This window comes from Heptranchias perlo, chromosome 40 (genome assembly GCF_035084215.1).
Source record: "Heptranchias perlo isolate sHepPer1 chromosome 40, sHepPer1.hap1, whole genome shotgun sequence".
NCBI classification, from domain to species: domain Eukaryota; kingdom Metazoa; phylum Chordata; class Chondrichthyes; order Hexanchiformes; family Hexanchidae; genus Heptranchias; species Heptranchias perlo.
In genome coordinates this window covers 13,082,263-13,143,210 of record NC_090364.1, presented here as the reverse complement: position 1 = coordinate 13,143,210, position 60,948 = coordinate 13,082,263, and the positions used below count along the sequence as shown (strand labels likewise).

At 47.1% G+C, this 60,948-nt stretch overlaps 1 protein-coding gene across 2 annotated transcripts; it reads right to left on the bottom strand.

The window, feature by feature from the left end:
- Window positions 1–467: 467 nt before the first annotated feature.
- xrcc6 (X-ray repair complementing defective repair in Chinese hamster cells 6) lies at window positions 468–30,620 on the bottom strand. 2 transcript variants are annotated; one of them, XM_067974616.1, is made up of 13 exons: window positions 30,541–30,620; window positions 23,210–23,307; window positions 21,042–21,151; window positions 18,405–18,543; window positions 16,997–17,251; window positions 16,136–16,319; window positions 15,270–15,456; window positions 13,123–13,291; window positions 11,105–11,266; window positions 9,334–9,463; window positions 4,661–4,761; window positions 3,438–3,554; window positions 468–2,232 (listed from the first exon to the last, which is right to left on the bottom strand). In XM_067974616.1, the coding sequence occupies exons 2-13, from the start codon at window positions 23,277–23,279 to the stop codon at window positions 2,030–2,032; spliced, it is 1,827 nt and encodes a 608-aa protein (XP_067830717.1). In that variant the 5' UTR covers window positions 23,280–23,307; window positions 30,541–30,620; the 3' UTR covers window positions 468–2,029. The 2 variants fall into 2 exon arrangements, with proteins under 2 accessions (XP_067830717.1, XP_067830718.1); XM_067974617.1 differs by lacking the exons at window positions 468–2,232; window positions 3,438–3,554 and adding an exon at window positions 3,566–3,687.
- Window positions 30,621–60,948: the final 30,328 nt, after the last annotated feature.

Below are 60,948 nucleotides of genomic sequence, written 5' to 3'. Positions count from 1 at the left end.
TGTCCTCAGTACGGGAAGTAAGCTCCCCTTCATTTTAATATTGGAAAAATGCAAGAGGCGGCACCGCGGAGCTCCGAGGGAGGCGCCGCGGAGCTCCGAGGGAGGTGCCGTGGAGCGATCGCAGCTGAGCCTGAGCTTGCCAGTGCAGTGGGAATTTGTAATAGTGTAACTGAGATACATATAATCTATGCAATTGTACCATTACTGGGAGATACTGAGAAGAGGTAGGTGTGACCAGCACCTACCCCAAAGGGAAACTGGAGGGTGAGCTGCCCTGGACTGCTCCCACCTCTGATGTCCAGTTTTAGGCTGGTGTTGACCTTGGAACTGGTTGCCTGTCCTCCCGGCTGAGGACGGCGTATGGAGCAGATTGAAGAGCGGAAGAGAGAAAATAGGGAGTTTGCAAAAGAAAAACACACAGGAGAAGCACCAACTCAGGAAAGAAAATACTTAAAACCATCCACCGGTAAACTTCACACTTTGGTTTTGTTAATTATGAAAAAATACAGACGCCCAAAATAAAGAACAGATGGGGTAGAGGTTGGTTAGTGTGCTAACACAGGGTGGGAGAGTAATACAAGGTGGTTTGTGTTGCGATTTCCCAGTGAGTTCTTAACCTCAAAGCAACCCAGGCTGCTCTCGCCCAGATCCTATGAGTAAACATCTCCCCCAACCACACACCTAACTAGTTAGAGGATGGAATATGCCACAGGCTGAAGGGCCATAAAAATTAGTTGGGCCAGTTGACAATTAGGGCTGTAGTACCACAAAGGGTCTGCTGGTGATTAAAGGATTTGATAGGATAGATAGAAACTATTTCCTCTGGTGGGGAAGTCTAGAACAAGGGGGCATAACCTTAAAATTAAGAGCTAGGCCATTCAGGAGGTGATGTCAGGAAGCACTTCTTCACACAAACAGTCGTGGAAATCTGGAACTCTCTCCCTCAAAAAGCTGCTGAGGCGGGGGATCAATTGAAAATGTCAAAAACTGAGATTGATAAAGATTTTTGTTAGGTGACGGTATTAAGGGATACAGAACCAAGACGGGTAAATGGATACAGATCAGCCATGAACTAAGTGAATGGCGGAACAGGCTCGAGGGGCTGAATGGCCTGCTCCTGTTCCGATGGCGATGCTGCTGAGAATTGGGAGGAGTGTCCATGAGCGCCACCAGCAGAAAAGTGATGTTACTGCAGCTGCTTCAACAGGACAGTCGGAGCCAATTAAAGTGAGGTCACTAGGTCTCATTGTTAACTTTATATTTTTGTTAAAACCAAGTTGCATCTAACCCACCCACCTTGGTGTCATACCTGCCTGTGTCTCCTTCGATGCTTTGGAGGGAGTTACCAGCTGATGCACTTTAAACACATCCCCCACTCACTATCATCACAAGTGCACTTTAACCTCTAAGTGTCTCTAAGTATCTGTGAGCAGCTAAGGTTCGTTATATTGGGCTTGAAGTGCCTAGGCCAGTACCAATCGGTCTTTAACAGGTAATATTTTGTCATAACCAATTTCAAGGGTTTCTCCCACCCTTGTAAACAACAGGGAAAAGAAAAAGTTCAGGCATGGCAATAATTGCCCCAATACGGGTGGTTTGTACAATACACAGTATAAAATAAACTTGTGAGAAGCTCAGAGGTACAAAAATATCCTGTGCAGATTTTCCTTTAGATGAGCTTCTTGGCAGCGACTAGCAGTGAATCCTGGGGACCTTAGAAGGGAAGACTAGGCTTCTCTCATTAAGTAGAGAAGCGCAGGATGGCTGGAGTTAAAGAGAGGGTTTCGCCTGGTCAGAGCTGGTCTCAGTTCTGCTGTGTTTAGAGAAGTGCTGACTTGGAGACTGCGTGCTGCTAGGTTGTAGGTTGAATTGCTCTGTGACTGCGATGGTTCAGTTACACCTAGAGAAGGCTGAGTGTATGTTAGCCCAAGAGTGTTGTTAAACCTCCAGGCCGTAGCCCGAGGGAGGTTTCCACTTGTCCGTCTCCGCTGCGGTTACAGGCCCCGGCTGTCGCGTATCTCGTTTGCTCTCAGTTCTCAGCGAAGTGGCCGGTGATGGCGTCGATCAGCTCTTGCTTCTTGCTGCCCTTCAGCCCGTACTGTTTACAGACCTCCTTCAACATTGGCACCGTCAGCTTGCCCAACGTCCCGCCCTGCAGGTACTGCTTGACCTCAACCTCGCTCAACGGTACCTCCACTTTCGGCTTCTTCTCCGCTCCCCCAGCTGTGTCACCTGTTGACAGAAAACAGCGGCTCATCTTTATTCTGCAGACGTCCGGTGTGGAAATCCTCTACAATGGTCTTAACCTTCGATATTCAGCTAACAAGAATACAACCATGTGGCTACATTTAAGACAATGATACATGCTAATTGTTTTTTTAAAAACACTTAAAGAAAAATATTCATTCTCGGGATGTGGGCGTTACTGGCAAGGCTGGCATTTATTGCCCATCCCTAGTTGCCCCGAGTAGTGGTTTTAATACAACTGAGTAGCTCGCTGGGCCAATGCATGGAGGCACTCAAGAGTCAACCATGTCGCTGTGAGATTGGAGTCATTTATACACTCAGACTGGGCAAGGACGGCAGGTTTCCTTCCCTAGAGGACATTAGTGAACCAGTTGAGTTTTTTTTTACGACAATCCGACAGCTTCATGGTCACTTTTACTTATACAAGTTTTTTTATTTCCAGTTTTAATAAACTGAATTCAAATTCTCAAACTGCCATGGTGGGATCTGAACTCACGTTCCCTGGATTTGTAGTCCAGTAACATAACCAATGCACTACATTCCAACCACTGCCCCAGCTGAGATAAGAACACAAGGAGTATCGGAAACAGGGAAAGGCCGTTAGGACAAATAAGCTTGTTTCCTACTGTTATTTTCCTTATTGCTGTCAGCCTTGGCTCAGTGGTAACGCTCTCGCCTCTGAGTCAGAAGGTCGTGGGTTCAAGCTCCGCTCCAGACACTTGAGCACGTAATCTAGGCTGACACTCCCAGTGCAGTACTGAGGGAGTGCTGCACAGTCAGAGGTGCCGTCTTTCGGATGAGTCGTTAAACCGAGGCCTCGCCTGCCCTCTCAGAAGGATCCCACAACACTATTTTGATAAAGAGCAGGGGAGTTCTTCCTGGCCAATATTTATCCCTCAACCAACATCACTAAAAACAGATTATCTGGTCATTTATCTCATTGCTGTTTGTGGGATCTTGCTGTGCATAAATTGGCTGCCGCGTTTCCTACATTAAAACGGCTGTAAAGTGCTTTGGGATGTCCTGAGGTCGTGAAAGGCGCTATATAAATGCAAATTCTTTCTCTTTTTTATTGATCACGGACAGAGGATTGGCTGGGACTTCCTTGTCTGTGTGGCTCAGTTCCATCCTGAGGTGTGCAATTTACCGACACAATGTTTAATTTGCTCCTTATTTCCCCGAGCACTCACCCTGCTTCCTCTTCTGCTGGCTCTTTGTCTCTGGGTTATAGTCGGGAGGATAGACCAGTTCCACAAACTCCTCTGCTAGCTGCCCGATTCTCCTGTCCATCATGTCATTCTTCGGCACTGCGTGGGGGAAAAGATGACGTGCGTTCCAGTTATACACAGTGCATACATCCCTCTCCAGAAAATATTCCACAACTACAGTGCTCAAGGGTAGACGTAGAGAAGATGCTTCCACTTGTGGGGGACTCCAAAACTAGGGGTCATAAATATAAGATAGTCACTAATCCAGTAAGGAATTCAGGAGAAACTTCTTTGCCCAGAGAGTGGTGAGAATGTGGAACTCGTTACCACAAGGAGTAGTTGAGGCGAATAGCATAGATGCATTTAAGGGGAAGCTAGATAAGTACATGAGGGAGAAAGGATTAGAAGGATATGCCGTTAGGGTTAGATGAAGTAGGGAGTGAGGAGGCTCGTGGGGAGCATAAACACTGGCATGGACCAGTTGGGCCGAATGGCCTGGGCGTTAATTCTATGTGGAATAGTTTCCCCATCCGACCCTGTCCCTATAGTTCACATTGTGTGTGTTATTTTCCCAGTTCTACTTCACCACCTCCCTCGGCCCCTCCACTGTCTCTGTATTGGACACGGTATGATTGTTTTTAACATGGTATAAAGAGGAATATAAAACTTCACTGCAGTTAGGAACCTTCAAGGTGAGGTACCGTGAACAGCTCTGGATAGGCAATCGCTCACAATTCCCGGGAAGTTCTTTACACATAAATTCCTAGACCTGGGACTGCGTGTACTGCTCTGTATTTGCTCTTAAGGTGAATGTTTTGAAACAATAATAAATGTATTTAATTGTCAGACATGTTACTGTCTCTAGTTTTTTGAATCTGTTATTAAAAAGGGTTAAGGATTATCCCAACAATTGTGCTGTCAGGCTGCCTGTCACAGCTGGACCCAAACTTGTCCTCACCCGATGTTCACGCATGCAGACTTTCCAGCAGGGGGACCCATTAGGAGCAGGAATGAGCAGTGGCTGATCTTCCCCTCGCTGGCCCAGGGACCCTTAATCCAATTGCAGCACCCTGTTGAGATCAGCTAACCCAGCACAGACTGTAGATGGAACCTGGGACTTTCTGGTCTGTGTGTTTTGTATCACATATTCCTTTCCCACTGTGCAGTCGATAGGAGCAACACAACAGGGTACTATTGGTACTCACATGTCAAGTCCTCCATTGGTTCTGGTTCCTTTAAGTCGAGTGCCAACGCCTCCAGGTTGCGAAAGTGCCGCTGAATTACCGGATTCTCAAAGCTCTCGGGCCTATTGCCAGAAGAATAGAGACCATTACCTTTTTTCGTTCATGCGATGTCGCAGGAAAGACTTACATCTCCCATTCATCTGTACAACGAAGCATGATTTTTAATGCTACATATTCTGTGGGTAATATTTTCCAATGTTTAGCACCCAGCGTTCTCAGGTTGGATACTGCTAGGCCTGATGCAGAGTAAAGATCCCTGTGCTCAGTTTTGGGTACCTCAGGGAGGATATATTGCCCTTGGAGGGGGTGTAGAATGTTACTGGGGCTAAAAGAGTTAAATTATGATAGACTAGGCTTGTATTCCCTCGAGTATAGAAGATTAAGGGATGATCTAATTGAGGTGTTTAAGATGATCGGGTAGATAGAGAGAAACTATTTCCTCTGGTGGGAGGCGGGGGGGGGAAGTCCAGAACAAGGGGGCATAACCTTAAAATTAGAGCTAGGCCGTTCAGGGGTGATGTCATGAGAAGTTGTCGGACAACAGTAAAGCCCCCCCCCACTCCCGACTTGGTGTCACATATAAGTTCCTCAGGGCAGTGTCCTTGGCCCAGCCATCTTCAGCTGCTTCATCAATGACCTTCTCTCCATCATAAGGTCAGAAATGGGGATGTTCGCTGATGATCGCACAGTGTTCAGTTCCATTCGCAACCCCTCAGATAATGAAGCAGTGCGAGCCCGCATGCAGCAAGACCTGAACAACATCCAGGCTTGGGCTCATAAGTGGCAAGTAACATTCGCGCCAGATAAGTGCCAGGCAACAAGAGAGAGTCTAACCACCGCCCCTTGACATTCAACGGCATTACCATCGCCGAATCCCCCACCATCAACATCCTGGGGGTCACCATTGACCAGAAACTTAACTGGACCAGCCATATAAATACTGTGGCTACGAGAGCAGGTCAGAGGCTGGGTATTCTGCGGCGAGTGACTCCCCTCCTGACTCCCCAAAGCCTTTCCACCATTTACAAGGCACAAGTCAGGAGTGTGATGGAATACTCTCCACTTGCTTAGATGAGTGCAGCTCCAACAACACTCAAGAAGCTCGATACCATCCAAGATAAAGCAGCCCGCTTGATTGGCACCCCATCCACCACCCTAAACATTCACTCCCTTCACCACCGGCGCACTGTGTACCATCCACAGGATGCACTGCAGCAACTCGCCAAGGCTTCTTCGACAGCACCTCCCAAACCCGCGACCTCTACCACCTAGAAGGACAAGAGCAGCAGGCACATGGGAACAACACCACCTGCACGTTCCCCTCCAAGTCACGCACCATCCCGACATGGAAATATATCGCCGTTCCTTCATTGTCGCTGGGTCAAAATCCTGGAACTCCCTTCCTAACAGCACTGTGGGAGAACCTTCACCACACGGACTGCAGCGGTTCAAGAAGGCGGCTCACCACCATCTTCTCGAGGGCAATTAGGGATGGGCAATAAATGCCGGCCTCGCCAGCGACGCCCACATCCCATGAACGAATAAATAAAAAAAAATAAGGCTGGTGGTAATACTGAGTCATCCTAATGATGCTGGAGTAGTGTGGAGGGAACATAGTAACCCAGGAACAGGAGGAGGCCGTTCAGCCCCTTGAGCCTGTCCCACCGTTCATTTAGATCATGGCTGATCTGTATCTTAACTCCATCTACCTGCCTTGGTTCCGTAACCTTTAATAACCTTGCCTAACAAAAAATTATCATTTTAAAAAAATTTTCAATTGACCCCTCAACGTCAACAGCTTTTTGGGGGAGAGTTTTCCAGATTTCCACTACCCTTTGTGTGAAGATGGAGTTAAGATACAGATCAGCCATGATCTAAATGAACGGTGGGACAGGCTCGAGGGGCTGAACGGCCTCCTCCTGTTCCTGGGTTACTATGTTCCCTCCACACTACTCCAGCATCATTAGGATGACTCAGTATTACCACCAGCCTTATATGTGACACCAAGGCGGGGGCGGGGGGGGCTTTACTGTTGTCCGACAACTTCTCATGTCACGCTCTTAATCAAAACACCCCAAACTGCTCCCACTCCGCGACAGACCTGTAAGAAACATGGCAGTCATTTTGTACACAGAGAGATCCCACAGGGACAACGGGATCTGTTTTGGTGGTGGTTGAGGGCCACATGTTGGAAAGCTCCTGGCTTTTCTTTGAATGGTACCATGGCGTCAGCCTTGGCTCAGTGGGTAGCACTCTCGCCTCTGAGTCAGAAGGTCGTGGGTTCCAGTCCTCCTCCAGAAGACAAAATCCAGGCTGACAATTCAGTGAAGTACTGAGGGAGTGCTGCACTGTCAGATGTTAAACCAAGGCCCTCGCAGGTGGATGTAAAAGATCCCACGGCAGTATTTGAAGAAGAGCAGTGGAGTTTTACCCGGTATCCTGGACAATTATTTGTCCCTCAACCAACACCTAATAACAGATTATCTGGTTGTTTATCTCATTGCTATTTATGGGACCTCGTTGTGCACAAATTGGCTGCCACGTTCCCTACGTTACATCAATGCCTTCAGCTGCCTAGGCCCTAAGCTCTGGAATTCCCACCCTAAACCTACCTCTTTGACCAAGCTTTTGGTCACCTGTCCTATTACGTGGCTCGGTGTCAAATTTTGTCTGATAATCGCTCTTGTGAAGCGCCTTGGGTCATTTTACGTTAAAGTCGCGATATAAGAATCATAGAAAGGTTACAGCACTGGAGGAGGCCATTCGGCCCATCGAGTCCGCACCGGCTCAATGCAAGAGCAATCCAGCTAGTCCCACTCCCCCGCCCTATTCCCGTAGTTCTGCAAATTTCTCCTTTCAAGTACTTATCCAGTTCCCTTTTGAAGGCCATGATTGAATCTGCCTCCACCACCCCCTTGGGCAGTGCATTCCAGATCCTAACCACTCGCTGTGTAAAAAAGTTTTCCCTCATGTTACCTTTGGTTCCTTTGCCAATCACCTTAAATCTATGTCCTCAGGTTCTTGACTCTTCCGCCAATGGGAACAGTTTCTCTCTATCTACTCCGTCTAGACCCTTCATGATTTTGAATAACTCTATCAAATCTCCTCACAACCGTCTCTGTTCCAAGGAGAACAAACCCAGCTTCTCCAGTCTATTTATGTAACTAAGGTCCCTCATCCCTGGAATCATTCTAGTAAATCTGTTCTGCACCCTCTCTAAGGCCTTCACATCTTTCCTGAAGTGCGGTGCCCGGAACTGGACACAATGCTCCAGTTGTGGCCGAACCAGTGTTTTATAAAGGTTCATCAAGACTTCCATACTTTTGTACTCTATGCCTCTATTTATAAAGCCCAGGATCTCTTATGCTTTCTTAACCGCTTTCTCAACCTGCCCTGCTACCTTCAACGACTTGTGTACATATACCCCAGATCTCTCTGTTCCTGTACCCCTTTTAGAGATGTGCCCTCTAGTTTATATTGCCTCTCATCGTTCTTCCTACCGAAATGTATCACTTCACATTTTTCTGCGTTAAATTTCATCTGCCATGTGTCCGCCCATGCCACCAGCCTGTCTATATCCTCTTGAAGTCTATCACTATCCTCCTCACTGTTCACTACGCTTCCAAGTTTTGTGTCATCTGCAAATTTGGAAATTGTGACCTGTACATCCACGTCCAAGTCATTAATATATATTAAGAAAATCAGTGGTCCCAGCACCGACCCCTGGGGAACACCACTGTACACCCCCTCTCCAGTCCAAAAAAACCATTCACCACTACTCTCTGTTTCCTGTCCCTTAGCGAATTCTCTATCCATGTTGCTACTGCCCCCTTTATTCCATGGGCCACAATCTTGATGATAAACCTACCGTGCGACATTTCACCAAACGCCTTTTGAAAGTCCACATACACCACATCAACTGCGTTGCCCTCATCTACCCACTCTGTTACCTCATCAAAAAACTCTATCAGGTTAGTTAAACATGATTTGCCTTTAACAAATCTGTGCTGGCTTTCCCTAAGCAAATCTCCCTCGGCCAAGTGACTGTTAATTCTGTCCCGGATTATCGTTTCTAAAAGTTTCCCCAACTAATGCAAGTTATTGTTGCTACATTTATTTCCTGTAACTCATTCCCTGCCACATTTTGTTGGTGGCGCCCCTGTTATAAAACAGACCCCTGTTGTGAACAATCCCACAAGCGATCTGCTGGTAATTACTCAAAAATGTTCAACCCTTGGGCATCACTAGGTGACCAGGTACTTGTGTGTCAGCTCACACCGCAACTAATAGAGAATGAGGCCTGTTTTATGGGTGTGGCCCTGGTGCTGAGCATAAGAGAGACGGCCCTCAGGGTGTTCAAATTTGTGACCTACAGCAAAATTCTAAACAACTGCGCTAGGAGCAAATTTAGTTTGATAACGCTCCTGTGAGGTGCCTTTGGACGTTTTACTACGTTAAAGGTAGTTTATAAATGCAAGTTGTTTTTGTTCTGCGCGGGCTTTGCAGTTTCAAGCCCTCCGGTTCCTGGTGGAAGACGCCCATATTGCAAAACCGTCCTGAATACAACAACAGCCTTTAAGGGAGTAGAAAATATTTTCTAAACCTCCCCCACTGCCATGAAGCCTCGGACTTACCTGTATATGAACCTGAGTTTCTGCACCACTGACTTCATCTTCTCGATCTGATCCTGGTTGGCCACGGCCCTCCCTGTACAATTGACCTTCCTGATATCATCAGCGTACGGCAAGTAAATCAAGTGGAATCCTGCCGGGGAGGACAGCGTAAAAGGTTTTATTACGTAACAAGAATTGGCGACCATTTTACACCTACATGCTGCTCGAGCTATGAGTTGCGTTTGATGAAGTTTCTCACGCCCCAGAATGAACATCGGCAGTTCCACAGAAATAAGGGTCAAAGCTGCCATCTGACTGCACACCAGTAACAGTAACATCTCCCATCCTCTCCCAAACCACAGACTTGTATGGGGAGCGGTTTACAGGTCTATGGGGTGTCGGGAGCCCTCTCCTACCTGAACGTCCTTCGGATGAGACATTAAACCGAGGCCCCATCTGCCCTCTCAGGTGGATGTAAAAGATCCCACGGCCACTATTCGAAGAAAAGCAGGAGGAGATCTCCCCGGTGTCTGCGATTCAGTCGGTAGCACTCTCATCTCTGAGTCAGAAGGTTGTAGGTTCAAGTCCCACTCCAGAGCCTTGAGCACATAATCTAGGCTGACACTTCAGGGCAGTACTGAGGGAGTGCTGCACTGTCAGAGTGCTGACTTTCAGGGGAGATGTTAAACCGAGGCTCCGTTGTCCCTCTCCAGTGGACGTAAAAGATCCCCCGACACTATTCAAAGAAGAGCAGGGGAGTTCTCCCCATGTCCTGGCCAATATTTATCCCCCAACCAACATCACTAAAAACAGTTTATCTGGTCATTTATCACATTTCTGTTTGTGGGAGCTTGCTGTGAGCAAATTGGCTGCCGCGTTTCCTACATAACAACAGTGACTACACTTCAAAAGAAGAAGTACTTAATTGGCTGTAATGGACTTTGGGTCGTCCCTGAGGTCGTGAAAGGCGCTGTGTGAATGCAATTCTTTCTTTTTATTCTGCTACCTGAAGTCAGTGAGTGTCAACAGACCGTGTGAAGGTGCAGGGCATCACAGCTGAGGCCCAATCCTGCCCTCATTTGAAGTGCACGCTCCGCGGTTTAGCACCCAAACAATGGAGGAGAAACACGAGAGAAGATCCACAGCAAAAATCATCGGGACTGCCAACATAATGCAGGGCCACGGCGATGGTAGATCGTTTAGAATCATGGAATGATATCCAAGTAGTCCCACTCTCCCTGTTCTTTCCCATGACCATGCAAATTTTTCCCCTTCAAGTATTTAACCAATTGTCTTTTGAAAGTTATTATTGAATCTCCTTCCACCACCCTTTCAGGCATCCAAGGTACCACCCATTGTAATTCAGAGCCATAGAAACCAGAGGGGCCCAGGTCTGTTTGGTGGTAACCCTCATCTCAGCCCATACAGAGGTTGTGGTGCTACAATTGGTTTTATTGCCTCTGGAATACAGAGGAGAACAGAATCAGCCAGGTTCCAGCTCCTGACCGTTATCCAGTGATTCCTGTGTGGGGTCAGGATTGGGAACCGCTGCGATGCTCCTCGTAGTCGAATAGCCAACCAACAGTCACCATCCAGGCTCACGTATGAAGAACTTGGAGGAGGTGAAAGAGGTTCTGCCGTCACCGGTGAAACCATAACTCAGCAAAAGTAGGAGAGGAGAGGGGAGGGGAATTGGTGGGTGGGGGAGGGGGGGGGGGGGGAAGAAAAATTAAAATCAAATGTACTCAGCCAGTTCAGTGAGCAGTTTGCAGACGGAGGCAGTGTCACTGACCTGGAGGGATGGTCTGCACATTCTGGTCGTCCAGCTGCTCCTCTTGTGGGAGCAACGCCACGAATCGCGGTGGGGTGTTCCTCCGGGGAGTGTAACGGCAAACTGCGTAAACCTTCCTCTCCAGACACTTGGTGAGCAGCGCGCTGAATAAAGTGGTGCTTCCTGTTGGGAATGTGAGCACAAACAAAGCCACGATTAACAAACAGCTGGGAGCATCGAAACGGGGGTGGGCGGTCGAAAGGCCAGCTGTAGTCCAGGAGGATAAGCAGAGGGGCAGAGCTCTGTGGGCTATTTCAATAATGAAGGGTGAAGATAAGGTAAACCCAGAATATTACTTCATATTTAAACAGGGGAATTGGGCCCAAGGACCTAACATCTTTACTCAAAGGGTGAGAAAGGTTTGGGATTATTTGGCAGCCAGGGCAGTGGAGGGTAAAACATTAGGGCCATTCAAAATGTAGCTGCACGCTGTCATGGGAGCGACTGGACGAGAGGGAGGGGCTACACTGAGCCCAATGCCACCTTCTCCTCTTTATTCTAATTGTGACCCTCAGGTAGTGCTAAATAATCAGTGACACTGGCTCCCTGGGGTAGGGGCGTTCTGGAACTTCCTTCCTAACAGCACTGTGGGAGAACCGTCACCACACGGACTGCAGCAGTTCAAGAAGGCGGCTCACCACCACCTTCTCAAGGGCAATTAGGGATGGGCAATAAATGCCGGCCTCGCCAGCGACGCCCACATCCCATGAACGAATTTAAAAAAACTGGCTCACTGGGGTAGGGGCATTCTGTACAATGTACAGTGACACTGGCTCCCCAGGGTAGGGGCATTCTGTACAATGTACAGTGACACTGGCTCCCCAGGGTAGGGGCATTCTGTACAATGTACAGTGACACTGGCTCCCCGGGGTAGGGGCATTCTGTACAATGTACAGTGACACTGGCTCCCCGGGGTAGGGGCATTCTGTACAATGTACAGTGACGCTGGCTCCCCGGGGTAGGGGCATTCTGTACAATGTACAGTGACACTGGCTCCCCAGGGTAGGGGCATTCTATACAATGTACAGTGACACTGGCTCCCCAGGGTAGGGGCATTCTATACAATGTACAGTGACACTGGCTCCCTGGGGTAGGGGCATTCTATACAATGTACAGTGACACTGGCTCCCCGGGGTAGGGGCATTCTGTACAATGTACAGTGACACTGGCTCCCTGGGGTAGGGGCATTCTATACAATGTACAGTGACACTGGCTCCCTGGGATAGGGGCATTCTGTACAATGTACAGTGACACTGGCTCCCTGGGATAGGGGCATTCTGTACAATGTACAGTGACACTGGCTCCCTGGGATAGGGGCATTCTGTACAATGTACAGTGACACTGGCTCCCTGGGGTAGGGGCATTCTGTACAATGTACAGTGACACTGGCTCCCTGGGGTAGGGGCATTCTGTACAATGTACAGTGACACTGGCTCCCTGGGATAGGGGCATTCTGTACAATGTACAGTGACACTGGCTCCCTGGGGTAGGGGCATTCTGTACAATGTACAGTGACACTGGCTCCCTGGGGTAGGGGCATTCTGTACAATGTACAGTGACACTGGCTCCCTGGGGTAGGGGCATTCTATACAATATACAGTGACACTGGCTCCCTGGGGTAGGGGCATTCTATACAATATACAGTGACACTGGCTCCCTGGGGTAGGGGCATTCTGTACAATGTACAGTGTGACACTGGCTCCCTGGTGTTGCTCCATTCTAAATATATACAATGCCACTAACTCCCCAGGGTAGGAATCTTGCACACAACATGCTGAGCCAATAGCTGCTAAGAAAATAATATCTTTAGCTCTTTATGTTGCCAGTGCAGGCATTCCCTTCATTTCCCTGGGTGTATTTGTAATTTGGACGATCAGCTAACTCAGGACAGACGGAATCAAACCTTAAACCCTCTGGTCTGTAAAGGACACTTTTGGGCAGTTAGGCCAATGGGAGCTGTACCTGCAGTTGAGGGTTACCTGATATGACGGACTCCTCTGGGTAGATGAACTGTGAGGACCTGATGTAGTGGTGTTTCTTTAACAGAAACAACGGCTTGAAACCAATGAGGACCAGGCCCGGGTGATCAAACCTCTTCAATTCTTCTGTTTCATCTTTCTCCAGAACAATCTGCCTGTGTCCGTACACCTGATTATCAAAGCACAAGGACATGCTTCAGTCCCCATGAATTTACACTAAAGGTGGCTCGCTCCCACCTTGAAGTCAACTGAAAACCAGAGCTGGCTCCTTTATGAATTAAATCACGCTGTGTGATGTTAGTGATGAACGCGTTGATGCGTTGATATGAAATTCCTTCATTTTATATGAGTTAGCGCCTTTGTTAAATAGCACGGAGAGTCACAAACACACTCAGTACTGATAACGGAGAGCAACTCATTAGACTGGACATATTTCCCAACGCCAAATCAGGGTAGATAAAGGGGAACCAGTGGAAATCGTATATTTGGATTTTCAAAAGGCATTCGATAAGGGGCCACATAAAAGTTGTTACACAAGATAGGGGCTCATGGGGTTGGGGGGGGTAATATATTAGCATGGATAGAAGATTGGTTAACGGACAGAAAACAGAGAGTAGGGATAAACGGGTCATTTTCAGGTTGGCAGGCTGCAACTAGTGGGATACCGCAAGGATCGGTGCTTGGGCCTCAGCTATTTACAATCTGTATTAATGACTTAGATGAAGGGACTGAGTATAATGTGTCCAAGTTTGCTGACGATACAAAGCTAGGTAGGAAAGTAAGCTGTGAGGAGGACACAAAACGTCTGCAAAGGGATATAAACAGGTTAAGTGAGTGGGCAAGAAGGTGGCAGATGGAGTATAATGTGGGGAAATGTGAGGTTATTCACTTTGGTAGGAAGAATAGAAAAACAGAATATTTTTTAAATGGTGAGAAACTATTAAATGTTGGGGTTCAGAGAGACTTGGGTGTCCTTGTACAAGAAACACAAAAAGTTAGAATGCAGGTACAGCAGGCAATTAGGAAAGTAAATGGCACGTTGGCCTTTATTGCAAGGGGGTTGGAGTACAATAGTAAGTAAGTCTTGCTACAATTGTACAGGGCTTTAGTGAGACCACACCTGGAGCACTATGTACAGTTTTGGTCCCCTTATCTAAGGATATACTTGCCTTAGAGGGGGGTACAACGAAGGTTCACTAGATTGATTCCTGGGATGAGAGGGTTGTCCTATGAGGCAAGGTTGAGTAGAATGGGCCTATATTCCCTGGTGTTTAGAAGAATGAGAGGTGATCTCATTGAAATATATAAGATTCTGAGGGGGCTCGACAGCGTAGATGCTGAGAGGTTGTTTCCCATGGCTGGAGAGTCTAGAACTAGGGGGCATAGTCTCAGGATAAGAGGTCGGCCATTTAAGACTGAGATGACGAGGGATTTCTTCACTCAGAGGGTTGTGAATCTTTGGAATTCTCTACCCCAGAGGGCTGTGGATGCTGAGTCATTGAATATATTCAAGGCTGAGATAGACAGATTTCTGGACTCTAGGGGAATCAACAGGGTATGGGGATTGAGCAGGAAAGTGGAGTTGAGGTCGAAGATCAGCCATGATCTTATCGAATGGCGGAGCAGGCTCGAGGGGTCATGTGGCCTACTCTTGCTATTTCTTATGTTCTTAGTTCAGGTAATCCACTAACACAGGTGCTTTTGTAACCACAACAGATAGGTAGATGAATCGAATTTTGCCTGTTAACACTCCTGTGAAGCGCCTTGGGACATTTTACCACATTAAAGGCGCTGTATAAATGCAAGTTGTTCGATCAAATAAAGATCTGAGTGAAAGATGGAAACAAGAAACAGCGACAAGAGAAAGAACTTCCCCACTGGCTGTGCAGATAAGGTCACCTACAAAATGTGCGAGACACTGTACAGAGGTTAGAGCATGTGGACCCATATCCCAGCAACATACATCAGTTTAAGGAGAGAGGAGAATAAAAAGGTTCCCTCATAAAGGTCTTCAATTTAAAAAAAAGAGAACCAAGAAAGTTAAAGGGAGGGAATCAGTTTGTAAAAGGAAGAGGTAAAGGGAATCAAATGTAAGAGGGAGTTGATGTTTTAACTCAGCACTCACGGTAAGGTTCAGTATCCGTTACCTGGGCCTTTTTGGTGTCACTGGGCAGGAGCAGGCTGCCTGTCTCCCCGTTAAACCAGCGGGTTTTGCTTTTCACTGGCTCGTTGGTTTCTCGGTACAGGCGGACTGCGCTGGGTCTTGTGGCGCTCCGGATGAGATTGTAAACTCCGACGGAAACCTCCAGGCCTTCTCCCAGCTTCAGGTTCAGCCTGGGCCAAACAGGACATCAAAAGCAATCATCACCACAGCAGAGAAAGGTTAGCGGGGACAAAACAGGACACATCAGAAGTACACACGCGCTGCCACACGTTAATTGGTTGAAGAAGATGCCATCTTAGGGACGAGAGGTTAAACTGAGACCCCGACCGCTTGTTCAGTTGGATGTAAAAGTACCCGTGGCACCATATGGAGAGCAGGGAAGCTCTCCTGGCATCCTGGCCAACACCACCAAGAACAAAACAACTGGTCAGTCATCTCACTGTGGGATCTCGTGTGGAAAATAGCTGCCGCATTTGCCAACATAAGAGTCACAGCCCTTCAAAGCAATTCAATGCATATGAAGCACTTTGTGGTATTTCTGAGACGTGATGAGGATCTAAATAAATACAAGCCTTTCTTTTCTACTTTAAATGGGACCCGTTCCCTTGCTGGACAGAAGCTGTGATAACACTGCCTCCCAATAGCCGCCTTTTTCCCCAGACAGCCAGGAAACAGCACTGAACCTCAGCTCCAACTACTCCGCACCGTTGAGCAGATTGTGAATATGAGCCCAGAAGCAAATCTGCCAAGGCCTACGGGTAACGGGAAGTGGGTCACAAGTGACAGTAATGGAAACGCCACAGCCCTTTAGGACCCAGGAGACACCGTGTTATCCTTGTGGTTGCTGACCTGGCGAGGGCCCTTTTCTTGTGGTCCTTGGCCCGGACTTTCCGAAGCAAATCATCCAGCCTGGCCGACTCCTCGACCTGTACGGCCGTGTCTTCATCCTCTGCCACGCTGACAATGTCACGGTAGAAGAGGGAGATATCAAACCCACCAGGTTTCCTCAGGTGCATTAGGTCCAGGATGATACCTACACACAGACACAGGCAATGACACCCCATTCACAACAGAGCAGCAAAAAGAAACACTTATTATTACTACATAGATATATCTTTAATCAAAAACAATTGATAATTTTCTCTCCTTCTCTTCAGCTCTTGACTGGGCAGAGATCGCATCATATAGAAGGTAAGTGTCTTTATGGATAACACTTGGTCCCTGTGATCTCCTGGACTGGTTTCAATCGCCTGAGGGGGTCGGAGTGGAATTGCCCAGAGTATTTTATCCCTTATTGGCCCTGGGTTTTTTCTCTGGTTACATGGCTGTGTAGGGGGTGGTGGGAGGAAGTGTTTATTAGTGATGCTCCAACCATCATGGTGTGGGGCAGGCTTGCTGGACCAGCTGATCTTTTCCTGCCCGTCAGTTCGTAGGTCACCAACCCATGCTGGGGAGTCATTTCATGGATACCCCTGAAGGACCATTCTTCACGTGTGAGTCAAGACAGTCGAAGAAGTGAAGGGAATCTTAGATGAAGCTCCAACACACGGTACTACTACACTGTCGAGATTTATAGACTACAGAACGTGAAGCACAATTATCGATCTGGTGACAGAGAAACAGTACTGCACAGACATCAATACCACATTCCTTTCACCCAGTCGCTGACAAACGTGCAACGACGTTTTCCACCAACAGTAGCCCACTTACCGGTCTCTCGGAGGTCACTGGCCTTTGTCCTGGCCGTTCGCGCTTTGGAGCTGTCTTTGGCGTGGGGGTCGTCGTCGTTGCTGAACAGCATGATGCGCTTGTGGCTCATTTTGAGCCTGACGTCACTGAAGAGATTGGAGCAGGTCCAGAGTGCCTCACCCAGTGAGCCGTCGGTGCTGTGGCCTAGGTTCTCCTTGAAGGTCTTGTACCCTTTCTCCCCCTGAAACTGGTCCAGTTCCAGCACTCGCTTAGCCCCTGCGTCCAGAGAGATGGGTTCAGTTTAGAATATCAATATATAATATAATATGCACACTAGTAAAGGCCCACGATCACTGAATACAAGTTCTTTCTTACAAATCCAAAATGGTGACAGAGTTGGGAGAGAGACTTCAGAAACTTGCTCCACAGCACCACCTCCTGGCCAATGCTTGCAACTAAATTGTTACAGGCAACTGTTTACATATAGGATTTCCATTCTAAATGTTTACATAGGCTGTTAAATGTTGACATGAAAGCATGACCAAAAATTGTGCTAACAGCAAGTTGGAAAGTAAATGTATTTATACTCAAGATTTTTAATATACACAGATATACGGACAATGTTATTATATTGTATAATTTGATCATTGTTATTGTATAACACAGATCAAGTGTTGTCTCCCAAACATTAACTGCACTGAGACTCAATAAATTTGCATAATATTACAAATCATTACTTTTTTTTTTACTGCAGATGCCATTATGTATCAATTACATAACACAATCCCATTTGAGGAAATACAAACATGAAGAAAGACTTGAAAATTTCTGTCCTTTTTCATTATAACAACCAGATTGTGATAGAAGTGTTTAAAACGATGAAAGGATGGGTCAGGGTAGACAGACGCAGACTGTTCCCGGTAGCTGACGGGTCTAGAACGAGGGGCTCATAGAAACAAGATTAAATGTAAGAGATTTAGGCCAGAGGGCAGGAGAAACTTCTTCACACGGAGAGGCTGTGAGGCTGTGGAATTCACTTCCAGGATTAGTGGCTGAGGCAGGAACTATGTCAACATTCAAGACTGGATTGGATAGGTGGAGCAAGTAAATGGGGTTGGAGAGGTATGGGAACAGGGTGGGTAAATGTGAGCAGTACAAAAAAAAAGAATGGAACACTTGCGTTTATATAGCGCCTTTCATGATCTCAGGACGTCCCAAAATGCTTTACAGCCAATGAAGTACTTTTGATGTGTCTCCCCGATGTCCTGGCCAATATTTATCCCTCAACCAACATCACTAAAACAAATTATCTGGCTGCGTTTCCTGCATTACAATTTGCGCACAGCAAGCTCCCAAGTGTGAGTGCTGGAGGGAGATGTTTCACACTGGGTTTAAACTGAAGTGCACTGGGTCTGGTAGATGAACTTGCCTGGGGTGTCCAAGTCATGGAGGACGTAAACATGTTTGAAGTCAACGGAGTTCTTGTGCTTTTCAGTTCCAAAGAACACGACGGCCAAAAGGTCACGGTGACTGCTGATGATCTTACTGGTGTAAACACTGCGAACACACTGTGAGCAAATAGGGTCAAGTCAGTTATCAGCGGCAGAACTGGTCACGACACTGCCAACCAACCAACTCAGCACTCCTAGTGGACTGAGGGACGCCTGGGATGTGCAGTCTAAAACGAATCACGCCCGGTGTCCGTGGCATCTCTCAGGCCAAACTGTCCCAACATGGCACAAGATTAACTAAATTCTTTTGAGTGCAGTTTGTACTTTTGGATCACAGGAGCAGGAGGAGGCCATTCAGCCCCTCGAGCCTGTTCTGCCATTCAATTAGATCGTGGCTGATCTGTACCTTAACTCCATCCACCCGCCTTGGTTCCGTAACCCTTAATACCCTTGCCTAATAAAAATCTATCAACCTGTTTTGAAATTTTCAATTGACCCCCAGCCTCAACAGCTTTTAGGAGGAAGAGAGTTCCAGATTTCCACTCCCCTTTGTGTGAAGAAGTGCTTCCTGACATCACCCCACAAGACCTAGCTCCAATTTTAAGGTTATGCCCCCTTGTTCGAGACTCCCCCACCAGGGTGAAATAATACATCCCGACACTGTTATATAATACACTAGCAGATCTCCCGTGACATTGCTCATCCTAAGACAGAGGACATGCTATATTGTAAGGACAGGGAGCACTGTACCGTGTAACACACAAGGTATTATTCTGCTACTAAGGTGGAGCCGTTTCTTTTTAAGGCCACAAGCCCTAATTGCTGTCAAGTGGTCCTCAGGCCAACTAGAGGGTAACTAATTGTCTCTCTTGAGATTAGCAGCTGGTTTATAAATCCCAGCTCTTCTCCAAGGTCATCACAAAATGATTTGCTTTCTTACTCTTCATTTTAAGAGTGTTTCGCATCTGTAAATCTGTGTGACGGATGTGAGCTAGGCACAAGGCACACGTCTCAAAATATCCATCTAACTATCTGTCTATCTATAATCCCTCTTCCCCCTCCATCTCTCCCTTTCTTCCCCCCTCCCTCTTATATATATGAAAAAATGAACTGACTGTTATAACACATCTGTGTACTGAGTGTTATATGTACTTCCAGTGTCAGTGCATAATATATCTATGCACTGATGGTGTGAGCTGTCAGTGTTAATGTGTAATATATTTATGCACTGAGGGTATTATATTCTGGCGATCAACTGCTGAGTGGCTCTGGATAAACTTGCAGTGACTGTATTCGTTAATGCTTCAGTGGGAATGTCATCATACATCCACTGGATTACAGAAAGTGAAAGGAATCTCAGTCCGACCGGCTCCTGTTTCAGGAACTGATCTGACCAGTTTAGTTGACACAAAGCTATTTAAGATAAATAGCTTCAACAAAAAGTACTCGTGGAAACTGAGAGACCCATAAATGCCACAGCTCTGCCCATCCATTACATCCATGTGACTCGAAGAGCAATCTGTGGAAGTACTCGTGGAAACTGAGAGACCCATAAATGCCACAGCTCTGCCCATCCATTACATCCATGTGACTCGAAGAGCAATCTGTGGAAGTGCAGTAATGGATTTAAGAAGCTATCAGTCCTGTAGACAATCCCGGCCAGTCATCTCGGCGCTGCTGTTATTGTTAATGTTCTGTGCGCATCACTGTGAGGGAGTGAAACACTTTCCGTTTCAGAGATGTGGTGTCAATCTTGAACATTTCCCTGGTCACATACTGCACAGACCAATGCAGTAGCAGCTCCCTCCATCCTACCCCAATAATATGCCCCCTCGGAAAAGCGCCAGTGTGACATTTTAGCACCCCTGCACACCTGCCTCTCGAGTGATTCCATGCTGTGGACCAAGAGTCAATAGGAAATGGATTGAGACGGTCTAAACTCATTCAACACAAGATCCTTATTGCTATGAGAGAGACTTTCATCTCATCACTTGGACTCAAGCTCTCTTGGGTTACATCCCACACTTGACATTTAATGAGAACACGTTAAACCTTTACCTTTCTCCATAGCTCAGTGATCTGAAGAGAAAGCGAGCAAGAGCCTTTTTCACTTGTTCTCAGGATGTAGGCAATGCAGCCAAGAGTGCATTATTTGCCCACCCATTGGCTTGCTGGGTCACTTCAGAGGGCATTAAAAATCCACCATGACTAGAGTCCCACAAAGGCCAGGTTTCCTTCCCTGAACACCAGTGTGTTTTTACAACAGACTGGCAGCTTTCCTGGTTATTTTTCTGGTGCTCGCCCACAAAGTACATCCTCACCGCTGATTGAGGGCGCATTGGTGCTAACGCGATTTTCTCGTGATATGCGTCGGGACGGTTTAACAGGGAAACGTCACGGCCACCAAGTAGCGAGTGATGCCCGAGCCTAGAGAGTGAGTGTTTTGAGTGTGGAGTGCACCAGATTTATTGAATTTAGTTTCATAAGCTTACCATGATGGGGTCTAAACTCATAACCTCTGGGTTACTGGTCAAGTAACATAACCACTACACTGCCGTAGCTGTACAGTGGCTACTATAGTGGGCACACCACACTATCACTGATATTCCTCTTACCTGAATAGTCATGTCAAATGCTGAAAGGTCTTCACTATTCACTTCAAACATGGCTTCCGAGGCATCAATGAGGAAGATTAAGCTGTCCCTTCCTGCGTTCTTACTATCCGCTGAAACGAGAATGCACATGACACAATCTTAGATGATGGACCAGAAGGGGGAAGGTGGTAAACTTCACTGAGTCCAACCTGCAACACACTCCTAGCCATTATATAGCTTCTTCATGTTACAGGGGATTGTATGCAGTTTGCAATAACAAGATGCCCCTGTGAGATTAAGATGGATCGAATACACGTCCCCTTTGTTAACAGTCTATAACTGTGGTCTAACGGCCTTCTAACTGTTAGTACACTTATCCACAGCAACCTCACTCAGAGAGGCCACAGAATGGCAGGTGTGGGGAATGGAGGTGTCACACTGGTGCAGTTGGGTGTGTTCTTCTGAAGTTGTTGCTAAGATACACAAGAGGAATATTTCTGCTGTGCCATTTGTGGTGAAACTGTAAATGTGTGAATAAAACCTGAATTTGCTATTTCACTAGAAACAGCAAAGAAAGAAAGACTTACGTTTTATAATGTCTCAGGACGTCCAAAAGCGCTAATGAAGTACTTTTGAAGTGTAGTCACTGTTGTAACGTAGGAAACACGAGCCAATTTGTGCACAGTAAGGTCCCACAAACAGCAATGTAATAACGGCCAGATAATCTGTTTTAGTGATGTTAGTTGAGGGATAAATATTGGCCAGGACACCAGGAGAACTACCCTGCACTTGTTCAAAAAGTGCCATGGGATCTTTTACGTCCACCTGAGAGGGCAGATTGGTTTCACATCTCAACCAAAAGATGGCGCCTCCGACAGTGCAGCACTCCCTCAGCACTGGAGTGTCAGGTTGGATTATGTGCATAAGTTTCCGGAGAGGAACTCGAACCCACAATCTCCTGTCTCAGAGGCGAGAATGCGACCCACTGAGCCTTGACTGACAGGTAAAGGAAATCCTTCCGCATTGTTAGCAAGAGCGGGGAAACTTTGCTCTGCATTTAACAGTGCCGTAGTTCATGTGGGGGTCCTCACTACACACCCTAAAGGGTAGGAATCAAAAGTCCTTGCCCGCACTGATTGAGGACTCAGAAAATCTACCGTTAAAATGTAAAGGAGGATTTCTTCAGGTGTGATCTCCCTTCTTAAAGACTATTAAGAATAAATTTTATGGAGTAGTCAATAAATCTGAACAGCCTCAAATCGATCGGATCCCTGGAGCACAGGGGTGAGGTAAGGCCCCTCTGTAGTTCAGTGGCATGTCAGGTTCCAGTCTTTGTATTTAGCCAGGGGGAGTACCCCAGTACTGATATACTGCCACCCCCAGGATACCCTCTACTCCTCTTAATTCAAAGTTAGTTCATTTTGAATCACCTGTTTATTTAAGTTGAAGCCGTGCAACACAAAAAAGCTAATCGCTGTTTTATTAAAATTGCCCCACTGGACGATTTGAGATTTTTTCGAACATAAAATGACTGAGTTCACTCTCGCCTCTGAGTTGGAAGGTTGTGGGTTCAAGTCCCACTCCAGAGGCTTGGGCACAAAATCCAGGCCGACACTCCCAGTGCAGTACTGAGGGAGTGCTGCACTGTCGGAGGTGCCGTCTTTCGGATGAGACGTTAAACCGAGGGCCCGTCTGCCCTGTCGGTGGGAACAAAGGGAGAAAGCAAAATACAGGTCAATGTGCTCTCTTCAGACACAACCCAGGTTCTGAAGGGGAAAAAGGCCATGGACATAATATATAAACGGCACACACTGCTTAAGGAGGAATCTCAGTGAGAACATGGAGCTGTTACAAGAGAGCCACACTCCCCTGTTCTGGCTGACTATGTCCTGAGTCCCAAATGGCAGATCCGTTAACGATAGGGAGAGAAAGCAGGTTAAAAAAAAATAACTGCTACTAATCTAGATTACCACATTTGGAGCTGTGTAACACTAGGGTGGGTGAATCATTGGTGGGTACAGGTCTGGCACTCACGGAAGCAGCAATTTCAGGTGATGATTAAGATTATCGAAAAGTGTAGAGCGCATTGGACATAAAGATTTTTTTTTCACGTTTGGGTGATTTTATTTCCACTGAGGAGCTCCTTTAAGAGCACAGTGTGAAGACATGAGACTGGCGGGTGGCTGTACCTTCATTCTCCTCGGCCTCCTCCTGATCTTCCTCGTCTTCATTCTGATAGTGTGAATGCCAATCCGCCATATCTGATGTGGACGGAGTGCTGGTCGCCCTGTCAGGGAGGTAGAAATATGATAGAATATTAACCGAAGGAGCCAGTCCTGGGCCATGGGATTAGCCCAGTGATGAGACGGAGACCAGGGGTGTTGGTGAGGAGCGGGTGGTAGAATGATCTCCCAGCAAAATAACTGAGTCACCTTGGGTCCAACTGATTTTTGAAAACTTATTCCTATTTGTTCCCCTTCATTTAAGCTGCATGGCCATTCAACTCCCTCCCTATAACAAGGGAGGTGGGCTGCCCCCAGAGACCAACTCCGGTGCTGCTCTGTGTCCACCTCCAGTGCTGCTCTGTGTCCACCTCCAGTGCTGCTCTGTGTCCACCTCCAGTGCTGCTCTGTGTCCACCTCCAGTGCTGCTCTGTGTCCACCTCCAGTGCTGCTCCCAGGGGTTCTGAGGGGGTCGAGGGAGGCGGTGGTGAGGTAGAGCTGGGTGTTGTCAGCGTACATGTGGAATCTGACATTGTGTTTTCGGATAATGTAGATGAGTCACATCAAACAATGAACAAAAACATGAATAATTATTAAGAATGTAAAGATTCATGCGCCTTTAATCTTATTATTGATCTCCCCGTGGCCTCTACATGGTCACCCCACACTTATGTACCATCAGCGGGTAGAGGCCCTTCCAGGCCTCGCTCAATGACGTTCAGAAACTGAATGCTGGGGCGCGAAGGGAGATTCTCCCTATCCCTCCCAGCTTTCCTTCCCTCCTCTGGGGAAGGCCTCCCCCACCTCCCGGTTTTCCTGGCCCTGCCTCCCCACAACCTCGGTGCTGAGATTGGGAACTCAGCTTGTGGGAAATCGCAGGCTGCCTGTTTCTGAGTTTCGAAAAAGGAGGAACGGATGGGATTAAAAAAAGTGAACGTCCCAAAGATTCCTACGTCAATTGGAAAGTGAGCAGCGACGCCAGATTAACTGTTTACGGCTGTGAGGAGCTGAGCCGTGCAGACCAGCAAGGTGCTGGAATTGATGAGTAAGTGGAATGAGAGGAGGCGGTGGTGATAAGGCCATTGCAATTGGACTCTAAACCCCTGAGCAACCCGGTCTCAGCGGCCCTGGGTTCCTGCTGGGTGAGTGGGCAAGGGTGGCAGGTGAGGGCAGGATGAGGCTGGGCTGCGACAGGTCCTTCCATCCTTTCAAATGGTGATGGATCTGCTGTGTCTTTCCCGCCCGTTCTCTTTTTATTTCGAGCTTCCGTTTTAATCGCTCCACCATCGGCAGCTGTGCCTTCAGCTGCCTAGGCCCTAAGCTCTGGAAGTCCCTCCCTAAACTTCTCCGCCTCTCTCTCCTCCTTTAAGACGCTCATGAAAACCTACCTCTTTGACCAAGCTTTTGGTCACCTGTCCTAATATCTCCTTATGTGACTCGGTGTCAAATTTTGTTTGATAATCGCTCCTGTGAAGCGCTTTGGGAGGTTTAACTACATTAAAGGCGCTATATAAATGCAATTTAGCACAATACCCATCTTTTAAGGTGTTGCTAACACAGGGAGGTCTTGCAGTGCACTGGACCAGCCACAAGGGATTTAATAATGGACGCCATGCCACAAAAATAAAGAAACCAGTACATGTACTGGAGAGAGTACACTGAACAGCTAGCAACAAGACTGATGTAAAGCGTAAAGGGGAGGAACTGGGAGGAAAGATTAGAAAAGCTTAATCTGTACAACGCAGAAAGCAAGCAGATAAGGAGGGGACCTCATTAATCATAGAATCTTACAGCACAGATGGAGGCTACTCAGTCCATCGTGCCTGTGCCGGCTCTCTGAAAGAGCTATCCAATTTATCCCACTCCCCTGCTCTTTCCCCATAGCCCTGCAAACTTTTCCTTTTCAAGTATTTATCCGATTCCTTTTTGAAAGTTACTATTGAATCTGCTTCTACCACCCTTTCAGGCAGCGCATTCCAGATCATGACAACTCACTATGTAAAAAAATTCTCCTCATCTCCCCCATGATTCTTTTTCCAATTATCTTAAATCTGTGCCCTCTCGTTATCGACCCTCCTGCCAGTGGAAACTGTTCCTCCTTATTTACTCTATCAAAACCTCTCATCATTTTGAACACAAGGTACACAAAACAGGAAATGGTCCAGTAGGAAGACAGAATATAAAAGACTAGCTGATCTCCTGTGATTTTGCACAAAGGGGAGTGGAAATCTGGAACTCTCTTCCCCCAAAAAGCTGTTGAGGCTGGGGGTGAATTGAATGGCGGAACAGGCTCGAGGGACTGAATAGCCTACTCATGTTCCTACGTTCCTAGGTCCAAGTGCAGTCCTCAGGTGAAGCAGAGTCAGAAGGCAAGGGAGAATTATTCCACAGTGCACAAACATTGTCCAGTCCTCATTTTAAAGCTTGATTGGCACCCCATCCACCACCCTAAACATTCACTCCCTTCACCACCGGCGCACCATGGCTGCAGTGTGTACCATCCACAGGATGCACTGCAGCAACTCGCCAAGGCTTCTTCGACAGCACCTCCCAAACCCGCGACCTCTACCACCTAGAAGGACAAGAGCAGCAGGCACTTGGGAACAACACCACCTGCACGTTCCCCTCCAAGTCACACACCATCCCGACTTGGAAATATATCGCCGTTCCTTCATTGTCGCTGGGTCAAAATCCTGGAACTCCCTTCCTAACAGCACTGTGGGAGAACCTTCACTACACGGACTGCAGCGGTTCAAGAAGGCGGCTCACCACCACCTTCTCAAGGGCAATTAGGGATGGGCAATAAATGCCGGCTTGCCAGCGACGCCCACATCCCATGAACGAATAAAAAAAACCTCATTCTGTCCTTGTTTTATATACAATTTAATATTGGCCTGGAATTTCCTGAAATGGCGTAACCTGCAAGTTACACCAAAATTTACCCTGATCTTCCCAGCAGTGAGTTACTCCGAAATTTCCTGTGGATCTCATTAGTCTATGCCTAAAAACCAATGTAAAAAACAACAGAAATCATCATAAACAATTAGGCCCAAGGAAAGCGCATATTCTTTCTTTAAGTCCCTCTTTATGCCAGGAAATTAAAGTCTGGAGCCATCATTGATGCACATCAGGCACAACATGTTTAAGAAAATGCTACTGTGGAAGTTTTTCAACTTTTAATGCAAATCATTCTGATGCCATAAAGATACATTCAAAGATATAGAAAATACATTGTCGGTCTCAGAAAGGAGAAACGTTTTTACATCGCCATAAAACACAAGGGTGTGACTTTGGTTCTTGTTGTGCCTAAAATTTTAGGAGTAAATTTACAGCCCGTTCAGAACGGGCGTAAATTCAGGAAATTTGCACGGGGGCAGAGCTATGTTAGTAAGTGGCAGAGTTCACAAAATCGGCGTAAAAGATCAGGGAAATCCGGGTTTAGTGTAAAAACGGGCAGAAGTCACTTTCCTCAATTTCTGCGCGGAAAACTGGTATAATGTCATACTTGCACTGTTGTTTACGCACAAGTTTTCCTGAAATTCTAGGCCAGCGTGATTCATAGTTAAATAGCAAAACTGGCAAGAGGGTATAATTGTATGTTTACATTGGCATTAGAGATGCAAAGATGGAATTTATAATGGGAAAAGTTGACACAAAAGTGTTACAAGAAAGATGACAACAGAAAGTAACGTTTTGTGACAGGAAGTGTGTGCAACATAAGATTTTTTCTTATCCGGTTGCTTGCCATTTTAATTCCCTGTCCCACTCCCACTCTGACCTCTCTGTTCTCGGCCTCTTACACTGTTCCAAGGAAGCTCAACAGAAGCTCGAGGAACAGCTTCATCTTTTGTTTAGGCACTTTACAACCTACCATACTCAACACTGATTTCAATAACTTCAGATCATAACTACTGCTGCCATTGTTTTGTAATCAATTTTACAACACCAAGTTATAGTCCAACAATTTTATTTGAAAATCACAAGCTTTCGGAGGCTTCCTCCTTCCTCAGGTGAATGTCAAGAAATCCTCGAACCCTTCGCATTTATAAATCACAGAACAATACCTGGTGATTACAGATAATCTTTCCAACTGCCCGCTGCCAAGGCAATCAAAGTGTTCAGACAGAGAGGTGTTACCTACAGGACCACCGAATATACAAACGACCAAAAAAAATTTTAAAAATAAAAAAAAAACCAGAGAGAGGCAGAAACATAGAAACATCCGGAAGGAAGAGAAAGACAGCAAATGAGCTTCTACAAATACATAAAGGGCAAAAGAGTAACTAGGGAGAGAGTAGGGCCTCTTAAGGATCAACAAGGTCATCTATGTGCGGAACCACAAGAGATGGGTGAGATCCTGAATGAATATTTCACATCGGTATTTACGGTTGAGAAAGGCATGGATGTTAGGGAACTTGGGGAAATAAATAGTGATGTCTTGAGGAGTGTACATATTACAGAGAGGGAGGTGCTGGAAGTCTTAACGCGCATCAAGGTAGATAAATCTCCGGGACCTGATGAAATGTATCCCGGGACGTTATGGGAGGTTAGGGAGGAAATTGCGGGTCCCCTAGCAGAGATATTTGAATCATCCACCGCTACAGGTGAGGTGCCTGAAGATTGGAGGGTAGCAAATGTTGTGCCTTTGTTTAAGAAGGGCGGCAGGGAAAAGCCTAGGAACTACAGACCAGTGAGCCTGACATCTGTAGTGGGTAAGTTGTTAGAGGGTATTCTGAGGGACAGGATCTACAGGCATTTGGAGAGGCAGGGACTAATTAGGAACAGTCAGCATGGTTTTGTGAGAGGAAAATGATTGATTGAGTTTTTTGAAGGGGTAACCAAGAAGATAGACAAGGGCTGTGCAGTAGACGTGGTCTACATGGACTTCAGCAAAGCCTTTGACAAGGTACCGCATGGTAGGTTGTTACATAAGGTTAAATCTCATGGGATCCAAGGTGAGGTAGCCAATTGGATACAAAATTGGCTTGACGACAGAAGACAGAGGGTGGTTGTAGAGGGTTGTTTTTCAAACTGGATGCCTGTGTCCAGCGGTGTGCCTCAGGGATCGGTGCTGGGTCCGCTGTTATTTGTTATTTATATTAATGATTTGGATGAGAATTTAGGAGGAAGGTTAGCAAGTTTGCAGATGACACCAAGATTGGTGGCATTGTGGACAGTGAAGAAGGTTATCTAGGATTGCAACGGGATCTTGATAAATTGGGCCAGTGGGCCGATGAATGGCAGATGGAGTTTAATTTAGATAAATGTGAGGTGATGCATTTTGGTAGATCGAATCGGGCCAGGACCTACTCCGTTAATGGTAGGGCGTTGGGGAGAGTTATAGAACAAAGAGATCTAGGAGTACAGGTTCATAGCTCCTTGAAAGTGGAGTCACAGGTGGATAGGGTGGTGAAGAAGGCATTCGGCATGCTTGGTTTCATTGGTCAGAACATTGAATGCAGGAGTTGGGATGTCTTGTTGAAGTTGTACAGGGCATTGGTGAGGCCACACTTGGAGTACTGTGTACAGTTCTGGTCACCCTATTATAGAAAGGATATTATTAAACTAGAAAGAGTGCAGAAAAGATTTACTAGGATGCTACCGGGACTTGATGGTTTGACTTATAGGGAGAGGTTAGACAGACTGGGACTTTTTTCCCTGGAGAGTAGGAGGTTAAGGGGTGATCTTATAGAAGTCTATAAAATAATGAGGGGCATAGATAAGGTAGATAGTCAAAATCTTTTCCCAAAGGTAGGGGTGTCTATAACGAGGGGGCATAGATTTAAGGTGAGAGGGGAGAGATACAAAAGGGTCCAGAGGGGCAATTTTTTCACTCAAAGGGTGGTGAGTGTCTGGAACGAGCTGCCAGAGGCAGTAGTAGAGGCGGGTACAATTTTGTCTTTTAAAAGCATTTGGACAGTTACATGGGTAAGATGGGTATAGAGGGATATGGGCCAAGTGCAGGAAATTGGGACTAGCTTAGTGGTATAAACTGGGCGACATGGACATGTTGGGCCGAAGGGCCTGTTTCCATGTTGTAACTTCTATGATTCTATATTAAAAACAGATAACTTTTTTTTGCTGGTGGGGTTACGTGTAGCGTGACATGAACCCAAGATCCCGGTTGAGGCCGTTCTCATGGGTGCGGAACTTGGCTATCAATTTTTGCTCGACGATTTTGTGTTGTCGACACTTTGATTGCCTTGGCAACGGGCAGTTGGAAAGATTATCTGTAATCTGATTATCTGTGATTTATAAATGCGAAGGGTTCGAGGATTTCTTGACATTCACCTGAGGAAGGAGGAAGCCTCCGAAAGCTTGTGATTTTCAAATAAAATTGTTGGACTATAACCTGGTGTTGTAAAATTGTTTACAATTGTCAACCCCAGTCCATCACCGGCATCTCCACATCATGGCCATTGTTTTGGACAGCGGGTGCTGGTAATGGTTCTGTTGTTGCCGTTTACAGCTCCTCCAGACCCATCTTTTGTTTCTTAACTGATCCCATTACCACCCTCCTTGCTTTGTACCATCATCCCTTTTGTCATTTAATCACTTTTGCCCTCGACCCTATCACAGACCTTCCCTTTTGTTCTACCCCCCCCCACCCCTCCTTTCCCTGGCTCTGTACTTGCTTAAAAACTTTAACATCGTCCAGTTCTGACGAAAGGTCTTCGACCTGAAACGTTAACTCTGTTTCTTTCTCCGCAGATGCTGCCTCACTTGCTGAGCTTCTCCAGCATTTTCTGTTTTTATTTCAGATTTCCAGCATTTTGCTTTTGATAAGATTTTTTGATTGTATTGCACAAATTAGGAACAGCCTCTTTGCTGAAGGAAAGTTAGAAATGTTTGTAAACTGGGTAGTAGAGTCCAAAATATTGGAAGGTTTCCTAATGCAGCCAGATATTATAATGGCAGAGACTTCCCAGGGCCTTTTTAGTGCTGTCACTTTAAGGATCTTCACTGAGGATGACTTACCAGTCAATCAAAGTTTGATTGACAGCTCCCCTACCAATCAGAAACTCAATAAAGGACCGGCAAGGAGCGAAGCAGCCTATCAGAAGCGAGGAAGGCGGGATACAGAGTGATTGACACCTGAGCTGACCAATCACAGGCAAGGGGGAAAACCCGCCAGGCTCGATCTGGCCAATCAAATGAGCGGGAGGCGTGACAAACTCCAGCAACTCGCCAGTTGACGAATAAAGTAATTCTCCCGCTTTTACGCTAAAGTTTCCCACCGTAAATCAATCACCATTCCCTGCGATAAGAAAAACAACAATGTTTAGCCTCACACGTACTTATTCCGAGTCTGTAGCGGGAACTCCAACCGCCGCCCGCGCCTCCACCTTCACCTCCGGTCTCGGAGAGCGAGAGACTAATATCGCGAGAGCGGAGGTTGCGCAGGCGCACTCCGAGATCTGGGCTCGAGCACAGAGCTTCCCCCGGGGGTGGGGGAGATGATGGAGCGCGCGGGGCGGGGCCTATTCCCCGGGGAGGGGGGTCTTATTACCCGGGGAGGGGGTCTTATTACCCGGGGAGGGGGTCTTATTACCCGGGGAGGGGGTCTTATTACCCGGGGAGAGGCCCTATTACCCGGGGAGGGGGACATTATTACCCGGGGAGGGGGTCTTATTACCCGGGGAGGGGGACATTATTACCCGGGGAGGGGGTCTTATTACCCGGGGAGGGGGACATTATTACCCGGGGAGGGGGTCTTATTACCCGGGGAGGGGGACATTATTACCCGGGGAGGGGGTCTTATTACCCGGGGAGGGGGACATTATTCCCCGGGGAGGGGGTCTTATTATCCGGGGAGAGGCCCTATTACCCGGGGAGGGGGACATTATTACCCGGGGAGGGGGTCTTATTACCCGGGGAGGGGGACATTATTACCCGGGGAGGGGGTCTTATTACCCGGGGAGGGGGACATTATTCCCCGGGGAGGGGGTCTTATTATCCGGGGAGAGGCCCTATTACCCGGGGAGGGGGACATTATTACCCGGGGAGGGGGTCTTATTACCCGGGGAGGGGGACATTATTACCCGGGGAGGGGGTCTTATTACCCGGGGAGGGGGACATTATTCCCCGGGGAGGGGGTCTTATTATCCGGGGAGAGGCCCTATTACCCGGGGAGGGGGACATTATTACCCGGGGAGGGGGTCTTATTACCCGGGGAGAGGCCCTATTACCCGGGGAGGGGGTCTTATTACCCGGGGAGAGGCCCTATTCCCCGGGGAGGGGGTCCTATTACCCGGGGAGGGGGTCTTATTACCCGGGGAGGGGGTCTTATTACCCGGGGAGGGGAACCTTATTACCCGGGGAGGGGGGACCTTATTACCCGGGGAGAGGCCCTATCACCCGGGGAGGGGGGACCTTATTACCCGGGGAGGGGGGACCTTATTACCCGGGGAGAGGCCCTATTACCCGGGGAGAGGCCCTATTACCCGGGGAGAGGCCCTATTACCCGGGGAGGGGGACCTTATTACCCGGGGAGGGGGACCTTATTACCCGGGGAGGGGGCATTATTACCCGGGGAGGGGGGCCCTATTACCCGGGCGTGGGGCAGCTTTAGACTACCCCTATTGCAATGACTTTTTTCAGCCAGGTGGATAGCAGATGCAGTTTATTTATGAAATTTGGTTTTGAATGATGCATAAACCTGTTTTTGTGTTTATAGCAGCTGTACACATACCAGCCGGCTACATTTCACCGGCCAGTCGCTGTTGGAGTCTGTGTCTACTTGTTTGCACTTGTAGATAAATCAGTGCCACACCTGCCTCCTACTTGGTGCTTCTGCGCTGAAGTCGGGAGAAGGGTGGTTTCTCCCTACCTCAGAACAGCTCATCTTTCGATCAGGCACTTTACAACCTTCCAGACTCAACACTGATTTCAATAACTTCAGATCATAACCACTGCTACCATTTTTTTTCTTGTGACGCTGCAGCTGCTGATAATGGTTCTGCTGTTGCTATTTACAGCTCCTCTAGACCAATCTTTGTTTCTTGTCCCATTGAAGGTGGCAGGGCAGGCTGAGAAAGCGTTTAAAAGATACGGGATCCTGGGCTTTATAAAAAGAGGCATAGAGTACAAAATGGAAGTCATGATGAACCTTTATAAAACACTGGTTCAGCCACAACTGGAGTGTTGCGTCCAGTTCTGGACACCGCACTTCAGGAAAGATGTGAAGGCCTTAGAGAGGGTGCAGAAGAGATTTACTAGAATGATTCCAGGGATGAGGGACTTTAGTTACGTGGAGAGACTGGAGAAGCCGGGGTTGTTCTCCTTGGAACTGAGATGGTTGCGAGGAGATTTGATAGAGGTGTTCAAAATCATGAGGGGTGTAGATAGAGAGAAACTGTTCCTATTGGTGGAAGAGTCAAGAACCAGAGGACATAGATTTAAGGTGATTGGCAAAAGAACCAAAGGTAACATGAGGAAAAACTTTTTTACAAAGCGAGTGGTTAGGATCTGGAATGCACTGCCCGAGAGGGTGGTGGAGGCAGATTCAATCATGGCCTTCAAAAGGGAATTGGATAAGTACTTAAAAGGAAAAAATTCAGGGATTCAGGGGTACAGGGAAAGGGCAGAGGAGTGGGACTAGCTGGATTGCTCTTGCATAGAGCCGGCGTGGACTCAATGGGTGGAATGGCCTCCTTCCGTGCTGTAACCTTTCGATGATTACCACCCTCCTTGCCTTGCACCATCATCCCTCTTGTCATTTAATCATTCTTGCCCTCTACCCCATCACAGACCTTCCATTTTGTTCTTTCATTCTCCCCCCCCCACCTTTCCATGGCTGTGTACTTGCTTAAAAACTGTTAACTCTTTAACATCTTCCAGTTCTGACGAAAGGTCTTCCACCTGAAACGTTAACTCTGTTTCTTTCTCCACAGATGCTGCCTGACTCGCTGAGCTTCTCCTGCATTTTCTGATTTTATTTCAGATTTCCAGCATCTGCAATATTTTGCTTTTGAGAAGGGTGGCTGTCTGAACTGGGGGAGAGGGGAGTGTTAACATGAACTGGGAAGGGAAGGGAGGTGCCTGCCTGAACTCCCCGCAAATCCTCCGACTTACTCTCACCTCTGTGTGAGATTTTCGAGACCTGTGAACCTCTCCAAACTTCGAGTCTTTTGAAGAACTTCTTTGTGACTTGCATAGATTCTACAGCACAGAAACAGGCCATTCGGCCCAATTGATTTATACCGGTCTTTACACTCCACGCAAACCTCTTCCCAACCTGCCCCTGTATCCCTCTATCTCCCAGGAAATAGAGAAACTATTTCCGTTGGTTGGGGAGTCTAGGACTAGAAGATGTAGCCTAAAAATTAGAGCCAGGAGTGAAGTTAGGAAACACTTCTACACACAAAAGGTGGTAGAAGTTTGGAACTCTCTTCCGCAAACGGCAGTTGACTCTAGCTTAGTTGTTAATTTTGAATCTGAGATTGAAGCAGAGGATGTGGGTAGGGTTTTAAATGAATATTTTGTCTCCGTATTCATAAAGGAAGGGGATGATCCGGACGTAGTAGTTAAAGAGGAGAGGTGTGAAATATTGGATAAGGTAAACATAACGAGAGAGGAAGTACTAGAGGGACTGGAATCCTTGAAAGTTGATAAGTCACCAGGGCCGGATGGATTGTTTCCTAGGCTATTGAAGGAAGCCAGGGAGGAAATAGCGGATGCTCTGAGGATCATTTTCCAATCCTCACTAGATACAGGGGAGGTACCGGAGGACTGGAAGACTGCAAACGTAGTATCATTGTTTAAAAAGGGTACGAGGGAAAGGCCGAACAATTATAGGCCGATCAGTCTTACCTCGGTGGTGGGCAAACTATTAGAATCAATACTGAGAGATAAGATAAACTGTCACTTGGAAAGGCATGGTTTAATCAGGGATAGTCAGCATGGATTTGTTCAGGGAAGGTCATGCCTTACAAATCTGATTGAATTCTTTGAGGAAGTGACAAGGAGGATTGATGAGGGTAGTGCAGTGGATGTTGTCTACATGGATTTTAGCATTTGACAAGGTCCCACATGGCAGACTGGTCAGAAAGATAAAAGCCCATGGGATACAGGGAAATGTGGTGAATTGGATCCAAAATTGGCTCAGTAACAGGAAACAAAGGGTAAAAGTCGATGGATGTCTTTGCGAATGGAAATCCGTTTCCAGTGGTGTGCCACAGGGCTCAGTGTTGGGTCCCTTGCTGTTTGTGGTATATATTAATGATTTGGACTTGAATGTAGGGGGCATGATTGGCAAATTTGCAGATGACACAAAAATTGGCCGTGTAGTTGATAGTGAAGAGGATAGCTGTAGACTCCAAGAAGATATCAATGGGTTGGTGGAGTGGGCGGAAGTGGCAAATGGAGTTCAACCCGGAGAATTGTGAGGTAATGCACTTAGGGAGGGCAAACAGTAAAAGGGAATACGCTGTAAACGGGAATATATTGAGAGGGGTAGAGGGAGTGAGAGACCTTTGAGTGATTGTGCACAGGTCCCTGAAGGTGGCAGTACAGGTAGATAAGGTTGTGAAGAGGGCATACGGAATGGTCTCCGTTATTAGCCGAGGTATAGAATACAAAAGCAGGGATGTAATGATGGAACTGTATAAAACGCTGGTAAGGCCACAGCTGGAGTATTGTGCGCAGTTCTGGTCACCACATTACAGGAAGGACGTAATTGCTCTGGAAAGAGTGCGGAGAAGATTTACAAGAATGTTGCCAGGGCTTGAAAATTGCAGCCACGAGGAGAGATTGGACAGGCTTGGGGTTGTTTTCCTTGGAGCAGAGGAGGCTGAGGGGAGACTTGATTGAGGTGTACAAAATTATGAGGGGCCCAAATAGAGTAGACAGGAAGTACCTGTTTCCCCTAGCGGAGAGTTCAAGAACTAGAGGACATAGATTTAAGCTGATTGGCGGAAGGATTAGAGGGGACATGAGGAAAAACTTTTTTACCCAGAGGGTGGTGGGTGTATGGAATTCACTGCCCGAATTGGTGGTCGAGGCAGGGACCCTCAACTCTTTTAAAAAGTACCTGGACCTGCACCTAAAGTGCTGTAAGCTGCAGGACTACGGACCGGGTGCTGGAAGGTGGGATTAGAATGGTGGCACGGGCACTATTTTGGGAGCTCACCTGCCTTAAGGTCTATTGCGCTGCCCCCCTTCCCCAGCACGAGTCACTCCCCCCCCCCCCCCCAGCACGAGTCACTCCCCCCCCAGCACGAGTCACTCCCCCCCCCAGCACGAGTCACTCCCCCCCCAGCACGAGTCACTCCCCCCCCCAGCACGAGTCACTACCCCCCAGCACGAGTCACTCCCCCCCCCCAGCACGGGTCACTCTCCCCCCCCCCCCCAGCACGAGTCACTCCCCCCCCCCCCCCCCCCAGCACGAGTCACTCCCCCCCCCCCCCAGCACGAGTCAATCCCCCCCCCCCCCAGCACGAGTCACTCCACCTCCCAGCACAAGTCACTTCCCCCAACCCCCCAGCACGAGTCACTCTCCCCCACCAGCACGAGTCACTCCCCCTCCCAGCACAAGTCACTCCCCCCGAACCCCCCAGCATGAGTCACTCCCCCCTCTCCCCAGCATGAGTTACTCCCCCCCCCCCAGCACGAGTCACTCCCCCCTCCCCCCTCAGCACGAGTCACTTCCCCCCTCAGCACGAGTCACTCCCCCCACCCCCCCCCCCCCAGCATGAGTCATCACCTTTTATTTGTTCCCTGTTTAGAAAAGCCTCTGATGGGTGAAATACTTTTGTGAGATAAAGGAGCAGTGCCAAGCCAGGCCGTGACATTAAGCTCAGTTAATCACTGGAAGTGTTTGGTCATTTATTTCATTGCTGTCAAACGAACGCACCTGCTACAGGTGGTGGGGACTGTATAAAAGCACAAGTTCTTTCTTTCTTTGCTGTGGTTTTAGTGCAGCCCTCACATTATTAGCTACAGCCCCCAATTTGGTATCATCTGCAAATTTCAACACCATGGGGTGGAAATTGCTTTAGACCCGTTTTTTTTGGGCCTGAAATGGGTGCCAGCTGGCTCAAAATTAGGCCTCGGGCCTCATTAATATTATTTGGACGAGCTGCTAGCGCCTGCCATTTTAAAAAGGCGAATCTCGGACCACTTGCCTTACCGGTAGTGGCTGGAAGGCAAGTCCCGGGAGCAGGGTGAGGAGGGAAGGTGGTTCGGGAACCGGATGTGAGGGAGCGAGGGTGGAGTTGGGGGAAGCACCCACTGCTTAGGCTGCTGAAGAATCCCGAGCAGAGCAGGCCCAGTTTGTCAGAGGAGGCCTAAAACAGGCGCTAAGATCCTCATTTACATGTGTAAAGGGGCCTAAGGCCTGTTTTAGGCAGCCGCCAGGGACACTGGAGAAATGGCCCGACCCAATATCATGTCAGACGTCTTTCGGGCGTCCTGTGTGCGTGGGATGTTGCTCCTCGAAATTGTCCCTCGCTGCGCCTGTTTTAAGCCCCTAAAATGGATATAACAAGACTCAGATTCTACCCCCATACTGCCAATTTTTGAGTCCAAATCATTTATGTATCTGGTGGACAACAGAGTCTCAGCACCGATCCCTGCAGGATACCACTTCCCACTTTCTGCCAGTTCGAGCAACTTCCCTTAACTCTGTTTTGTAAGGAATCTTACAACACCAGGTTACAGTCCAACAGTTTTATTTGAAAATCACAAGCTTTCGGAGGCTTTCTCCTTCGTCAGGTGAGTGTCGGATTCATTGAAAATTACCGCATATATAGTCATAGAACAATGCCTGGTGATTACAGATAATCTTTCCAACTGCCCGCTATCAAGGCCATCAAATGAATTGAATAGTGTTCAGACAGAGAAACCTTAGATACCAGACAACTGAATATACAAACGGCCAGAACCAAAGACAGAGAGGGAGAGAGAGAGAGAAACATCCGAAAGGAAGAGAAAGAGAGAGAATGACCAGTTGTATTAAAAACAGATAACTTTTTTTCCCCCCTGGTGGGGTTACGTGTAGCGCGACATGACATTTGTAGCCATTTTTCAATCCATTCTGCTACCTGGCCCTTGTCACCATACTCCCTGACCTTCAGCCTCAGTCTCTTGTGTGGCACCTTATCAAAGGCCTTCTGAAAGTCCGTGTGGCTCAGTGGGTAGCTCTCTTGCCTTCTGAGTCAGAAGGTCATGGGTTCATCGTCCCACTCCAGAGACTTAAGCACAAAATCTAGGCTGATGCTCCCAGTGCAGAACCGAGGGAGCGCTGCACTGTTGGAGGCGCCATCTTTTGGATGAGATGTTAAACCGAGGCCCCGTCTGCCCTCTCAGGTGGACGTAAAAGGTCCCATGGCATTATTTCAAAGAAGAGCCCGTGAGTTATCCTTGGTGTCCTGGTCAACATTTATCCCTCAACCAACGTCACCAAAACACATTATCTGGTCATTATCATTGGGAGCTTGCTGTGCGCAAATTGGCTGTCACATTTCCTACATTCAATAGTGACTGTGCTTCAAAAAGCACTTCATTGATTGTAAAATGCTTTGGGACGTCCTGAGGCCGTGAAAGGCGCTATATAAATGCAAGTCTTTCTTTCTACGCATGCCCCATCCATTGCATTGCCCTTGTCTACTCTTTCTGTTACTTCTTCAAAGAATTCAATAAGGCTGATTAAACATGACCTTTTTAGAAATCCGTGCAGACTATTTTTCATTATATTCTCTGTCTCTGGATGTATGGTTATCTGATCTTTTAGCAAATATTCTAGTATTTTTCCTACCACTGAGCTATCTGGTCCAACATTCTCTGGATTAGTTGTAGCTTCCTTTTTGAAGGTAGGAATTACATTTGCTGTTCACTAGTCCTCTGGCACTATTCCCTTTGCTATTACATTTTTATATATGGATTCTCTGTTGTTTTAAAATCAACATTAGGAAAAGAGACAGTTATTTGCTCAAAGGTTTCCCCTGAAATTTAAACACACGTTTTTCCCTGGAGTGCAGTTGGCCTGAACCTGGATGATTAGAAATCAAACAACATTCTTGTTGCTTCTTTCATGTAAACTATTATTAATCCACATTTCACCCTTTATAACCAGCCAGAGATTGCTCCACACAATCACTTTGAAATCGTTTGAGAACTGGATTAAAACGATTCCTTTTCATCTGCGCATTTCATCTTGTTAATCAGGGCACCACGCTCTCCCACTTCAGAGATGGAAAATCAGTGCGAGCTGCACACTCCTGTGCCTCCCTGGGGACAGGACGGCTAGCGATGGAGTTGTCTCTCGCCAAGTGGAGACCTCCTGCAAATCGTTTGAAATGCTTGCTGGGCACTTTGAATATTTGCGGCCAGGTTTTTTTTTTACCATCAGTGTTTAATCAAGCGAATGAGCGGTGGGAGCCCTGGGGGAGGGGGGGGCTCAGTCTGACTATTCACGAAGGGAGAAGGAAAGAAAGTCTGCATTTATACAGCAGTTTATCACGTCACTCAGAAGCTCCTCACAGACAAGAGATTACTTTAAACCGCTCGTGGAGGCAGACGTGACAGCCATTTTGCGCACAATAAGATCCAACAAACAGAAATAAGATCAGTGACCAGTTATTCTGCTTTCTGCGATGCTGGTTGAGGGATAAATATTGGCCAGGGCACCGGGGAGAACTTCCTGCCCTTCGAAATAGTGGCCGTGGGATCTTTTACATCCACCTGAACAGATAGACGGGGCCTCGGTTTAATGTCTCATCCGAAAGACGGCACCTCCGACAGTACTGCACGGAGTGGCAGCCTAGATTATGTGCCATAACTCCCAATAAGGGGTACAAACCCACAGGGAGGTGGGACTCAGCTTTAGGAGGAGACAAACACGCCCTTGTAATTTAAATGGGTCAACAACAAAGGTTTAAGGTCCAAACAAAATGGAACAGCGTGACGATGTAAACGTTTGCACTGAAACATTATGACTGAGATGCCAATCAATCTCTGCACCATACAGTGCCAAGCTGAGGACTCTCCTGTGCACTGAAATCCCATCCACACCTTCATCACCTGCAAGGTTCACTGCTACAGTGCTCTCCATCACTGGCCTTCAGAGTTTATCCTTACACAAACTCCACCCCCATCCAAAACTCCACTCCCTATTTACCAAACAACTATCGAATTCACTTATAAAATATGATGGACTCTGCTCCATTAACAGTTTGTAGCAGGATTCCACATTCAAACCATCCTGAATAAATGTATTTTTTCTAACCTTCCCCCACGTTAATTTGATCTGGAATGCACTGCTCGAGGGGGTGGTGGAGGCAGATTCAATTGTGGCCTCCAAAAGGGAACTGGATAAGTACTTGAAAGGAAAAATTTGCAGGACTACGGAGATAGGGCGGGGGAGTGGGACTAGCTGGATTGCTCTTGCATAGAGCCAACACGGACTCGAAGGGCTGAATGGCCTCCTTTCATGCTGTAACCTTTCTATGATTCTATGATAATTCTTTAATTTCTGTTTTTTTTTCACTCGTTATCTCTATTGCCGTTCACCAATAAAGCACGGATTCTGCAATCAGAGTGCTGTTGTACTTTAGGGAGTGAACACTGTCTTCTGGAAATTAGGGTAGAGGGTCCCCGGGAGTGTGTCAGTATTTACAGGGAATCCCCGGGAGTGTGTCAGTATTTACAGGGAGTCCCCGGGAGTGTGTCAGTATTTACAGAGAGTCCCCGGGAGTGTGTTAGTATTTACAGGGAGTCCCCGGGAGTGTGTTAGTATTTACAGGGGGTCCCTGGGAGTGTGTCAGTATTTACAGGGAGTCCCCGGGAGTGTGTCAGTATTTACAGGGGGTCCCTGGGAGTGTGTCAGTATTTACAGGGGGTCCCCAGGAGTGTGTCAGTATTTACAGGGGGTCCCTGGGAGTGTGTCAGTATTTACAGGGAGTCCCCGGGAGTGTGTCAGTATTTACAGGGGGTCCCTGGGAGTGTGTCAGTATTTACAGGGATCCCTGGGAGTGTGTCAATATTTACAGGTGGTCCCCGGGAGTGTGTCAGTATTTACAGCGGGTCCCTGGGAGTGTGTCAGTATTTACAGGGAGTCCCCGGGAGTGTGTCAGTATTTACAGGTGGTCCCCGGGAGTGTGTCAGTATTTACAGGGGGTCCCCGGGAGTGTGTCAGTATTTACAGGGGGTCCCCGGGAGTGTGTCAGTATTTACAGGGGGTCCCCGGGAGTGTGTCAGTATTTACAGGGGGTCCCCGGGAGTGTGTCAGTATTTACAGGGGGTCCCCGGGAGTGTGTCAATATTTACAGGGGGTCCCCGGGAATGTGTCAGTATTTACAGGGGGTCCTTGGGAGTGTGTCAGTATTTACAGGGGGTCCCCAGGAGTGTGTCAGTATTTACAGGGAGTCCCCAGGAGTGTGTCAGTATTTACAGGGAGTCCCCGGGAGTGTGTCAATATTTACAGGGGGGTCCCTGCGAATGTAACAGTATTTTCAGGGGGTCCCTGGGAGTGTGTCAATATTTACAGGGGGTCCCTGCGAATGTAACAGTATTTTCAGGGGGTCCCTAAGAGTGTGTCAGTAATTCAGTCGAAACTTCTTTACCCAGAGAGTGGTGAGAATGTGGAACTCGCTACCACAAGGAGTTGTTGTGGTGAATAGTATAATGTATTTAAGGGGAAGCTGGATAAACACATGAGGGAGAAAGGAATAGAAGGATATGCTGATAGGGTTAGATGAAGTAGGGAGGGAGGAGGCTCTTGTGGAGCATAAACACTGGCATGGACCAGTTGGGCCGAATGGCCTGTTTCTATGCTGTAGTTTCTACGTCAGACCTCGTCTGCCCTGTTCAGTCGACGTTATAGATCCCGCGACATTATTTGAAGAAAAGCAGGGTGTTCTCCTGGGTTCCTGACCATCATGAAGCCCTCAACCAATATCACAGGTTATCTGATCGCTTATCTCATTGGATCCTTGCTGCGTGGAAGCTGGATGCCGCGTTTAATGGGAATTATTTCTCTCCGGTGGGAGCCGACACATGTCTTGCCAACCAGCTACCAGGAGATGGCAGCGTCGCACAACTCCAGGTAGTTTGCAGATCGAAGGCGCTGGAGGTGCTTTCAGTTCCTGAAAGAGTAAAAACAAGTTAACTTGGGGTAAAAGTCCTTTCTCGCAACCGAAGGAAGAGGGGCTCCTAGTTCTGATCGCTAGCTGTAACATTGGCCTGTACTTTCTCTTTCAAAAGCTGACCATTTTCAGCATTTTCTGCTATTTTTTCAGATCTTTAGTTTGGGAGCGTGTTAATCTTATTTAGAAACATAGAAAATAGGAGCAGGAGTAGGCCATTCGGCCCTTCGAGCCTGCTCCGCCCTTCATTATGATCCATATGATTTTGCCACAATTAAATGGCACCTTCATTGGAGCCTGTGTTTTATTCTGAGAAAACACATGGAATATTTCCTGGAATACTCTGCGGTGTAATTAAGGACGTGTGAAGCCCTGCATTTTGATGCACTAAATGCTATTGGCTTTAGTTGGTTAAGTTCCATACAGTTCTGAGAGCAGCTGCACAAACACTGCATCCGATTGTAACACCGTTCTTTGTGCGAAGTTGTAAGTGATGGGGAATGGACCACTTCCCATTTCGGGCACCCAGAACACTGACTGGGGGATCTGCTCCTTTCGCCTCCTAGCCTCACGCCCACCCTCCCATCTCCCGAAGGCGCTACCCCATGCTGGGGTACCGCTCCACACGTGCTGGCGGCAGTCGGCTCCTCACTAAAGGTGTCATTCTTCACACCTTAGGCCAGACAGCAGGCATCAGCAGGCTATTTGACTGTGGAGGGCATCACCAGCCAGCCCAAATCCTGTGCACACCCAACGCCCACACACACACTCACTCTCCACTAGGTGTCAGTGAGAAGCTGCTGGCTGCTTTTGTTTTCTCCTCCCCAGCCCAGGGGGCCCTGAGGCCTGTTGTATTGTCCGTAGCCCCACTATCTCCCTAAAGAAATGCCCGATTTGAGGAAGTTCTGCTCTTCTCTCCGATGGGATTTCCGTTTGTCTCTTTTATCTTGCCCCCTGGCTTTGTACTTGCTTAAAAATTGTTCATCTCTAACACCTTCTCATACTGATCACATAGACTGTACGGTACAGAAACAGGCCATTCGGCCCAACTGGTCCATGCTCCACACGAGCCTCCTCCCACCCTACTTCATCTCACCCCATCAGCATATCCTTCTATTCCTTTCTCCCTCATGTCTTTATCTAGCTTCCCCTTAAATGCACCTATGCCATTCGAAAGGTCATCGACCTGAAACGTGAACTCTTGTTTCTCTTCCCACAGACGCTGCCTGACCTGCTGAGTGTTTTCCAGCACTTCCTGTTTTTATTTCAGATTTCCAGCATCTTGGCTTTTTAAAATTTATTCTGGTGTAACTTCTCCCTGACTCCCTACTGCTGAATGACCCCCCAACAGTGTCAGACACCAAGCAGGAATTGAAACCAGGGTGTCGCTGTATCAAGACTGGCCAAATGGAGCGAGCTGGGGATGACGGAGAAACTGCCCACTGTTTGAGCCTGCGTGCTGGACAGGAAAGGCCAGGACGCTGTCTGCCTTCTTCCCGACCCCCTATCTCCGGAAATTGGCCGAGGAGCTGGCACCGATGTGCTGCCATTTCTAGTATTTATTTATTTAACATCTGTAGTTTATTTCTAGGACTAATGGAATCACTTGAGATCTAAATTATATTTAGTAAATGGATTTGGCTTGATTTCGATATAATTGGTAATTACTTAGTCTTTTTTTATTTTATGTATTTTTCTTATTGTCCCTGGGTTTAAATCACTGAGCCCCTCCTTCCCCCTTTGCACCTAATTCCCACACTCACCGAATTCCCAGTTTGAAAGTCTGATTTTTTAGGGACAGAGAAAGCCCGTCTCTTTGCACAGGTCGATCCCACCGACCGCCTCCTCCCGTATCCCTCAATCCCTTCTCCCCTACAGAAGCCTATCTAATTCCCACTTGAACTCACCGTTCACTTCAATGTCCTTCTTTGCTAACATTTTCCGCTGATCCAGTATTGTTGGGGTGACCTCCCTTTCCTGCTCCGGATTTTTCCGATCGATAAATAAGACGGATGGGAAAATTCAGGCTCTAACTTTTCCCAACATGTAACTTAGAATCATACGGCACGGAAGGAGGCCATTCGGCCCATCGTGTCTGTGCCGGCTCTTTGAAAGAGCTATCCAATTAGTCCCGCTCCCCTGCTCTTTGCCCATAGCCCTGCAAATTTCTCCTTGTGTCCTCTGGTACTTGAATGACGTGGATAGTCCCAGCTTCTCTGATGCATATCAGACGACCTTTGCAAAAGCACAGAGCGTGAGCACAGAGGTTGTTAAGGACAGAGAGTGAACTTCTAACGGAGTGAATTGCTAACAGAGTGAGGACTTTCAACTCGGAATTTGACGAGTGGGGGAATTAGGTGCAGAGGGGGAAGGAGGTGCTAAGTGACTTAAGGGACTTTAAACTAATCTATCAACTTTTAAAACTTAAATTAAAATAAAATACTTAAAATAAAAATATTTAAGTAATTACTAATTATTTTGAAATCAAGTTAAATCCATTTACTAAATATAATCTAGATCTCAAGTGATTCTATTAGTCCTAGAATTAATTAAATGAATAAAGACTAGAAATGGCAGTACAGGCCGTGTGTCGGGACTGTAATATGTGGACAACGAGACTGTCCTGGATTGCCACATCTGCAGTGAATGTCTCTGGCTTGAGACACTCCGGCTGAGAGTGTTTGAGCTGGAGTGCGAGTTAGAGACACTACGACACATAAGGGAGGGGGAGGAATATTTAGATTGTTTTCTTCAGAGTACAGTCACACCTCAGGGGAAAGCACAGGTGCAGGAAGGGGAGAGTGTGACTGTTAGTCAGCAGGGTCGGGGAAACCTAGGAGAGGTAGAGAAGGAGGTCCTACAGACACTGGTCCTATCCAACAGGTACGAGGTACTTGATACCTGTGAGGATAAGGATGAAGGTCTGCGGGGAGGATGCCCAGAATGCTAACCATGGCACCGTGGAGCAGGAGGATATACAAGGGGAGAAGGATCAGAATCGAAAGGCTGTAGTCATAGGGGATTCTACAATCAGGGAGATAGTCCTCTGCAATTGCGACCGAGAGTCCAGGAAAGTGTGTTGCTTACCTGGTGCAAGGGTAAAGGACATCTCGGAGCAACTGGAGAGTAACTTGGAAAGTCATGGTCCATGGCGGCACCAATGACATAAGGAAGAACAAGGAGGAGATCCTGCTCAGGGAATACTAGAGGCTAGGAATTAAATTAAAAAGCAGGACCTCACGGTTGTAATGTCAGGTTTACTACCCACGTTCTAATTGGCATAGGGATAGGCAGATCAGAAAGGTGAATGTGTGACTGAGAGAGTGGTGTGGGAAGGAGGGGTTCCATTTCATGGGACACTGACACCAGTACTGGGACAGGAAGGAGCTGTACCAGTGAGACGGGCTCCACCTGAACTAGAGTGGGACCAGAGTCCTAGCGGAAAGGATAAACAGGACAGTGCACAAAGCTTTAAACTAGCAAGATAGGGGGAGGGATCTGGTAGCAATAACAAAAGCCTAAAGATAAAAGAAACAGGAGATGAGTGTAAAGGTCAGACCAGGGTAAGGAATAAAGATAACATAAACTGTCAAGGAACAAATACAGTTATAAGACAGAAGTTCAAAAGGACTGTTAAAAATAAAGTAAAAGAAACATCTATCAAAGATGAATTAAACTGCCTGTACAGCAACGCACAGAGTGTCCAAAATAAAATGGGGGAATTGCAGACAATAATCCGTAGTAAGGAACCAGATGTAGTAGGAACACCTGAAACATGGCTGCATAAAGAAGCTGCACACAATGCGGTCTCCTCCACATCGCGGAGACCAAACGCAGACACACTGGGTGATCGCTTTGCTGAACACCTCCGCTCTGTCTGCAAGCGTGACCCTGGCCTGCCGGTCGCTTGCCATTTTAATTCCCTGTCCCACTCCCACTCTGACCTCTCTGTCCTCGGTCTCTTACACTGTTCCAGTGAATCTCAACTTAAGCTTGAGGAACAGCACCTCATCTTTCGTTTAGGCATTTTACAACCTCCCGGACTCAAACATTGATTTCAATAATTTCAGATCATAACCACTGCTCCTATTTTTTCGGTCAGCGGGTGCTGGTAATGGTTCTGCTGCTGCCATTTACAGCTATTCTGATCAATCTTTTGTTCCTTAACCTGTCCCATTACCACCCTCCTTGCCGTGCACCATCATCCCTTTTGTTCCTTAACCTGTCCCATTACCACCCTCCTTGCCGTGCACCATCATCCCTTTTAATCACTCCTGCCCTCTACCCTATCACAGACCTTCCCTTTTGTTCTTTCCTCCCTCCCCCCCTCCTTTCCCTGGCTCTGTACTTGCTTAAAAACTTTAACATCGTCCAGTTCTGACGAAAGGTCTTCGACCTGAAACGTTAACTCTGTTTCTTTCTCCACAGATGCTGCCTCACTCGCTGAGCTTCTCCAGCATTTTCTGTTTTTATTTCATTAAGAACAGGACTGGCAACTAAATATTGCAGGTTATAACATAATCAGAAAGGATAGGGAATGAAGGGGAGGATTGGAGTAGCTGTACTAATTAGAGATAATATAATGGCAGTAGAAAACAGGGATATAGAAGGATACAAAGAGAATCCATATGGATTGAAATAAAAGATGAGAAGGGATTGATTATGTTAATAGCGGTTACTACCGACGATCCAATAGTGGAAAGGAAGAAATATGTAAGCAAGTATATGAACTGAGTAAAGGACATAGAATAATAATCATGGGAGATTTTAACTATTCCCAAATAATCTGGCAAGAAGATGTAGGTAAAGGAGAATTGAGTTTTTACAGTGTGTACAGGACTCATTTCTTACCCAGTATGTAAAAAGCCCAACAAGAGAGGAATCACTGCAGGATCTAGTAATGGGAAATGAACCAGAACAGATAAGAGAAGTAAGCGTAGGGGAACATCTAGGCAATAGCGATCTCACCATAATAAGGTTTAACGTAAAGATTGAGAAGGACTTAGGTAGAACAGCAGTGGGAAACATTTAAAACGGTGACCAATAGAGTCCAGGAGAAATATATCCCACTAAAAATCAAGAACAAACTAGCCAGTAATGACACACCATGGGTGAATAAAGAAATAAGGGTGAAATTGAAACTAAAGAAAAAGGCATACATTAAGTACAAAGATGGTTGTAAAACACTGGTTAGACCTCAGCTTGAGTACTGTGTTCAATTCTGGGCACCACACTTTAGGAAGGATGTCAAGGCCTTGGAGGGGGTGCAGAAGAGATTTACTAGAATGGTACCAGGGATGAGGGACTTCAGTTATGTGGAGAGACTGGAGAAGCTGGGGTTGTTCTCCTTAGAGCAGAGAAGGTTAAGGGGAGATTTGATCGAGGTGTTCAAAATCATGAAGGGTTTTGATAGAGTAAATAAGGAGAAATTGTTTCCAGTGGCAGGAGGGTCGGTAACCAGAGGACACAGATTTAAGGTGATGGGCAAAAGAGCCAGAGGGGAGATAAGGAGACATTTTTTTATGCAGCGAGTTGTTATGATCTGGAATGCACTGCCTGAAAGGGCGGTGGAAGCAAATTCAATAGTAACTTTCAAAAGGGAATTGGATAAAAACTTGAAGGGAAAAAATTTACAGGGCTATGGGGAAAGAGCAGGGGAGTGGGACTAATTGGATAGCTCTGTCAAAGAGCCAGTACAGTCACGATGGACTGAATGGTCTTCTGTGCTGTATCTACTATGATATGATGGTACATCAAAGGAGAGGATGACAAAAGGGAATACAAAAAGGTTAGGAAAGAAGTAAAAAAAAAACAATTAGGAAGGCAAAGACAAGCTATGAAATTAAATTATCAAGGAATGTAAAAAGAAACAGCAAAGTATTCCACAGACACATAAATAACAAAAGAAAAATCAGGACAGGGATAGGGCTACCAAGGGATACACACCATAAACTCACAGGTAATGAGAGCGAAATGGCAGAAATATTAAATAATTACTTTCTCAGTATTTACCAGGGAGACTAACATGGTGGGCATGACATTAGACGAAGATAAAAAGCGGGGGGGGGGGGGAGATAATTGATAAACTAATTAAAGTTAGAGAGGATAAAACCCTTGGATTCCATCCAAGCATATTAGAAGAAGTTAGGGAAGAGATAGCAGTGGCACTATATAAACATTCATTAGAAAAGGGAATAGTGCCACAGGACTGGCGGAGAGCTAATGTTATTCCTATATTTAAAAAGGGAGATAGAACAAGTCCAGGGAACTATAGACCAATTAGCTTCACGTCGGTGGTAGGAAAGATAATGGAATCTTTACTCAAAGATATAATAGAAAATCATCTAGAAACTGAAAATATAATAATGAATAGTCAGCATGGATTTCAAAAGGGAAGGTCATGTTTGACCAACCTAATTAAATTCTTTGAAGAAGTAACAGAAAGGGTAGACAAGGGTATTGTAGTAGATGTAATATATTTGGATTTTCAAAAGGCCTTCGATAAGATACCGCATAGTAGACTCATGACTAAGGTCAGAGCATTTGGAGTCAGGGGACAAGTAGGAGAATGGATAGCAAACTGGCTACAAAACAGCAAATGCAGAGTAGGGGTTAAGGGTAGCTACTCAGACAGGCTAAAGGTGGGAAGTGGTGTTCCACAGGGATCGGTGCTGGGACCACTGTTGTTCACCATTTACATAAAGAATTTGGACTCAGGAATCGGAAGTACAACTTCAAAATTTGCGGCGACACCAAATTGGGGGGTATAATTAATACCGAGGAGGACTATGACAAAATACAGGAAGACATTAATAAACTTGCAGAATGGGCGTGTAATTGGCAAATGAATGTTAATATAGATAAATGTGAGGTGGTACATTTTGGTAGGATGAATAAGGAGGCCACATACTCCTTGGAAAATAAGAGTCCAAATGGGGTAGAGGAGCAGAGGGATCTGGGGGTACAGATACACAACTCACTAAAAGTAGCCACGCAGGTTAATAAGGCCATTAAAAAGAACAAACAAAGCACTGGCTTTCATTTCTAGAGGGATAGAATTGAAAAGCAGAGAAGTTATGTCAAACTTGTCCAGGACCTTGGTTAGACCGCAATTGGAGTACTGTAAACGCTTCTGGTCTCCATATTATAAAAAGGATATAGAAGCACTGAAGAAAGTGCAAAAAGATTTACTAGGATGATATCAGAACTGAGAGGTTATAACTATCAGGAAAAGCTGAACAGGCTGGGGCTCTTCTCTCTGGAAAAGAGAAGACTGAGGGATGACCTGATAGAGGTCTTTAAGATTATGAAAGGATTTGATAGGGTGGATGTAGAGAAGATGTTTCCACTTGCAAGGGAGACCAGAACTGGGGGCCATTTTTTTTAATCGTTCATGGGATGTGGGCGTCACTGGCGAGGCCAGCATTTATTGCCCATCCCTAATTGCCCTTGAGAAGGTGGTGGTGAGCCACCTTATTAAACCGCTGCAGTCCGTGTGGTGAAGGTTCTCCCACAGTGCTGTTAGGAAGGGAGTTCCAGGATTTTGACCCAGCGACGATGAAAGAACGGCGATATATTTCCAAGTCGGGATGGTGTGTGACTTGGAGGGGAATGTGCAGGTGGTGTTGTTCCCATGTGCCTGCTGCTCTTGTCCTTCTAGGTGGTAGAGGTCGCGGGTTTGGGAGGTGCTGTTGAAGAAGCCTTGGCGAGCTGCTGCAGTGCATCCTGTGGATGGTACACACTGCAGCCACTGTGCGCCGGTGGTGGAGGGAGTGAATGTTTAATATGGTGGATGGGGTGCCAATCAAGCGGGCTGCTTTGTCCTGGATGGTGTCGAGCTTCTTGAGTGTTGTTGGAGCTGCACTCATCCAGGCAAGTGGAGAATATTCCATCACACTCCTGATTTGTGCCTTGTAGATGGTGGAAAGGCTTTGGGGAGTCAGGAAGTGAGTCACTCGCCGCAGAATACCCAGCCTCTGACCTGCTCTTGTAGCCACAGTATTTATGTGGCTGGTCCAGTTAAGTTTCTGGTTAATGGTGACCCCCAGGATGTTGATGGTGGGGGATTCGGCGATGGTAATGCCGTTGAATGTCAAGGGGAGGTGGTTAGACTCTCTCTTGTTGGAGATGGTCATTGCCTGGCACTTGTCTGGTGCGAATGTTACTTGCCACTTATCAGCCCAAGCCTGGATGTTGTCCAGGTCTTGCTGCAGGCGGGCACGGACTGCTTCATTATTTGAGGGGTGTCGAATGAAACTGAACACTGTGCAATCATCAGCGAACATCCCCATTTCTGACCTTATGATGGAGGGAAGGTCATTAATGAAGCAGCTGAAGATGTTGGGCCTAGGACACTGCCCTGAGGAACTCCTGCAGCAATGTTCTGGGGCTGAGATGATTGGCCTCCAACAACCACTACCATCTTCCTTTGCGCTAGGTATGACGCCAGCCACTGGAGAGTTTTCCCCCTGATTCCCATTGACTTCAATTTTACTAGGGCTCCTTGGTGCCACACTCGGTCAAATGCTGCCTTGATGTCAAGGGCAGTCACTCTCACCTCACCTCTGGAATTCAGCTCTTTTGTCCATGTTTGGACCAAGGCTGTCATGAGGTCTGGAGCCAAGTGATCCTGGCGGAACCCAAACTGAGCATTGATGAGCAGGTTATTGGTGAGTAAGTGTCGCTTGATAGCACTGTCAACGACACCTTCCATCACTTTGCTGATGATTGAGAGTAGACTGATGGGGTGGTAATTGGCCAGATTGGATTTGTCCTGCTTTTTGTGGACAGGACATACCTGGGCAATTTTCCACATTGTCGGGTAGATGCCAGTGTTGTAGCTGTACTGGAACAGCTTGGCTAGAGGTGCAGCTAGTTCTGGAGCACAAGTCTTCAGCACTATAGCCGGGATGTTGTCGGGGTCCATAGTGTTTGCTGTATCCAGTGCACTCAGCCATTTCTTGATATCACGTGCAGTGAATCGAATTTGCTGAAGACTGGCTTCTGTGATGGTGGGGATATCGGGAGGAGGCTGAGATGGATCATCCACTCGGCACTTCTGGCTGAAGATGGTTGCAAACGCTTCAGCCTTGTCTTTTGCACTCACATGATGGACTCTGCCAACATTGAGGATGGGGATGTTTACAGAGCTTCCTCCTCCCATTTGTTGTTTAATTGTTCACCACCATTCACGACTGGATGTGGCAGGACTGCAGAGCTTTGATCTGATCCGTTGGTTGTGCAATCGCTTAGCTCTGTCTAGAGCATGCTGCTTCCGCTGTTTAGCATGCATGTAGTCCTGAGTTGTAGCTTCACCAGGTTAGCACCTCATTTTTAGGTGCGCCTGGTGCTGCTCCTGGCATGCTCTTCTATACTCCTCATTGAACCAGGGTTGATCCCCTGGCTTGTTGGTAATGGTAGAATGAGGAATATGCCGGGCCATGAGGTTACAGATTGTGCTGGAATACAATTTTGCTGCTGCTGATGGCCCACAGCGCTTCATGGATGCCCAGTTTTGAGCTGCTAGATCTGTTCTGAGTCTATCCCATTTAGCACGGTGTTAGTGCCACACAACATGTTGGATGGTGTCCTCAGTGCGAAGACGGGACTTCATCTCCACGAGGACTGTGCGGTGGTCACTCCTACCAATACTGTCATGGAAAGATGCATTTGCGACAGGTAGATTGGTGAGGACGAGGTCAAGTAAGTTTTTCCCTCGTGTTGGTTCGCACGCCACGTGCCGCAGGCCCAGTCTGGCAGCTATGTCCTTCAGGACTCGGCCAGCTCGGTCAGTAGTGGTGCTACCGAGTCACTCTTGGTGATGGACGTTGAGGTCCCTCATCCAGAGTACATTTTGTGCCCTTGCTACCCTCAGTGCTTCCACCAAATGGTGTTTAACATGGAGGAGGACTGATTCATCAGCTGAGGGAGGACGGTAGGTGGTAATCAGGAGGAGGTTTCCTTGCCCATGTTTGACCTGATGCCATGAGATTTCATGGGGTCCAGAGTCAATGTTGAGGACTCCCAGGGCCACTCCCTCCTGACTGTATATTACTGTACGGCCACCTCTGGTGGGTCTGTCCTGCTGGTGGGACAGGACATACCCAGGGATGGTGATGGAAGAGTCTGGGACGTTGGCTGAAAGGTATGATTCTGTGAGTATGGCTATGTCAGGCTGTTGCTTGACTAGTCTGTGGGACAGCTCTCCCAATTTTGGCACAAGTCCCCAGATGTTAGTGAGGAGGACTTTGCAGGGTTGACTGGGCTTGGTTGTCCGGTGCCTAGTGGTCCGATGCCGGGTGGTCCGTCCGGTTTTATTCATATTATGACTTTTTTTAGTGAGATTTTACAACTGAGTGGCTTGCCAGGCCATTTCAACGGGCAATTAAGAATCAACCACATTGCTGTGGGTCTGGGAGCTGCTGTCGGAGAAGGTGCTGTCATTAATAAATCCAATAGGGAATTCAGGAGAAGCTTCTTTACCCAGAGAGTGGTGAGAATGTGGAACTCACTACCACAGGGAGTAGTTGAGGCGAATAGCACAGATGCATTTAAGGGGAAGCTGGATAAACACATGAGGTAGAAAGGAATAGAAGGATAGGCTGATAGGGTGAGATGAAGTGAGGGAGGGAGGAGGCTCGTGTGGAGCATAAACCACCAGTTGGGCCGAATGGCTCTGTTTCGGTGCTGTCCATTCCATGTAATTCTATGATCACATTCCCACTCTCCGAATGTTCGCACTCCTCCTGAAAACCAACACGATTCTGATTCAAAATGAAGGGATGCCTGGGGCTGAATTCATCATTTCCCGCCGGGAATAGCTGTAGCTTGGAGGGGAGCTGTTTTTTTTTCCCTCTCTACTTTTTGCGCTGATTAGATTGACAGGTGACATGCTGCTAGGATACAGCCTTAAGCTGCATTACGCTCTGAACTGGCAAACCCTTGGTGTAAAACGCAATTACTCCTCGCAGACTGCTCCGCTCCACTGAGTTAATTTTCGGTCCAAGTTGAAAGTAGAACTGTTTGCGAACTGAGTCACCGACGGGTATAAACCTGTGGAATGGAGATGGAGCTGCCCATCAGTGTGCCAACGTTCCACGCCACGCAGTCTGCCCACGATTAGCCCCCGATCTTTGCCAGGCGCGGGCGAGCGCTTGTCTGCGATTGAATGGCTTGCTGGCCTCCCCGGCAAGGCTCTCACGTGGCGATCGGGCACTTGGTCAAGATGGTGGAGGGGCTCTTGGTGTCCACGGAACTGTGTCCAGTAAAAGGAATCAGACGCCTTCAGCAGGGGAGAAGAGAGAAGGAGAAAGGATGGGAGGGCAGGGGAGAAAGCTGGCAGAGGAAAAACAGGACAGGATAGGCGCATGAGAAAGTATTAATGGAAAAGGTCCTTCAACCCAGAGGGCAGAGGGCTCCCACAGACCATGAACTTTCTCCCCCAAATAGCTGTTGAGGGTGGGAGTCAATTGAAAATTTCAAAACTGAGATTGATAGATTTTTGTTAGGCAAGGGTATTAAGGGTTACGGAACCAAGGTGGGTAGATGGAGTTAAGATACAGATCAGCCACGATCCAATTTAATGGCGGAACAGGCTTGAGGGGCTGAATGGCCTCCTCCTGTTCTTATGTTCCTAGAACGTAGGAAATGCTAGACCAAAATGCATCTAGTTCGCCTTCTACCATCCTGGAATATTCCTGTGACCTGATAATCTATTTTAGGGTGGTTGATGGAGAGACAAATGCTGGCCAGGGCAACTCGTTGTTCTTCAGATAGTGCCATAGGATCTTGTATCACCCTGAGAGGGCAGGCAGCCCCTTCAACAGTACTGCCCTGAAGACTACCCGCTCGCTGGAGTGGGACTTGAACCCACAACCTTCTGACTCAGGTAAAGGCGCTGCCACTGAGCCACGGCTGACACCAGTTACTCTGACTCTGTGATCACTTCTTAGAGTAAAGGTACAAATGAGCCGCCTGCCTCCTAAGGAGGGTGAACGTCTCTGCCTCTGGACAGAAGTCCGAGTCGCCGGGACAGCAGTGACAGCGTGATCCCCTTGCATGGTACACGCACGGCCTTGAGTTTAGGTGGGGCTGATGTACTTCAATGGCTGTAAAGCACTTTGGGACGTCTAGTGTATAAATGCAAGTTACTCAACCTGGCCTACGTGTGACCCCATATTTGGTTGACTCCAACAGCCCTCAGAAATCCACTCAGTTGTAATCCAGTCACTACAGAAGGCCTAGCACCATCTTCTCAGGACAACGAGAGATGGACAACAAAGGCGGCCTTAGCCAGTGATGTCCGCATCACGAGAACAAATTTAACAAAATTATAGAACAACCCAATCGAGCCTTGCAGACCAATGGAAATCCAGATCTATGAATTTGCCTTCAACTTAAGGCCGTCCCTGTCAATAAATTGCAAGAAGCTGGTCCCACAGGCTTGTCGTAAATCAGTGGCCCTGATTCTAAATGAGTGGGATCGTGGAGTGTGATCCGCAAAACGCTGGTTTAAAATTTACGCGTCTCCTGTGATTTCAATCAAGGCATCTTCAGGAAATCGAATCTGTATTCAATTCTTCAAACTCAGCACAATCAGTTATTAAAGGAAATGGTTGTAAACCAGAGCTCATCTGGGTATTTTGCTATAGAGTAAAATGGTGGCAACTTATATCAGTGGCTGATTGAAGAGAATCAGAATGAACTGAGCATGTGGATGTAAGGCTGTGACAGACCCACTGGGCCAATTAATTACAGTTTATGTAATCTGCGTCTCTTGTCTCATTATCATGCTAATTCATTCCTCCTCTGGCCCGCTCCCTTATCTCCGCCACTGATGTAGCGAGTTGCATGATGATTTCTCCCGCGTGCGGCTGGAATTGTTAATTGTTTTGACGTCTCTTTTGTTCCTTTTCACCCAATTTGCACTTTTAATCGAACCGCCGAATGACATCAGCTTTCGCCCTTGTTAGTGTGGTTGTTTATCAGTTGGAAGCTGCTCTCGCCTGGATCAGACATTGAAGGGCATCGATGTGCCCGGTATACGGCGATGTTGTGGTTGGCAGCGTTTGGTGCCAGCCGCTCGCAGACCTGTAACTGGCACTGGGGCTTTTAATTCCCTCGCCCAGCGGCCCAGTGCACCTCAACCGTGGCTCAGTGGGTAGTCGGTGACCTTCCATCTAAGGTTCACCGCGACATGCTTTGAGTAAGAGTACAAGACACTCAATAGTGGAGTAGACGGAACAGACTTTATTGATATATAGTACAGGTGATCAATCTATACCATGTTCAGGAGTAGCTTTGGGTCTCTCTCTCTCTCTCTTTCCAGCTCTCCCAACGAACTCTGGAAAAACCTACTCTTATACCCCTCAGTTTGCCTACTTCAAATGTATACTTCACAGATAAGACTTCATGATTGATCTCTTGGCTTCTTTCCACAAGAATTTATTTACATAAACTGCCTTTGTTGAGTACATTCCATAAACAAGATTTCCTGAATAACTGGTCTCGGAACCTTTCAAGAACAGTTTATTGACAGCTTATTTACCTAAACATTCACTCTATCCCATGGTTAATTGATCCCTCTACCTATGTTTAAAACACTAGTCCTTACAGTTATACATTAATCACTCATGGTCGATGTCATCACAAACACAGTTGTTGGGGGGGGGGGTGGAAAGAAGAAAAAAAAAATAATTTTTTTTTTGATAAGGCCTATTATTGGGCGTGGGTAGCGCGATCCGCCTATTAACCCGCGCCCAATGGCCCCTGCGCAGGCAAGACAAGAACTTCGTCCGGCCTCAGCACTCACCTTCAAGCAGTGTTGAAATCTCGGCCTTCCATGATGATTGAAGAAAATGCGCACTTTCCACCAGCAGGGGGAGCGCCAATCTCTTAAAGGGAGGATGTCTATTAAAATCTCTTAGAAGTAGCTGGTACCCGTTATTTGCTAAAAATAACAGTCTGCTGTCCGCACGGAGCCTGAACGGAGATCAGACATCACACATGTAAAACACAGATGCAGGTCCCGTCCCTATGTTTACAAACTGTTGAGTTATGTTAAAACATTGAATAAAGGTTGCGCACTACTAAATCCCACATCCTCCAATCTGCACGCCAGACCTCACCAATCTGCCGATCTGAGTTTGTACCAGGCCTGCGAGAGTGCGTGCACCAAGGTTCTCTGCTGATGCACTAGAGGCCTTGGTGCAAGAGGTGGACAGAAGGAGGGACATCGTATATCCGCAGGGGGTGCGGGGGGTTGCAAGAGGCCCTCCAGACATATATCCAAAAGGCAGTGGGGGACGAAGTCAATGCCAGGCACACAGCATCACGAACATGGATGCAGCGCAGGAAGAAGTTCAATGCTTTGACATGAGTGGTCAAGGTGAGTAAGGTCCAGTGTCTCCTACCAACTACACCCCCATCAGCCACATAGCAATAAACTCTTTCCCTCAGTACTCATCTCTTCCCATCAGATGCTTCCTCTCAGCCTTACACATTACCACTGTTGCAAGCCACCCACCCACAACTCACAGGCCACATACAGTGGCAGCTATTCAACCATGACGGGCGCATCACCCAGACACACGTCCTGCTTTCTTGCAGGAGAAGGTGGCGCATATCAGGAGGCAGCAAGTGGCCGTGGCATTTAGCCCCTCGAGCCTGGTGCGCCATTCAATGAGATCATGGTGGACCTGTGACCTAACTCCATATACCCGCCTTAACCCCATATCCCTTAATACCCTTGGTTCACAGAAATCTATTCATCTCAGATTTAGAATTCACAATTGAGCTAGCATCAACTGCCTTTTGCAGAAGAGTGTTCCAAACTTCTCCCACCCTTTGCGTGTAGAAGCATTTCCTAACTTCACTCCTGCACGTCCTGGCTCTAAATGTAAGGCTGTGTCTCCGCGTCCTAGTATTCAAGTATAGGAGACCTCCAAAAACAGTTACAAATGCATCAGCAGTCAGAAGCAATAATCCAGCCACTAACTTGTAAATCCTGCATGGTCCCTTTAGGTCCTCCAGGCACTCTCAGACATGTTCTGAAGGTTGGGGTTAAGACTGTGCGTTGAGTTGAGCGTTAAGTCCTAAAATGGTGTCTATCACTTTAAATCAGCATTGCACACTGATTGTATCCATTTTCTTTTTACTTTACATGCTGCCGGCGTTTGGTATTTGCGCCTGCGCTAATACCTACACCAAGATGGCGTCCAGCGCACGTCACGCTGGAAATGGTGCATGCACAGGCAAGACGCCATCTTGGCATTTCGGGAGGCCGCGTAGCGTCGAAACACTGGGCGGTACACGGTCCAATTTCTAACCCTATCTCTTTACAAGCATCCCTTGTAGATCATTATCCGAACTTTGAAATAGACCACCGTCTCTTCTCTCAGTTCCCTTCTAGTTTCCTGTTTATCTTTAGAAAGCCTGTCGCTTTCATTACCATGTGTCGTTATACCGGTTAGTTTGATTATTAACCCTTAACTCTCCAACATGTCCAACAGTAGTGCTCTCGCCTCGTAGTCAGAATGTTGTGGGCTCCAGTCCCACTCCAGAGACTTGAGCACATAATCTAGGCTGACACTCCCAGTGCGGTACTGAGGGAGTGCTGCACTGTCAGAAGTGCCGTCTTTCGGATGAGACGTTAAACTGAGGCCCCCTTTGCCCACTCAGGTGGAGTAAAAGATTCCTATTTAGAAGAAGAGCAGGGGTGTTCTCCCCGGTGTCCTGGCCAATATTTATCCCTTGCCCGACATTACTAAATCTACATGTACGCCATACAACATGTACACTATAACACGTACACTATATCATGTACAATATACCATGCACACTATACCATGTACACTACACTATAGGGATTTGAGTACAGGAGCAGGGATGTCTTACTGCAGTTATACAGGCCCTTGGTGAGACCACATCTGGAGTTTTGTGTGCAGTTTTGGTCTCTTTATCTGAGGAAGGATGTCCTTGCCATGGAGGGAGTGCAATGAAGGTTTACCAGATTGATTCCTGGGATGGCAGGACTGATGTATGAGGAGAGATTGGGTCGACTAGGCCTATATTCACTAGAGTTTAGAAGAATGAGAGGTGATCTCATCAAAACAAATAAAATTCTAATAGGACTAGACAGACTAGATGCAGGGAGGATGTTCCCAATGGCTGGGGAGTCCAGAACCAGGGGTCACAGTCTCAGGATACGGGGTTTGCCATTTAGAACCGAGATGAGGAGAAATTTCTTCACTCAGAGAGTGGTGAACCTCTGGAATTCTCTACCACAGAAGGCAGTGGAGGCCAAGTCATTAGATGTTTTCAAGAAGGAGATAGATATATTTCTTAATGCTAAAGAGATCAAGGGATTTGGGGAAAAAGTGGGAACAGGGTACTGAGTTAGATGATCAGCCATGATCATTTTGAAGGGCGGAGCAGGCCCGAAGGGCCGAATGGCCTACTCTTGCTCCTATTTTCTATGTTTCTATGTCTATATCGTGTACAATATACTATGTGTACATTATACCACATCTACACTATACCATGTACAAAATACCATATACAATAGACGATGTACACTATTCCATGTGCAATATGTCGTGTACACTATTCTACATCTACATTATACTATCTACACTATACCATGTACAATATGCCATATACAGTATACCATGTACAATATGCCATGTAAACTTTACCATATACAATATGCCAAGTTTACTCTTCCACAAGGACACTATACCATGGTACACTACATCATGTACAATATACCATGTATAATACACCAAGTACACTATACCATGTACAATATGTTATGTATACTATATCACACATACACTATACCATGCACAATATACCAATGTAAGGAATCTTACAACACCAGGTTATAGTCCAACTGTTTTATTTGAAAATCACAAGCTTCCGGAGGCTTTCTCCTTCGTCAGGTGAGTGTGGGATGTACATACAATATACCACGCACACTATACCATGTACAATACAACATATACACTACACCTTATGTAACACTATACCATGTATACTACATCATGTACAATATACTTTTGTACACTATATTATGTACAGTATAGGACTGGATGTCAAACATGCAGGCTGACAACATGGAGGCAGTGGAGGGGTCGAGAGAGGTGGTGGTGAGGTCGTTCTGGGTGTTTCAGCTTACATGTGGAACCTGACGTTAAGTCTTCGGATGATGTCACCGAGGGACAGAACATAAATGAGAAATAGGAGGGGGTCAAGGATAGATCCTTGGGGGACTCCAGAGGTAATGGTGTGGGGGCGGGAAGAGAAGACATTGCAGGTGATTCTCTGGCTACGACTGGATAGATAAGAATGGAACCTGATAAGAGAGGTTCAAACATGGAGTCGCAGGAAAGATGGGCACGGATTAGGGAAATGACAAAACATTCAAGGACGTTGGTGAGGAAATGGAGGTTGGAGATGGGGTGGTAGTTTGCACAGAGGGGTCGAGGGTGGGTTTTTTGAGGAGGGGAGTGACGAAGGCAGATTTGAAAGTGAGGGGGACAGTACCTGAGGAGAGGGAATTATTTACAAAGTCACCTAACATGGGGGCTAGCAAGGGAAGTTGGGTGGTCAGCAGTTTAGTGGGAATAGGGCCGAGGGAGCAGGAGGTGCGTCTCATGGACAAGATGAGCTCAGAGAGGACATGAAGGGAGATAGGAGAGAAATTAGAGAAAGATGTGAGTTCAGGGCGAGGGCAGGGAGGGAACCATAGGGGAAATTTGGCTTGTTGAGCTCGGGGATGAGGAAGGCTGCTGCTATAAAGGGCGAAGACAGATATACCCCCCATCTTTACAGCAGCAGCCTTCATCATTAGATGGGTTGCTCTCTTCTACTCTTTCGTGCTGACCAGAAAGGCTCCCATTTGTGAGGCACCCCTGAAACGGAGACCGTTCAGCAACCTAGAAGACGACAAAACCCCTGACAGGAGCGGCCTGCAGAGACGGCGTGGCAGGCAAGGAGCCGGCGGACTCTGAGAGCCTTAGCACGGTCAGTGTGGTCTGCTGGCGGAGCAGGAGGATGGCAGGAGAGTGGAGCGGAGGGGAGTGGGGCCCTGGGAATCCAGCTACAGACTCTTTAATTGTCTTAGGTTCCCGATTTTTAAGCTAAGCGGCCCAGCGAGAGTGGAACGGGTTCGAGTCTGACGCCCGATTTACATCCCGCCCGATTTTACCTTCTCGCTGGGCCGGTTGGGTTAAAATCGGGACTTTAGAAATTTACTTTTTGTATTCATTCATTCTCGGGATGTGAGTGTTTGCTGGCAAGGCCGGCATTTATAGCCCATGCTCTAGTTCTCCTTGTATAACTGAGTGTCTCGCTAGGCCAATTAAGAGTCAACCACATCGGTGTGGAGACACATATAGGCCGAGACCGGGTAAGGACAGCAGGTTTCCTTCTCCAAAGGGCACGAGTGAATCAGTTGGGTTTTTAACGACAATCTAATGATACCAGTTTCTTATTTCCATGAAACTGTATTCAGATTCTCAACCTGCCAAGGTGGGATTTGAACTCATGTCCCTGGTACTAACAGACCAGGCCTCTGGAACGCTAGTCCAGTAAATATAAATTTCAAATACAGTTGTTTTTTTAAAACCTCCTGCTCATGGAGAAGGACCATTTGGTCTTTAAACACAAAAATTCAATAATGTAAAGAAAGGGACTGCAAAGGCAGCATTGCTTCCTCCCTCCATCTAAAAGGACACCAGGGATTTAGTGACAGAGCAGATTACACTGACTCTGACAGCTAAATAAAGGGCCTTTGGCACAGGAACTGGCAGATATGACGGCACAATGGGATGCTGCCCACATGGGGTGGACGGTGATATTTAGTATGATCTGTTGATGTCTGATGAACGGTGCATTTTGTCACTCTGGTGCTGTGGACATGTCCTCTTCCCATTCAGGGCCGCTATTAACCTCCTTCTTTAGATGGGAAATAGGAACATCAGATGGGGCCGCGTGGGTTATATTTAAACCGTTTGTCGAGTTAATCAGAGGCTTTTTATATCTTAGCACCGGATATTCCGCCTTTCAGCTCTGCTCGTTTATCTATCTCCTGCTTCATTTTCAGTGGGAGAAAGTTTGAGAGGAGAAAGAAACATGAGGCTGTTGGATAAATGGATACAGGGTATCCCCTCACCCCCCCATAAGTGTTTGGACCTGTGAGTTGATGTCATTAATAAAGATGTTAACACATTTGTGTTATAATGGATTTATAATCTTGTGTTATAATCTCCAACGTTTAATCATAGAATCATAGAAAATAGGAGCAAGAGTCGGCCATTCGGCCCTTCGGGCCTGCTCCGCCATTCAAAATGATCATGGCTGATCGTCTAACTCAGTACCCTGTTCCCGCTTTTATAGAATGGAGATGATAAGCTGGTCGCTGAGCACCTGTCTCCTCCTCTCCCCACACGGCTCCACCAGCAGTGACAGGGCCTTCATCACCAGGCCCCAGCGCCCCAGAAATATGTCCCTAAACCCCTTCCTCTCCTCCTCACCCCTTCCCCACGGCTGCACTAGCAGTGACAGAGCCTTCACCACCAGGCCCCAGTGCCCCAGAAATATGTCCCTAAACCCCTTCCTCTC

Bases quoted from the DNA above. Each gene is read 5' to 3' on its own strand.
- xrcc6 (XM_067974616.1), bottom strand. From the start codon at position 23,279: ATGGCGGATTGGCATTCACACTATCAGAATGAAGACGAGGAAGATCAG. The intron at 21,152-23,209 runs GTACAGCCACCC...TTCTCGTTTCAG, and splicing joins GGAGGCCGAGGAGAATGAAG to CGGATAGTAAGAACGCAGGA. The intron at 11,267-13,122 runs GTAACCCTCAAC...CATTCCCAACAG, and splicing joins AGAGGAGTCCGTCATATCAG to GAAGCACCACTTTATTCAGC.